At 38.3% G+C, this 72,089-nt stretch overlaps 2 protein-coding genes across 3 annotated transcripts in view; both read right to left on the reverse strand.

The window, feature by feature from the left end:
* LOC307118001 (uncharacterized protein) overlaps window positions 1–18,417 on the reverse strand; it is a gene marked incomplete at both ends in the record, with an annotated part of 20,252 nt that extends 1,835 nt beyond the window's left edge. The window contains 6 exons of the mRNA XM_079803294.1: window positions 12,405–12,431; window positions 12,888–13,038; window positions 14,529–14,762; window positions 15,748–15,843; window positions 17,561–17,632; window positions 18,262–18,417. Of these exons, the coding sequence (XP_079659420.1) occupies window positions 12,405–12,431; window positions 12,888–13,038; window positions 14,529–14,762; window positions 15,748–15,843; window positions 17,561–17,632; window positions 18,262–18,417 (736 nt within the window). The remainder of the gene's footprint in view (window positions 1–12,404; window positions 12,432–12,887; window positions 13,039–14,528; window positions 14,763–15,747; window positions 15,844–17,560; window positions 17,633–18,261) is intronic.
* A 10,677-nt stretch (window positions 18,418–29,094) lies between these two features.
* LOC307117649 (E3 ubiquitin-protein ligase TRIM39-like) lies at window positions 29,095–44,663 on the reverse strand. Of its 2 annotated transcripts, none has more exons than XM_079802628.1 (7): window positions 44,547–44,663; window positions 42,520–43,076; window positions 38,696–38,791; window positions 37,463–37,696; window positions 32,274–32,424; window positions 31,791–31,817; window positions 29,095–29,874 (listed from the first exon to the last, which is right to left on the reverse strand). In XM_079802628.1, exons 2-7 carry the CDS (start codon window positions 43,072–43,074, stop codon window positions 29,333–29,335), a joined length of 1,605 nt encoding a protein of 534 aa, XP_079658754.1. In that variant the 5' UTR covers window positions 43,075–43,076; window positions 44,547–44,663; the 3' UTR covers window positions 29,095–29,332. The 2 variants fall into 2 exon arrangements, with proteins under 2 accessions (XP_079658754.1, XP_079658755.1); XM_079802629.1 differs by having other exon boundaries at window positions 29,107–29,874; window positions 44,532–44,663.
* Between the last annotated feature and the right edge of the window lie 27,426 nt (window positions 44,664–72,089).

Consider the following 72,089-nt stretch of genomic DNA (forward strand, 5'->3'; position numbering starts at 1 on the left):
TGCAAGGACGTGTTGCGCAGTGTTTGCTTTGAAATTACCAGCATTAAAAGAGCAATGGTTATCCAGTTTATTTATTCTTTATTCATGCAATTTTTAAAACAAGTCGTGTTGAAAAAAAAGTTATGTACAAAGAATGTTATCACTCTTCTGAAAAGAATTAGGCATATAGAGGCCACTTTCCGCTCCATTAAAACAGGTCAATATTTGTCCCGCTGTTTATGCTTTGTAATTAATGCATGTATTTCTGTTATGGTTTTAAAAATGTTATGAAATAAATATTCAAGTTTAATTATCATGCGTTATATTATTATTGAGTGAAAATAAGTCTTTATTTATACATATTTGTTTAAAGTATAGGCTAAATTAAAATAACGTTATTAACCGGTATTTTTTCAAATCAAACCGTTTTCGGAACAGTAACGTTTAATGAGGAACGCAAAAACGGAAACGTTAAAATATCGATTCTGCTCGGAGTGAAAGCCCTGCTTTTTTTAAAAAAGTTTTTAAGCCCTGATTAGTAGTGTTAGTATTATTATTACTTTGAGACATTTCTAAATTCAACCAAACTTATTTTGACTCGGTGAAGCGCTGAAGATATTTCTGTTTCTGTGTGTTTATGTGACTGTAGTTTCTCTCAAATGAAACTGTGAAATGCTCATGAAGTGACTCAGAGCGGCTCTGGACATGAAGTTCATGTGTTCATGTCCTCATATAGTGAGGCTTCAGAGGCTGACAACACTGTGTGTGTGTGTGTGTGTGTGTGTGTGTGTGTGTGTGTGTGTGTGTGTGTGTGTGTGTGTACTTGTCTACCTATCTAACAGGGGACCTTGGTGTCGTAACACACTCACTAACAGGGGACCTCTGAGCCAAGAGGGGACATTTTTCAGGTCCCCTGTTGGTCATGCTTTAAATCATGTTAAAATCAAGTAAAAACACTAAAAAAACACTCTGGTGATTTTTTTTACTTTTGACCAAGTGGGGACCTACAAGTGTGTGTGTTTAAATCATGTGAAAATTAAGTAAAAACACTCTGGTAATTTTTTTTAAAACTTATGACCAAGTGGGGACCTAAGTGTGTGTGTGTGTTTAAGGTCATACTCAGCAGCTCCCCTGTAGGCTGGAGCAGGAACTGTAAGGGCTCTTAAACACACGTCGTTCACACACACTCCTCTATTGTTTGAATGGCCTGCTGTCCCAGAGAGACTCTGCTGTTTAACAGGCTGCTTACTAAAGGAACAAGCATTACATCTCTTTACTAGATACCCTGACTAGTTTCAAAATTTGCATTACATTACAATTAAATTCTACACAGAATCCAAGAAAAAAGGATTTAAAAATCTAAACAACCAGAATGTAATTAGAAGTTTTGTTTTTGTATTTTTTATTTTAACATATTTTAATGACAGTAGCCTATATTCATTGAATATTATTGTATTTATCAAAATAAACAGAAAATAGTACAAACTTTACTATTCTTTTAAACAAGTGTTAAGACATTATTAAAAAAAAAACATTTTAGCTCAAGTATTTGTATAAATAATGTGTGACTTTTGCCCCATGTAAAATGGGGTGTAAAAGGCCCACCTTACCACCTTATACATTTATGAGTTTTTTTAAACAAACCACTTTTGATTTATTTATGATTTACACAATGACTCGGTCCCCTGTTAGATAGTAAATCACGACACCAGTGTGTTTGCGTTGTCATTTCTTGCCATCATAAACACACTGTGGAGATTTAGAGTTTTTTTAGCAATAACTGAGTTTTAAGAGTTAAATCAAGCAGAAATAGTTCTCTAATGTATAAATTTCAGATCCTCTTTGAATAATGATTATGTTAAACACAATGACTCGGTCCCCTGTTAGATAGTAAATCACGACACCAGTGTGTTTGCGTTGTCATTTCTTGCCATAAACACACTGTGGAGATTTAGAGTTTTTATAGCAATAACTGAGTTTTAAGAGTTAAATCAAGCAGAAATAGTTCTCTAATGTATAAATTTCAGATCCTCTTTGAATAATGATTATGTTAAACACAATGACTCGGTCCCCTGTTAGATAGTAAATCACGACACCAGTGTGTTTGCTTTGTCATTTCTTGCCATCATAAACACACTGTAGAGATTTAGAGTTTTTATAGCAATAACTGAGTTTTAAGAGTTAAATCAAGCAGAAATATTTCTATAATGTATTAATTGCAGATCATCTTTGAATAATGATTATGTTAAACACAATGACTCGGTCCCCTGTTAGATAGTAAATCACGACACCAGTGTGTTTGCGTTGTCATTTCTTGCCATCATAAACACACTGTGGAGATTTAGAGTTTTTATAGCAATAACTGAGTTTTAAGAGTTAAATCAAGCAGAAATATTTCTATAATGTATTAATTGCAGATCCTCTTTGAATAATGATTATGTTAAACACAATGACTCGGTCCCCTGTTAGATAGTAAATCACGACACCAGTGTGTTTGCGTTGTCATTTCTTCATCATAAACACACTGTGGAGATTTAGAGTTTTTATAGCAATAACTGAGTTTTAAGAGTTAAATCAAGCAGAAATATTTCTCTAATGTATTAATTGCAGATCATCTTTGAATAATGATTATGTTAAACACAATGACTCGGTCCCCTGTTAGATAGTAAATCACGACACCAGTGTGTTTGCGTTGTCATTTCTTGCCATCACAAACACACTGTAGAGATTTTGAAGGTCAGAACTAAATTTTTTGGTGACTTGCATGAAAATCTTCATCCGTCTCAATTAAATTATGTGAACTGAATGTCTTTTAACATTGACACTTTAGTCGAAGATTTTCAACTCAACAATCAACACACAACTGAGTTTTGACCTCCAAAATCATTATACAGTGTATATTAAATTTAAATAAAAAATAAAAATTTCCTTACAAAACAGTTTGACTCAAGTTTGACTCTCTACTGCTTATTCATTATTGTTTATGTTACATGGTCCATGTTTACATTACAGTATAAAATTGTTCCTAAGTTTTCCCCTTTTATATAGATGGTAATGACTAAATATCCTCGCACACCGAAATTTTCACACGTTAAAAAAAAGATCAAGCACGTTTACACACAGCCTCTGAAACTTTCCTTCCTTCATCATAAAAAAAAATCTGATCAGGTTCAGTTTTCTGCATTTTTCGCATCCATAGCAGGCATTTAAAGAGGGGTTTCAAATTTCTGTGTTATTCATTTTTGTGTTAAAATTTTGAACATAAGTTGAACAGTTTAAAAAAGAAAGTGTGAACCTTCAAATTAGCCATTATAGTTCATAAAGTTTTGCTGGCGTTTGTATCTAATTGAGAAAAGAATGAATGTAAATTGAAAGATGTCGTCATTGAACGCATTTTGTGCCAAAGCAAATAAATGATCCACAGTTTAGCCACATAGGCTGATGTGATCCCTGAGTGAAGAGTTTTGAAAAAGTGATGAGTATTCAGAAATGTGTCCTAGCAGATGTTTAAAAAACCCTGTAATATCACTATTAGTAAGGGATCACTGTATAATATCAGTCTTTAAATGTGAGATATTTAAAGTGAACCTAAAGTATACTTGCAATAGTGGGATTTTATCACAATTAAATATACTTAATGGATGTTTCGCAAAAGCGTTGTTTAGTGATATTGCGTCCTTGTGTTTCTGCTGTACGTCATCAGCAACTGTCTAAGTTCAATTACAATACTCAAGAACACATGTACAGAGGATGCACAAAAGTACCCGGATGTTATAAGATATATGAGTATAAATAACTCCATACAGATCTATTGTTTTACAAAAATAATCTATTGTTTACAAAAGGAGAAAACGTGTGTACTTTAATGAAAACTTGGACCATGTGACATAAACTGAAGTTAACAGCAAAAAAATATACTATAATGCTGACTGTTGTTAGTGTTTTTTGTTGTATGAGTTAAAAGTGTATATGTTGGGTGAATCCTCATTGTGTTCTGGAAGAATGAGTTGATTTAAGACATCAATGAAGTGTTTTGGTAGTTTTAGCACATTTTGAACGTGAAATTAACTGCTTTGCTTTGAAAGGTGTCCTAGCGATTGTAGCTGAGAGATAGACGTCAAACAGACTCAAACAAAGACCCAGAATTCTGTGGTGTTACAGCACTGTGGCTGCTGTAAATGGCTGCTGTACGGTTTCTTTATGAAATAACAGGCACAATGGCAAAGATATTTCTGCAAAAACTCCAAAGTAATGTTCGGTTGCAGTGAGAAAGTCACAAGAGACAACTAAAAAAACTCATGCGTGTATTTAGCCTAGTGTAGATCTGTTTGCTTACACATCCCCCAAACTCCATTTACATATGAATACAGGAAAGGCCAAAGCCATTGTCTCACAGGTGAGGAACAGGCCAAAAAGAGCTGTTACACCCATGTCACAGACACAAACTTCTCATCCAAACTAGAGAAAACGCTGGGATTTACCTGGGAAAATTAAATCAATGTACACTTTTTCCAATCCCTACGACACATTTTTCAATACTTGGGTCACTTTTTTAAAACTCTTCTCACACTTTTTCACACAAATTCACACAACTGAATTTCAGCTTGGCACAGCAGTTATTTTAGTGTTCAAAATGCACTAAAACTACCAAAAAGGACCCAACAAACACACTTTTTCAATCATAAAACACAGACCTAAAACACATGATCATTACACAATGTTTTCTTCTGTAAAATTTTCTTTTCAAAAAAAGACTTACACTATAATTCACTGCAGTTTATGTTACATGGTCCTTGGTCCAGTACAGTATAACATTATTCCTAAATTTTTCCCTTTTGAATGGATGGCAATGCAATTTAAAAACTAACACCAGCTAAATCTATTTGTTTTGATAGTATTTTAGATTCAAAATATATTTCAATATGGTATTACTGTCGAAATGTAGCAAATGTCTATTTTTTTTTAACATAAGTTTAACAGTTTTGAAAAGAGAATGTAAAAATGTTCAAATTGGCCTGTATAGTACATAATGTTTTGGTGGTGTTTGTGTCAAAGTCAGAAAAGAATGAATGTAAATTGAAAGATGTCGTCATTGAACACATTTTGTGCCCAAAGCAATGATAAATGATCCAGAGTTTAGCCACATAGACTGATGTGATCACTGAGTGAAGACAAAAAGTGAACAGTGAAAAAGTGATGAGGATTGAGAAATGTGTCCCAGCAAATGTAAAAAAAATAAATAAAAATAAAACTGTTGACATGTTTTAAATTGTTTTAAAAATTAAATTAAATATATTTTCATCTTATTAGAAGTGATATTTTCTTGGTGTTTAGCCCCACAGCTTTCTGCATATCGCTTTACGTTTTTTTTTTTTATTGCATTGGCCAATACTAAATTGATATGTTAAAAACTGTGAATCATTTTTCATTGCTTTCACACAAAATGCATTCAATGACCACATTTTCCAAAATCCACGAACACTTTTGTTATTCGTACCTAACTATCTGCAAAACTATATATTTTTAGCACATTCTTTGAATGCTAACACACTGCTTTCAGAACTGATCAAACACATTCAAGTCAGAACGATGATCAACTTATTTCTGCAGGAATTATACTGAAATATAAAATCTTAAAATCCAAAGGGACCCACTTTATATTAGGTGGCCTTAACTACTATGTACTAACATTTTAATTATCCATTTGATACAATGCACTTATTGTGTACATACATGTCTTTACATTGTACTTACATTTTTAAATATACCTGCATGTAATTACATCTGTAATTTATTTCTGTAGTTACATTTGTAATTACACTGTTGACACTTCCCTTACATCTAACCCTACCTTTAAACTTACCAATACAACCACACCTGACCCTACCCGTATCCCACCTCAATATCAGCAAAAGTGTTTTGCAATACAATATGAACACAATAAGTACATTGTACCTATTTAAGTACATAGTAGTTAAGGCCCCCTAATATAAAGTGGGGCCATCTAAAGTCATAATTTATCATTGATTTGGCATAAAATACATTCAATGGCGACATCTTTCGATTTATAAGAATTATTTTCTTACTTCAACACAAACACCACCAAAACATTATGAACTGTATAGGCCAATTTGAAATTTTTTTGATTCTCTTTTCAAAACTCCCTAACTTATGTTCAAAACTTAACTAAAATTAATTAAAAAAAAAAAAACAATTTGCTACATTTCGGCAGTATTACCATATTGAAATATTGGGTGATTCTTTTGAATCCTCAGAATCCTTTTTGGTAGTTTTAGTGCATTTTGAACACTAAAATAACTGCTGTGCCAAGCTGAAATTCAGTTGTGTGAATTTGTGTGAAAAAGTGTGAGAAGAGTTTTAAAAAAGTGACCCAAGTATTGAAAAATGTGTCGTAGGGATTGGAAAAAGTGTACATTGATTTAATTTTCCCAGGTAAATCCCAGCGTTTTCTCTAGTTTGGATGAGAAGTTTGTGTCTGTGACATGGGTGTAACAGCTCTGTTAGGCCTGTTCCTCACCTGTGAGACAATCGCTTTGGCCTTTCCTGTATTCATATGTAAATGGAGTTTGGGGGATGTGTAAGCAAACAGATCTACACTAGGCTAAATACACGCATGAGTTTTTTTAGTTGTCTCTTGTGACTTTCTCACTGCAACCGAACATTACTTTGGAGTTTTTGCAGAAATATCTTTGCCATTGTGCCTGTTATTTCATAAAGAAACCGTACAGCAGCCATTTACAGCAGCCACAGTGCTGTAACACCACAGAATTCTGGGTCTTTGTTTGAGTCTGTTTGACGTCTATCTCTCAGCTACAATCGCTAGGACACCTTTCAAAGCAAAGCAGTTAATTTCACGTTCAAAATGTGCTAAAACTACCAAAACACTTCATTGATGTCTTAAATCAACTCATTCTTCCAGAACACAATGAGGATTCACCCAACATATACACTTTTAACTCATACAACAAAAAACACTAACAACAGTCAGCATTATAGTATATTTTTTTGCTGTTAACTTCAGTTTATGTCACATGGTCCAAGTTTTCATTAAAGTACACACGTTTTCTCCTTTTGTAAACAATAGATTATTTTTGTAAAACAATAGATCTGTATGGAGTTATTTATACTCATATATCTTATAACATCCGGGTACTTTTGTGCATCCTCTGTACATGTGTTCTTGAGTATTGTAATTGAACTTAGACAGTTGCTGATGACGTACAGCAGAAACACAAGGACGCAATATCACTAAACAACGCTTTTGCGAAACATCCATTAAGTATATTTAATTGTGATAAAATCCCACTATTGCAAGTATACTTTAGGTTCACTTTAAATATCTCACATTTAAAGACTGATATTATACAGTGATCCCTTACTAATAGTGATATTACAGGGTTTTTTAAACATCTGCTAGGACACATTTCTGAATACTCATCACTTTTTCAAAACTCTTCACTCAGGGATCACATCAGCCTATGTGGCTAAACTGTGGATCATTTATTTGCTTTGGCACAAAATGCGTTCAATGACGACATCTTTCAATTTACATTCATTCTTTTCTCAATTAGATACAAACGCCAGCAAAACTTTATGAACTATAATGGCTAATTTGAAGGTTCACACTTTCTTTTTTAAACTGTTCAACTTATGTTCAAAATTTTAACACAAAAATGAATAACACAGAAATTTGAAACCCCTCTTTAAATGCTTGCTATGGATGCGAAAAATGCAGAAAACTGAACCTGATCAGATTTTTTTTTATGATGAAGGAAGGAAAGTTTCAGAGGCTGTGTGTAAACGTGCTTGATCTTTTTTTTAACGTGTGAAAATTTCGGTGTGCGAGGATATTTAGTCATTACCATCTATATAAAAGGGGAAAACTTAGGAACAATTTTATACTGTAATGTAAACATGGACCATGTAACATAAACAATAATGAATAAGCAGTAGAGAGTCAAACTTGAGTCAAACTGTTTTGTAAGGAAATTTTTATTTTTTATTTAAATTTAATATACACTGTATAATGATTTTGGAGGTCAAAACTCAGTTGTGTGTTGATTGTTGAGTTGAAAATCTTCGACTAAAGTGTCAATGTTAAAAGACATTCAGTTCACATAATTTAATTGAGACGGATGAAGATTTTCATGCAAGTCACCAAAAAATTTAGTTCTGACCTTCAAAATCTCTACAGTGTGTTTGTGATGGCAAGAAATGGCAAAGCAATCAAACAGGTGTCGTGTTTTACCATCCAACAGGGGACTTAAGTCAATTTAAGGAAATCATGTTCACTGTATAAAGTGTGACCTGCAATTGTTTCCTTAAAGAGTGATTTCTGCTTGATTTAAAACATTAAACACCAATACTTACCATAAAAATACACTATAATAAGATTTTGGAGGTCAAAACTCAGTTGTGTGTTGATTGCTGACTTGAAAATCATCAGTTGGTTAAATAACTAAAGTGTCAATGTTAAAAGTCATTCAGTTCACATAATTTAATTGAGACGGATAAACATTTTAATGCAAGTCACCATAAAATTGAGTTATCTCAATCTATACAGTGAATATCTACAGTGTGTTTGAGATGAAGAAATGACAAATTAAACACACTGGTGTCGTGATTTACTATCTAACAGGGGACCGAGTCATTGTGTTTGACATAATCATTATTCAAAGATGATCTGCAATTAATACATTAGAGAAATATTTCTGCTTGATTTAACTCTTAAAACTCAGTTATTGCTATAAAAACTCTAAATCTCTACAGTGTGTTTATGATGGCAAGAAATGACAAATTAAACACACTGGTGTCGTGATTTACTATCTAACAGGGGACCGAGTCATTGTGTTTAACATAATCATTATTCAAAGAGGATCTGCAATTAATACATTAGAGAAATATTTCTGCTTGATTTAACTCTTAAAACTCAGTTATTGCTATAAAAACTCTAAATCTCCACAGTGTGTTTATGATGAAGAAATGACAACGCAAACACACTGTGTCGTGATTTACTATCTAACAGGGGACCGAGTCATTGTGTTTAACATAATCATTATTCAAAGAGGATCTGCAATTAATACATTAGAGAAATATTTCTGCTTGATTTAACTCTTAAAACTCAGTTATTGCTATAAAAACTCTAAATCTCCACAGTGTGTTTATGATGGCAAGAAATGACAACGCAAACACACTGGTGTCGTGATTTACTATCTAACAGGGGACAGAGTCTTTGTGTTTAACATAATCATTATTCAAAGATGATCTGCAATTAATACATTAGAGAAATATTTCTGCTTGATTTAACTCTTAAAACTCAGTTATTGCTATAAAAACTCTAAATCTCCACAGTGTGTTTGAGATGAAGAAATGACAACGCAAACACACTGGTGTCGTGATTTACTATCTAACAGGGGACCGAGTCATTGTGTTTAACATAATCATTATTCAAAGAGGATCTGCAATTAATACATTATAGAAATATTTCTGCTTGATTTAACTCTTAAAACTCAGTTATTGCTATAAAAACTCTAAATCTCCACAGTGTGTTTGAGATGAAGAAATGACAACGCAAACACACTGGTGTCGTGATTTACTATCTAACAGGGGACCGAGTCATTGTGTTTAACATAATCATTATTCAAAGAGGATCTGAAATTTATACATTAGAGAACTATTTCTGCTTGATTTAACTCTTAAAACTCAGTTATTGCTATAAAAACTCTAAATCTCCACAGTGTGTTTATGGCAAGAAATGACAACGCAAACACACTGGTGTCGTGATTTACTATCTAACAGGAGACCGAGTCATTGTGTTTAACATAATCATTATTCAAAGATGATCTGCAATTAATACATTATAGAAATATTTCTGCTTGATTTAACTCTTAAAACTCAGTTATTGCTATAAAAACTCTAAATCTCCACAGTGTGTTTATGGCAAGAAATGACAACGCAAACACACTGGTGTCGTGATTTACTATCTAACAGGGGACCGAGTCATTGTGTTTAACATAATCATTATTCAAAGATGATCTGCAATTAATACATTATAGAAATATTTCTGCTTGATTTAACTCTTAAAACTCAGTTATTGCTATAAAAACTCTAAATCTCCACAGTGTGTTTATGGCAAGAAATGACAACGCAAACACACTGGTGTCGTGATTTACTATCTAACAGGGGACCGAGTCATTGTGTTTAACATAATCATTATTCAAAGAGGATCTGCAATTAATACATTAGAGAAATATTTCTGCTTGATTTAACTCTTAAAACTCAGTTATTGCTATAAAAACTCTAAATATCTACAGTGTGTTTATGGCAAGAAATGACAAATTAAACACACTGGTGTCGTGATTTACTATCTAACAGGGGACCGAGTCATTGTGTTTAACATAATCATTATTCAAAGAGGATCTGCAATTAATACATTAGAGAAATATTTCTGCTTGATTTAACTCTTAAAACTCAGTTATTGCTATAAAAACTCTAAATCTCCACAGTGTGTTTATGGCAAGAAATGACAACGCAAACACACTGGTGTCGTGATTTACTATCTAACAGGGGACCGAGTCATTGTGTTTAACATAATCATTATTCAAAGATGATCTGCAATTTATACATTATAGAAATATTTCTGCTTGATTTAACTCTTAAAACTCAGTTATTGCTATAAAAACTCTAAATATCTACAGTGTGTTTATGGCAAGAAATGACAAATTAAACACACTGGTGTCGTGATTTACTATCTAACAGGGGACCGAGTCATTGTGTTTAACATAATCATTATTTACTATATAAAGTGATGACCTGTGATTATTACCTTAAAGAACAATTTCTGCTTGTCCAGTTCTATATATATATATTTTTTTTATTGGTGCAAGAAATCAAATCTCACTCTAAAAATCTCAAAAACAAAGGACATTATTTGGGATTTTAGAGAGCAGAAACTATGTTTTATTCAAAAATAAGTCACACATTGAAATACCTTTACTGTAAAAAAAATGTGGGTCTCCAATTGAAAATTTTCTGTAAATTGATGCACTTTAATTCAATTAAAATTCAAGAAATTCAATTTGGCCAACTAAAAAATTTAGATGTGATCGGTCACTAGAAAATTTTCAATTGGAGACCTAATTTTTTTTACAGTGTTGGTGTTCTTGAAAATAAGCTTAAATGAGAGATGTGGACGGATCATATACTGTAAGTATGAAGACACAACAGAGAATGAATTTCTTAAAGATAACTCTTAATTTTAAGAATTTTTTTATTTCTTAAATTCTTTTCTGTAATGTCCACAACATGGCTTTTTCTCCGTTGTGTGCTCATTGTGTTCCCTGATGCCTGTGTGAACATTATATAATTATAATTATATATATATATATTAAATAATGAAGACAGACTTGACTGCCAGCTCTCTTCCCTTTCACACACACAGCTCCATTGCAGGCTATGGAGGTCCCCTGTTGGATAGGTAGACATCGGTCAGGTCCCCTCTTGGCATGTTTAAAAATAAAAAAAATAAATGCTTATTTGAAGTTATATTATGAAAAAAGACCTTAAAACAAAATTTTGTATCTAAGTTTTGTTTCTTCAAAATGACTAGAAACACAGGTCCCCTCTTGGTCAGTGTGGAGTGATGGTCCCCTGTTGGTAATATAGACGTGTATGTGTGTGTGTGTGTGTGTGTGTGTGTGTGTGCGTGTGCGTGTGCATGTGTGTGCTTGTTTATGTGATTTATGAGGACACAAATTTGTATAATGACATGGGTATTACACTGGTATTACAACATCAAGGTGGTTTATGAGGACATTTCAAATGTCCCCGTAAATCAAATCGCTTTAAAAACATATTAAACAATGTTTTATTAAAAATTTAAAAATGCAGAATGTCTCCTGTGAGGGTTAGGTTTAGGGGCAGGGGCAGTGTAGGGGGATAGAATATACAGTTTATACAGTATAAAAACCATTACGCCTATGGAGAGTCCTCATAATGCTGTTGCACCAACATGTGTGTGTGTGTGTGTGTGTGTGTGTTCACACAGAGATGCGCAGACAGAGGTGAGTATCCAAACACTGTACTCAAGTAAAAGTACTAATCTGAATAGTTACTTGAGTAAGAGTAAAATAGTATCCAATAAAAAAACTACTCGTACTTACTAGTTACTTCATAGCATAGCTTATATAACAACAATACAATAACATGTTAATATTTAGATAGATATTGAATGTAAATTGTTATTATCATAATTAGATATCCAAATCCTTAAGTAAACATGTGCAAAAGCGCTTTCCTCCACGTTTTCTGCTGAGCATCGTTTATTTGTACCAGTTATGTGCAACCCTGTATATAATACAGATTATTAACAGTATTGTGAGTGTATTGTGTCAGTCACACTGTACCTGCAAACGTCTGAGCCCACTTTAACCCTGCGAACACAGATGACAATATAATGATGAATTATTAATAGGAATAATTTCAGGTTAACTGTGAGTTTCTCTCTATTGGCAGCATCAGTGGTGTGTAGTGAGTTCTGCTGATGTGTTAGTGTTTGTACACGGATAGTTACATCATGTTGCTTACATGTCTCTAAAGTAAGTTACAGTAATAGTGTTTTAACTGATTATGACGTGAGTTAAATTTAAACTTTACATACACTGGGTTTAGTAAGTGATTTTATCACACCAGTCTAATGCTAACATGGCAGGTTGAAGTTATGTTGTGGTTATATTTATGAACAGTGTGATCTTTTGCAGACAGAGATAAAATAATTCACAGGTCACTGATGCTAAAATGTTATTTAATCCATAATTTTCCTTGAAATTGTTTTTTTCCTAGATAGTTAATAGCAAAATATATATATACACTGTATGATATGCACATACCAGTTTGACGGAGTTTTTCATGTAGAGTCCCATCTAGAGTTTTCTTCAGTTCAGTCAGAGCTGAAATCAGAGAGTTCACATTCACATCAGAGTCAATCCTGATCTCAGTCCAGTTCTTGCTGTGTGGACGACTGTACAGAGATGAGCTCATCTACAGGAGAGAGAGAGAGAGAGAGAGACAGAGACAGAGACAGAGACAGAGACAGAGACAGAGACAGAGACAGAGACAGAGACAGAGACAGAGACAGAGACAGAGACAGAGACAGAGACAGAGAGAGAGAGAGAGAGAGAGAGAGAGAGAGAGAGAGAGAGAGAGAGAGAGAGAGAGAGAGAGAGTTTTAAATATGTTTTATGAGGAGACACACACGTCGTGGAGACACACACGGAAGACAATAACAAGCTGGATAAAGGTGTTATTTAGATTTTTTTTTTGCACACAAAAACTATTGTCGTCGCATCGTAAAATTATTGTAGAGTCACTGTGGTGAGACGGACTTTGTAACGACGTTTTAAGTGCCTTTTATGGGTCTTGGAAGTGTGAATGTACTGAATGCCAATGGAGGCCTATCTGAAGCCTTTCTCAGCATCAGCTTTCAACAAAAATATCTTCATTTGTGTTCCGAATATGAACGGAGGTCTTACGGGTGTCGAACGACATGAGGGTGAGTAATTAATGACATAATTTTCATTTTTGGGTGAACTAACCCTTTAAGGTGGAAGAGAAGATCCATTCATGTTTGCTCCGCGCTCCTCTTGAGCTGAGCTGCAGCAGAGCGATCTCACGCCACAGCGCCAAAACGGTATTTATGTTTTTGAATTTCATTTAAAAAAAATAGACGCAATTAGAAATCTGAGACTTTGTTTCACATCAATAGTAATAAAGCACAAAGATTGTTGCAATTTAATGGATTGGAGGCGTGCTACAATGTATATTTCCTTCATTAACTGAAAACAGGATGAGTAATCGATTCTTTGGATTTAAGAATTGATATTGTTTTATAAAAGTAAGAATCGATTAAAATTGAGAAATCGATATTTCATACCCAGCCCTAGTTATTACTGCTTCTTTCTGTTCTGTATGATTTCTAAAGCATGATAAAATGGTCAGAGCCTTTGTTTTACAATGTCTTACAGCCAAAGCTGTGACCGTCAAGCCTTGATCAGTATCAGCACCTCTTGTGACTTTAGGAATTACAAATGGTGGTAAGAAAGAGGGGGTTTGAACAGGAAAGCAAAAAGTCTTTGTTGATTTTCATTCTTACAGAAACTGTAAAGCTGAAATAACCTTTTTATGAAAAACCTTATATCTCTGGGACACTAGGTGGCTCTGTGTTCAAACTTCTCAGGTTCCTTCAAGACATGCTGACAATGAATCCTACCAAATTCGATATGTCAAAGTGTTAAAAACAGTCATTATTGACGCTTTTGGCATGACCCAAGGAATCTGAGACACCAAGCTCTTAATTTTTTGATAAACATTTCAAAAATTTCGGTGCACCTCTTTTGCTGTGGCTTGTTTGGAACTATTGTCATTGGAGAAATAGAGCAAAAACAGAATATGATCATGTGACTCAAGTCCCCCACCTCTGGTTTGTCCTGTAATATTGTACATGATGGCTGATGAGACAGATGTTGACTGACCTGTAGGAGTTTGAGATGATCGTCAGTGTGTGAGAGCTGCTCCAGCTCAGTGTTTCTCCTCTTCAGCTCAGTGATTTCCTGCTCCAGCTCTTTAATGAGAACTTCAGCCTGTTTCTCTGCAGCTTTCTGCTGTTCCTCCATCATCTTCAGCTGCTCAGACTGACATCTCTCAATGGAGCGGATCAGATCAGTGAAGAGCTCAACACTGGAGGATTTCTCTTCCTCTGTGTTTCTCTGATGAATGACAACAGTTAAAAGATGTTCTATTTGATAATCTATTATGTATTCACATATTATTTAAAGGAATACTTCACCACAAAATGAAAATCTCTCATCATCAATTAAACTCATGTCAATCAACTCTTTCCCCACCAGCGTTTTTTTTTTTAAAGTTGCCAGCTACTGCCAGCATTTTTGATCATTTTCAAAATATTGTCATGGCCCACCGAAAAGTTTGTTGAATGAATATCTGAAACATGCAATATAGTAAAAGAAAGAACACAATTGTATTCTATCTTAATGCATTCTTTTTTATCAACAGGGTAAGTTTAATAAAAAGCAATATTTTGAGCAAAAATGCATTTTTGGATCGTGTTCAGAAAGATGATCAAAACATAGATGGAGTAGATTGAGCTCATCAACACCCCCAAAGCTTTATAGTCCTATAGCTCGTCCTGGGTCAACATTTCATTAGGGTAACATGGGCAGATTTGATTTATATGCTGTTTAATGTTGATTGCATTATTTTACATATGCATATGCTTACATATGCAATCACTTGTTTCTGCTTCTTCACCTGTGTTTTGATCAGAAGATTCCGTACTTTTTCAGAAGATGTATAATAGCGCTCCCTACCGTATAACAGTGAAAACACAGAAAGCCGTAAATTTCCATCAATGGTGTGGAAAGAGTTCAAATGTGTGATTTTTCAGTGTAACACAAAATAAATGTTCATGCTGCTCTTGAGGACGAGCTGTCAAAGCACTCTAATAAAACTGCATACAACTCAAGTGCAATAAACCAAGATTACTAAAAGATGGCAGAACTCTCAATGTATTCAACACCTTTATTAATTAGATTGAAATACTATGATGCATACAATTTTTTGAGATGTATTTTTGGTAGGATAGTTGGAGAGTGAACAGAAAGTGAAATGGGAGAGGGGGATTGGAAGTGACCATAAGTCAGGATATAAACTGGGGTTGATCGAAGCACAAACCTTTCTCAGCTCTACTGAGTGTTTGATCTCTTGAATCTTCTTCATTCTGTCCTGGATCATCTGATGAACGTCTATCTGTGTCTGAACCAGCTGATTCTACATACAGAGAAAAATACAGACACATTTATCACTGAATATATCGTTCCATCTTCTGACAGTTTTATTAATTAGAAAAAAATTATGCAGCTTTTATTAGATGTAAGGAAAGACTATTGGATTTAGCTGGGGGTGGGGGGTGGGGTTAAAGGACAGGTTCTTCAACATGTCAAGACACAGGAAATAAAACATTTAGGTTACTAATGTAACCCCTATTCCCTGAAGGAGGGAATGGAGACGTTACGTCGGACTGAACTGACATAATGGGATCTCACCTGAGTGACTTTTACCAGTCAACCTTCAGTGGTAACAGAACAAGCCAAGTGTGATTTACATCGCGAGCCATTCCTTGCTTCTGGGTTTATATGCCAAACTCTCACATCAAGTTTTCTGCTGAGGAGCCGAGACGGAGTCCCTGCCATTTCAGCGGAGGTACAGGAGTTGTGGCGATGGGACGTAACATCTCTGTTACCTCTTTCAGGGAACGGGGGTAACATTAGTAACCTAGAGTTCATGTTCCCTATCAGTCATTCATGTTCAACGTTACGTCGGTTTGAATTGAATTATTGGATCCCTTTGGAAAGTGTTACAACAACTGCCCAGAGTAAGCCGCCTAGTCCCCCTGCACCTGTTGGGGCGGAAGAAAGGACATGGCTTTGCATGGAGAATGGCGATCACTTGTGTTCCTTCTGACCCTATACAGTGAGACTACTTGATAACACTGGGAAGTGTGCCTATTCCAACCAGAAAGGAATGCTACGGAAACCACATCCTGCCCATAGGGAGGTAACGTGGAGTTACTCATATAGACTGACGATTTGGGTAGTGCTACATATGAAAGTTCTCGCCTTGTCCAGAGGTGGAGTCAATACCGTTACAAAGTTGTCTAGTACAGGGGTCGACCAACTGGGCATACACACAATTACTAGACCTGGCACCAGCATCTGACTGCCGAGGATGCTGGAGGAACTCCACCAGGGTTTAACAGTTGGGGGAACTCACCTAAGGAGCAGAATAACCACTCGTATCCCGTCCTTAGAGGGAAATGGCACAGCAAGAGAGACAACGAGCCAGCCTACCCGGCATATTACCTGTTTTTAGAAACCGCCCCACTCTGAGACTGTAGAATCTCGTGAATGTGTTAGATGTTGCCCAGCACTTAGCTCTACATATATCTGCCAGAGAGGTGCCATGCACCAATGCCCAGGAGGGAGCAACACTCTGAGCAGAGTGAGCTCTCACTCCAAGGGCTCACGGCTCGCTTTGGGATTAGTAAACCAAGCAATGGCATCCACTTTCAAGTGGGCACTTTGGAGACGGCCTTTCCCTTCTGCTGTCCTCCATTGCAGACAAAGAGCTGTTCTGAAGTTCTGAGTGTGGTCCATGTACAAACATATGGTGTGAATACAGCAAGCGAGAAGAACATCAAGCAATAAAGGGGCTCCACTTCAAAGCGTAAGCATGCCTCATAGAGGGAGCTCTAACTGAAGTGATAGTGTCAACTACCACTGGAGGTAGGCCACTTTAGTTCTCTGCGTCCCATCTAGAGACCACACATGAAGATTCCAGAGGTCTGGATGCGGGTGCCAATTGTTGCCCCTTCCATGAGAAAGCAGGTCCTTCCTCAGGGGGATCCGCCAGGGAGGGGCTGCCTTGACGAGCATGAGTTCTGGGAACCAGGTCCGGGTGGACACAGGGTCTGTGTGAGCAGGCTCACTGGGGGAAACGCATACTCGCATGTGAGGATGTGTTTCTGCTTAGGAATCTTGAATGGAAGCTTGTGAAGGGCCTGATTCAAAAAGAAGTACAATGAAGTGAAACCCTGACTTTATATCGGCTGGAGGGACTGGCTCTATCGCATCCTTCGCCAGTAGGACTGCGATCTCCACATGTAGCACAGGAGAATCCTTGTCTGCCACTGAGGTAAACCGGTGGTAAAGTGGGGCAAAGCTGTGGAGCACAGGGGCCAGCCTCTGAAGGCACAGCGTCCCGGTGTGGGGGCCGTGAGTGTGGTGGCAAACTTACCTGGCTCCACAGTTCACGCGAGGGAGAGGCTTGAGATGCATGAGACGGCATTTTGTCATCGAGTCACAGACAGCAGCAGCATTCTGCCATTTGTACTACTGAGAACTGCCGGGGCAGGATGTGTTTCATCGCCTCTGTCTGCATTTGTACTGCTGGGCAAAGTTCTCAACAGTGTCACAGAAGAAGCCGATCTTTGTAGACTTCCTTTATCTCGGCCAGGTTCAGCCAGAGATGGCATTCCTGGACCACTAGCGTGGACATCGTCTGGCCGAGAAGCCGCAGTGACTTTCATCACCCTGAGGGCGAGGTCCGTCGTTGTCTGAAAAAGCTCCTGCATCAACCCTGCACCAGAACTACCCTCATGCAGCTCTTTTAGTGTTTGGCCTCATATACCTGCAGGAGGGCTATAGCATACAGGGCAGAGGTGGGCTGTCCAGCGGTGCTGTAAGCCTTGGCTGCGAATGTAGCCGAGAACTTACAGGCCTTGGATAGGAGACGCAGACGATATAACTGCACCACAACTGCACGCTCCACCTGGGGGATCTCCATGTATCCTTTGGCCACCCCGCCATCGAGCACTGCATGAAAAGTGGGATTTTCGACCCCGTAAACGCCTGTATACTCCTGGAAATCTCCCTAATTTTCGGCAGTTTTCGACAATTTAGAGGCAGCGAACGTCGTGTTTGTCTGTGCCACAAATTGTCGTAAACGAACCATGACGTAGGTGGAGAGCCCCCCGCTGAGAGACCGCGCGGAGGTGCGACGCCTCTAATTTGCATATGAATAGCAGCGAAACCAGAGAGTCAACGGCCAGACTTGAATTTACTCACTCACTATTGGCTGAAGCCACTACATTTAAAAAAGAAAAATCCCTCGTGATTGGTTGGCAGATCACTGCAAACCAATCATTATTGGTCCCCCTGGCTCATTATAAATGTAAACCCCAATAATAATAATAAATATATAATTTATGTTGTAATAATTTGTTTCATATTAATGTTATTGTGCTATGAAGTATTCATACCATCAAGGAATATATGGGAAAATTATACGGACCGTGCCGTTTATTCAAACAAGGGGCTTCATTTATAAGCATACAGCTGTTCATTCAAGAGAAAGGGCTTCATTTATAAAACACAGCGGTTTACTTAAAGAAAGAGCTTTATTGTTAAACACACAACTATGTACAGTGCAGCAGTAACGTCTCGTAATGTAATGTAGAGTTCGGCGTGCTCCAGGCTGCGAGAGGGCGGTGGCCGCACAATCCATCCAGAAACCCCGTCAACAAAGCCGTCTTCCTCATCAGATATGAGTTCAATGGTCGCGGACTTCCAAACGTCCACCTCATCCTCATCCAGCACACTCTCGCTTCCAGCAACTGTAATACAATCCATAAAGACAATAAGCAACCTGAAAAATACTCACATTGACAAAAAACGGATCTAATATAATAAATCTTACCATTTTTCTTCTTGATCGACTCCGAGCTAAACTTCGCAGTTTCCGCCTGCGATGTAAGTTCAGGTTGTTTGTATCTGAAGCTCCGGCGTGTCGATTCATAATACGTCTTACAGGCAGCTGGAAAACAATTACATGAGACTGGTATTAATAAAAACAGTCACGGTAAAATTAAACAACGAATGAGAAACACATTAGAAGTTACTTACACACAATTTCGTCATGATCAGCGGTTAAATCTGGACTCGCGGAAATCGCTCCAAGCAGATAAGAGTTCACGGCTTCGTTATGAGGCGAGGATAGTCTGTGTAAACAAAATGTGCAGTTTTAGGCTCGGATCTATTAACGCATCCATTTCCTTATACAGCTGAATAAAAGCATATTCTATAAATCGTAACGTTACATTACCCATGCTCTGGCTCATAGCGCCTGCAGTTTGCCTCAGAGTTATGAAGACGAAGACAGCCTCCTGAAAATGAGTCGAAAAAGTTTGTCGCGTTCATGCAGAGATTGAGTTGAAGACGGTGTCCTGTCATTGTTGATCACGAAAAAGGAAAGCAGGAAAAAACATAAAAAAAAGTTTAAAGCTCGTCTTCTACGCGTCATGGCCATGACCTCGACCTCGCACCTCATTGGACTAGGGCTCTAATATGGAACGCGCCCGGGGCCAAATCTCTTTACGAAACGCGTGACTTATGACTGTTTTTTACGGTCTATGGTTTCAACACGCACTGTTTTCCGCGTCAATGCAGCAATTTTTTACGTGTTTCTTTTGTATGTGTAGACACGCACATTCTGGTCGTGTAACAGGCATACACACACAGTCGACGCACAGTTTTAACATGTTAAGAAGACACATTTGAACGTGTTTCTTAACGCGCACATTCTGTACATGTCGAAGTGTAATATTTTTTTTTTTAAAGCAGACTTACCTTTAGATGTAGCCTAGGCTACATACATATTAATATAAGATATTAATTAATTGCTTAACTGACTACTGTGCTAGAGTAAAGTAGCCTAATGTTACAATGTATATTAAGTAAATGCTTAATATTATACAATTATTATAATTTATCTATATGGGTTATTGTTTGTTTTTTAAAGTTAGGCTATATATAATTTCTAAAAGTATAGGCTAATTTACACAGCACATATTTATAACTGAAAACACACACAACTTTATTCACTTTCACATAATAATGTTTTTGTAATTTGGTGTTTAGTTTGTTGTATAGTTTGTTTATACTGTTCTGTCTCTGTTTTGTTTCCAGGAACATCTGATGAGTGCTATAATAAAATGACTTCATTATATTTAAAATATGTTTTGATATTCATTTTATTTATATTATTAATATTTTATTTACCCATAAACGTGTCTTTAGGAAGCCATAAGTTATAGAGACAAGAATGACTTTTGCCATTTAAATGCCACATTAATTTACTGAGGACCCATACAGCCAATGATCATGTGTGAAAACACTTATAAATAAATTGATAACTTAGAAATCAAAACTAAGGTTTGAGAAAGAAAGAATATGCATACAACAAAATATATTGTTTCATAGCAGCTTCAGTAACAAGTTCAAAACAAATTCTGCTGTAAACCGGCTCTAACAAGCCAATATAGTGTCAATATTCAGCTCAAGTGACTTCAGTGTTGATTCAGTTCAGCTGATTTCAGTTCAACTGTAAATTCCTCAGTTGTGCATTGTGTGTAGTTCGATATATGCAAAAACAACATTTTTGGAAATAGTTAAAATAGTTTTGCACAAAGTGTTGCTTTTGCAAGAGATGTCTGATGTTTTGTGTGTAGAGTTACAAGAAATGGAGCCATATTTTCAGAAATTGTGTGTAAGCAATTAGATAAAACTGTAAATGAATCCAGTTTATTTTAGTTCAGGACTCATAGTCCAGGTGTTAGTAATCTGTGCTTAATCTTTGTTCCAGGCAACAATTTTTTAACTCACGATTAAATCGATTAAGGCCTACTCTTGGCATAATTTAAACCCTGTCCAGGAAACCACCTCTTGAAAATCTGCATTGATAATTCATAAAATGTGGTGTGAGCTCAATTTAAATGACAATTACAGAAAAACACAATCTGACTTAACTATAAACAAACAAACTTGTACTTTTCACATTTATGATTAATAGCCATTTAAAAAATCATTCACAGTGCAGGGTGGAAAAATTAATGTTGGTATGTAAACTATGCTTTACTTGATTTATTTGTGTGCTTTGGTTCATTGTCTTGTTGCATCACATAACCTCTCTAAAGGTTGAAGACATGAACTGCTGTCCTGTATTTTATTTTATTTTTTACATTACATTGGTTATTGCTAATGACATACAGAGTAATTAATCTACACTGTGAGCCCGGACAAGTTGAATCTACTTAAAAAATTGGAGCAAACTGGTTGCCCTAAAAATTTGGTAATGTGAACTAAAACGAGTACATTTAACTTAAATTTAAGTTAATATTTTAACTTAAACTTTAAACTTGTTTTAGTCAAAAAAACTCAGAACCTAGATAAAACTCCCCCTGCTGCTACTCTGATTTGCATTTGTGTAGCTCACAGCATGTTCATTTACATGATAAAGCCTCCCCTAGAATTAAGGGGAGGGGGGGGGGACAACTGCCAAGCAAGGCCCACGCCAATTTCCGACAATTTACGGCAGTTTTCGGTGTTGCCTGCAAATTGCCGTGCACAGTCGTAAACCTGAAGTTTCACGGCAATCTACAGTGTCACATACTGACGAAAATCCCACTTTTCATGCAGTGTAGCACATCACGCATTTTCTCTGCATTCATTGCAGTTGATTTAAAAGAGTTCCTGGCACACTGCAGACTGTAAAAGGTCTTGCAATTTGTGCTGTGACCATCCCTGTGCGCTTCAGCACTTAAAATAGCATTTTTCCCTAAAAGAGCAAGCACTGTGTCTTTTTTTAGTTACCTCAGACCAGGTGAAGTCCCCTCACCTATGCCCCGATCTAGTTCCTCTTCTGGTAATCAGAAGAGGGCTACTTCGGTGAATAGCCAGGGCGACCTGAGGATTACAGTGGGGGCATTCACGCCGAGCCAATTTCTATTCTTTTTCCAGGAGGTGCATGAAGTGGTACCAGATCGTGACGGCACCTTTTTATGCACGTAACCGGTCTGCCTCCTCAAAGTGGTGCCTCCTCACCCCTCACTGCCCTCGATGATGGGGCGGCCAAGGAGTATGTGGAGATTCCCCCGGTGTAATGCGCGGTAGCGATGCAGCTGTGTCCAAAAAGTACTGCCATCTGGCGGGGTAATCCACGTCTCTTATCCAAGCAGTTTTTTCGGCTGCACAGAAGCAGATGGAGACAATTAAACACATCCTGCCCTGGTGGGCCGCTGCTGCATCCACCCTGCTCTCCGCTGAGGGTGCTCCCCTGCAGCCTCATCGGCTTCTGCTCAGCCTCCACCTAGACAACATCCCTGTCTCAAGAAACTTCAGATGTTTGGATCCAATGTTGGTGCAATCAGAAGTAGAGCCACCTTCTCAGCGTCCTCAGCAACAGTGACTATGCGCCGTTTCAGAGATTCTGCCACTTCTGTCTTTAATTCCCAAACTCTTGGAGACTCACTTGTCTGTGTGTTTAGGTGTTTAGTGATGACGCTATCTGTGATCAGATAGACCATTGAAACGCAAACACGTGTCACTGCATGAAAACACTGAAATCTGGCAATATCCGGGCATGGTATACTCCTGTGTAATTTGATGTTTACCGGATGTATGTGGGAAAAAGCGGATCAGAGTAACACGGAACAGTATATTTCCAGAAAAACCCGGAAACCTCACGTATGCGGATGTATACAGGAATCCGTGAAATTTCACGGACATATACAGCTGAAACACTGCTGGGTGTGCTAGGACTGAAGAGTGTTAGGTGTGAAGAAGACCTTTCATATGTTAATGACTGACACTAGGTGCTGGCTGTTCTCAGAGGGAGGGGGGGCAGGGGAGGACTTCAGGATTGAGAATTATCTCTGGTCTACTGTAGGCTACAGAAAACAAGCTTTTTGTACAGAAAAAAATAATTCTTAAGGCCCTGAAACACTAAACCGACCTAGCAATGACTAAAGCCGACTGTGGGGTTGGTTCACGTTTCCTGGGTCTGGGCCAAACCATCAGAATGGTGTGTCGGGGCCTTAAAACCACTGCATGAAAAGAGTCTCTTAATCAAATATTTTTTATAAAAACAGTACAAAATAAAAACCCTGTCTGAACATATACGGGAAGAAGGGAACATCGATACATCACTTCCCAGGAATACATCACAGCATACATCACGATGAATGACGATGACACTGGTGTATGTGGCATGCTGTCTGATGTCTCTGCTACTTTTAGTCACTTATGTGCTTGTGTCTGTGTCAAACTCGCTTCTGGTTTATGATCGCCAGTTATTTCTGGAGATTCAGGACTTTTTTGTGGTCACATGTAACCCAGAGTTAAGAAGCTCTGTGGCTGGATCACAATACTGCTTTCCAAACTAGTAGTACTGGGATAGTATTCCAGATTATCTGCGCAGATGGCCTCATGATGCCTCCCGCAGAAAGCACTGCAGGAGACGCGGTATACGCGGAGCGGTTGCTGTCAAACTGAAAATGGCGCTGCAGGCCGGACACTCTTCCAGCTTCGTCTCTATGTCACGGAATCTAGGTGGTGGCCGATGTGCTGCTTCACGTTCGCTCGATCCACCTACTTCGGCCCATTGGCTTCGGCCCATTCTCCCAGATTCTCCTTTGATGATCCCCTGCTACCCTCTACTCCGTGTTCGTTGCGGTGGAGCCACTCTTCAGAATCTTCACTCTTTGAATAGTGTCTTCTCCTGCTATCTCTGACTCTGCGTCATTTTCCAGGATGGCTCTGATTAATGCTCGGTTGCTAGTCAATAAGACATTCATTTTAAAAGACTTTGGAAAAATCCCACGCCTTGGATTTTATGTGCATCACAGAAACTTGGACGAAGGTTGGTGATTTGAGTCCTTTTTCTGACTTGATTCCGACAGGCTGCACATTTTTTAACTCTCCTCGCTCTTCCGGCCGCGGGGGTGATCTAGCGGTGATTTTGAAAAACAGTTTCAGTAGCTACTGTCGTTCTTTTCCATCTACAATTTGCTGTAGCTTTGAAGTACAGCTGTTGCGATTGGAATGTGAAGATCCTGTTCTGTTAGTGAAATATTTTATAAATTAATTCACTGCTTTTGTTGGTGAATGTGTAATTAAATATAACAATATTCTTCTGCTAGGGAACTTTAATATCCATGTGTGCTGTCAGGCAAAACCTCTGACAATGGAGTTTTTAAATCTCATTGATTCATTTAACATGGTTCAGTGGGTGAAAGATCCTACGCACACTCATGGTCATACTTTGGACCTGGTTCTTTCTCATGGTTTTTCCATTATTGATTCTCAGGTTTTTGATTTTCTGATCTCAGATCATATGCCCGTATTGTTTTCTATGCCTTTTCCTCCATCAATATCTAATATTACTCCTACTGTACAATGGACTCGTTCCCTTTCTCCCCGTTTTCATGAGGACTTCACTAGCACCTTTAAAGAGGTGTGTTTGTCTATGTCCCTGGAGTCATCTTTACCTGACTTGGATGCTGAACAACATCTTGGTTCGCTTAGTACTGCTTGCTCTGAGTTTTTACTGCTCCTCTAAAACCTAGGAAGTCAACGCTTAAAATTGAACCATGGCTCAATGATAACATCCTCTCTCTGAGGCGAGCCTGTAGAAGAGCAGAACGAAAATGGAAAAGGGATAAATTACAAATTTCCTATGAAATGCTCAGAAACTGCTTTGGTGGTTTTCAGAAAGCTATGCAATATGCAAAATCGACGTATTTTTCTAATTTAATTGTAAAAAATCATCATAGCTCTAAAGCCTTATTTTCTTTAAGTTCTGCTCTAAATCCTCCTGTAAATTTGATTTCAAATCCCTCAGTATCATTATGTGAAGGTTTCTCAAGGTTTTTCTGTGACAAGATCACCTCTCTAAGATCTCAGTTACAACCGTCTGCTAATGTTCTACCGGAACTTTGTTGTTCTTCAGGCATATGGAGTGTTTTTTACCCAGTTTCTCTTCTGTCTCTCAGAGAAATTATTGATCATTTAAAACCTTCCTTTTGCTCTCATAACGTTCTTCCTCCCCGTATTCGGACACTAGTTTTTGACTCAGTTTGGTGTCTTTTATGACTTCTGACCTGCTTGTGTCTTTTATGAATAAATGCTTGTGCTCAGGGACTATCCCTGATAGCCTTAAACAAGCTACAGTTACACCACTCCACAAGAAACCTTCACTTGATGATAAGGATTTTAATAATTTTCAACCCATCTCAACACTTCCTTTTATTACCAAAGGATTGGAGAAAACTGTTCTCATTCAACTTCAGTCTTTCCTTAGCTCAAATGAAAATTTTGAAACATTCCAGTCTGGTTTTAAGCCTCTGCACAGCACTGAGTCGGCTTTATTACAGGTTTTTTATGATATACTGTTAGCGACTGACTATGGTGACTCTGTGATCCTAATACTGTTAGACCTAACCTCGGTTTTTGATACAGTTGACCAGTTTTCTACTATATTTGATCATATAAACATGACAGAATTGACCTTAAGCATGTAAAAACAAATACTTCATTTTCTGGTTCCCTTCCATTTCTTTTTGCTTTACATTTTCCACAATAGAATTGATTTTTGACAATTTATTTTCATTTTCATTTTATTTTTAGACTCGATGGATGTGAAAAACTGAGCGAAGTGGAGGAGAAACATCAGCGTCAGAAACCTCATGATCTCAGAACTGAAGAAAAGTCTTTCAAAGGCCATCAACGTGGAAAGAGTTTCATTCAGAAAGGTATTAACATCACAAACCGTACAAATGCCCTCAGTGTGGGAGGAGTTTCTCACAAAGAGGAAACCTTGAAATGCATATAAATATTCCCACTGGAGAGAAACCGTATTCATGTCACGAGTGTGGAAAGAGTTTCACTCGGGCAGAGACTGTCAAAGATCATCATCTCTGAATTCACTCTGGAGTAAAGTCATTTAAACTGAGCAGTAAAACACTGAGAATCTGTGCAAATGAGAAGACTGTAGACTATTAATCTTTTGATGTGTATTTAATGTCTATCGATATAAAATGATAGTATTCGCACAAGTCAGGGTTGTGATCTGCATTTAATACTGTCCTAAAATGGCCGCCCGCTTCGGCTCCAAGCCGACTCTGTATCCGTCGTCCAGCGACAGCGACGTGAGCGTTGAGATCGTCATGGACGGGGCAGGACCTCGTATCGGTGGAGACGCCAAACTCTCCATCGTCCTGAAGAACAAGAGCTCAAAGCAGCGCACGGCTAGTCTGCTGTATGAGGAGCTGGTCATGAACTACACCGGAGCGATGAAAGACACCGTGAAGAAGGACCGGATTCCTGTCCACCTCAGACCACAAGAGAGTGAGTGAGTTTGACTATTAAATGGACTTTTCTCTGATAATTGTGGCCAAGAATGTCTGAGTTAGTAGTTGCACTTCTTAAAAATCACTTGATGATGACGCCTGATTCAGATTCATCCCAAAAATGTTCAGTGGGGTTCAGGTCAGAGCATATAATGCGTTCGGTTACGTCAAGTGTTAGAACCCTTTGCGTTTAGTGCTGATGCTCAACCTGGTGAAACATCTAAAGGCGTCGTATTTGGATTCAGTTCATCATAAAGAAACTCTTCATCATTGATTGTGTTTGTGCTGTTTCAGCCTCTAGAGGACGCTGTGCTGGGGAAAGAGTTGACAGTCAAGATCCCGTTCCTGAACCCGCTGTCACAAGTGTTGAGGAACGTTTTGTTCCGTATAGAGGGATTGGGAATGCAGAGCGTCAGGAAGATCCCGTATGGGTAAGACTTTCAGTGTTTAACAGCAGTTTAATTTCAGCTGTGACGTGTTCATGCACTTTAGATTGGTTCAGAAACATAGATTGTACTGCATTAATTATGATATTTAAAGAGTGAACATCTTCCAGAGAGTTGATATTGTCTCTCTGTCTGTCAGTGATGTGGAGAAGCTTGCGACGGTTACACTGATGGAGAAGTTTGTTCCCACCGTCTCCGGCTCTCAGAAGCTCCTGGCATCGATGGACTGCCGTCAGCTCACTCAGGTGCACGGATTCACTGATATTGAGCTCAAACCAAAGTCAAAAACACTGTCATTGTGAAGCTTCTAATGCTCTCGCTTCTCTTGAAGAATATGCACAAGATTGAAGTAGGGCTGTCACGATTTCTCGATTAAATTTGAGTACTCGATTAAAAAAAAATTATTGTAATTGAGAAAAGAGTCAGAATTGTGAGATATAAACTCATAATTGCGCAAAAAGTCAGAATTGTGAGATATAAACTCGTGATTGCGGAAAAAGTCAGAATTGTGAGATAAAAACTCGTGATTGCGGAAAAAGTCAGAATTGCGAGATATAAATTCGTAGTTGCAAAAAAAAGTCTGATTTGCAAGATATAAATTTGTAATTGCGCAAAAAGTCAGAATTGTGAGATAAACTCATAATTGCGCAAAAAGTCCAAATTGCGAGATATAAATTCATAATTGTGCAAAAAGTCAGAATTGTGAGATATATACTCATAATTGCGCAAAAAGTCAGAATTGCGAGATATAAACTCGTAATTGCGCAAAAAGTCAGAATTGCGAGATATAAATTCATAATTGCGCAAAAAGTCAGAATTGTGAGATATAAACTCGTAATTGCGCAAAAAGTCAGAATTGCGAGACATAAACTCATAATTGTGCAAAAAGTCAGAATTGCGAGATATAAACTCGTAATTGCGCAAAAAGTCATTATTGCGAGATATAAACTCATAATTGCGCAACAAAGTCAGAAATGTGAGATATAAACTCATAATTGAGTTTATATGCTATTGAGTGCCTTCATTATTTACATGCGTGTAGATTACGTGTCTCAGAGCGGCTCCGTTCTGCTGTTTTCATTCACATGTGTGGAGCGTCTCAGACTCCATCTCTGAATATGCTGTGACTTTGGGTAATCTGAGAACACAATGTGCGCCATTTCATCAGATTTGTACGGTAACTCATTTATAAACCTACGCCAACACTGGAGAATACATCAACATGTTTCTAAATATGAAACTGTTCATCACGATTTCTAAATAAACGTCTAAACCCTCGCTCTGAGTTTGCATGTTTTGATGTCCACGTTCTTATTCGAGAAATTACAGTGGCTGTAGCGTTTCTGTTTTAAAGAAGTTGCCAAATATTAAAGATTAAGTGAACATTTGAATGAAATTAAACCAGGATTTGATCGGCTGTAAAGTGCCGTTGGCTCGCTCTGCAGGAATTTGTTATCACACATATTGTACACACGATGATTGTTTATGTTATGTATATGATATTATGCATTTTAGCATGTTTCTATAAACTATAATATGATTACTTGATCATTTGAACCAAATATTACTGTATATTTTTATGTACTTTAAGTCATTTTAAAGGTCTATTTTTTTCATCACATCAAAAAAATTAATTACCAAAATATTGTTAGTGACAGCCCCAGATTTAAGAGTCTTCTGCTCTAAATAATAATTCAGTTTTTTCATTCACAACTGATGTAAGTCAATAATAAAGATCCTCTGATTTATTCATATCCGGTGTGTTGTAATGTGAGCTGGTATTCATCATTCCCTAATGTGTTTATATAATAATTAGCTGTTTAGATTATAATTAATATCAGTTCTAGAATTGAACACTTGTCTTTATTCAGATGCTGCAGTTATTACAATATAAACCAAAAACCTCAACATTTCACAAGACATTCAATATTAACAGCTGGAGAGAAAAGAGAGAAAATGACTTCAGAGATTTCCTTACAAAATAACAATAGAAACACTCTGGAAAGTTTTAAGGGCCTGAATATACAGTTCATTCTGCACTTGTACAAATTTTAGTTTTCATTCACATATTCTAATCCAGTAAAGGTGAGATGATCAGTGGGTTTGAGTTTTCACCTTCATCATTAAGGCCTGGGTTGAAATATGGATAGAGTTTCTCAGTGAAAGTCTGACCAGTGAAAGAGTAGATATGAGATCTGGACTCCACATCATAAAAAGAGACCAGACCCTCCTCATAATCCACAAACACACCCACCTTCTCAGGTTTCACTCTCAGAGATAAAGAGACAGGTGGACTTTCACCAGCTTTATATTCATTCTCATTCCTCAGAACCACAGTCCAGAATCCATCATCAGGACTCAGTGTGATCTCCCCCTTCCTGTTAATGGATTCTCTGGCCACTCCTAAACTCCACGCAGTCTTTCCCTTCACCTGCACCTCATAGTAAAATCTCCCTGAACTGAATCCCTGCTTTGCCAGAACACAACAGGTCTGATCAAATCTCTTTGGGTTTTCTGGGACGTTCCGCCTAATGTCTCCATGACGGACTTGTTTTCCATCCTCAGACAGGATGAGATATGGACTCGCTGTATCAGGATCCAGAGTCACATCCACTGAGAGAGATCAGACATTATCAATCAACTTCAGAATCATGTTCAGATGTACAGTATATATTCAGGGGTGCACATAACTCGTTTGGTCTGGTTCTCAAGGGGAGAAGCTGATTGGTGCTCACACTTATCCTACACGCTGACATCATCACTTTCCTCCTGACTGCTCTCCTCACCTTCTTCTTTTCTCTTCAACATGGCAGATGATATTCCGGTTTATTTTTTCTGGATTCCGTTTTTTTTTTTTTTTAGTTTAATTTTAAGGGTCAAATTAAATGTTAGTACTCAAAAAGCATGTCTAATTAATTGAAATATTGAAACTAACAATTTAGTAAAAATGTAGGGCCCTATGAAATAAGTTTTTTTTTTTTTTTTCAAGTGAAATGTCATCTATGAATCTACCGTCAGTGCAGAGCGCGCATTTTCATGCCTCAAGTACATTTCTTTCCCCGCTGAGGTCTACAATGAAAGCGCAGGTATTGGAGGACATTCTTTTCGTACGTTTAAATAAGCAGTACGGACTTTAAGCTCAAATAGACTGATTTAGGCTAGTTTGTGGATTTCGTTTAAGCCTGTCCAAGTAGGCTATAGCATCTATCAAACATTATTCCTATAGTCTTTCAGATTGCCAATACCGGTCAATGTTTTCTATATAGACGGCTGATGCTTCGTATTAAATGGTGTTATATTGCATTAAATGATCGAGCTTTATTAGCTGACTGAATTTGATTATGTGATGCAAGGACGTGTTGCGCAGTGTTTGCTTTGAAATTACCAGTTGACGGTGTATTAAAAGAGCAATCGTTATCCAGTTTATTTATTCTTTATTCATGCAATTTTTAAAACAAGTCGTGTTGTAAAAAAAGTTATGTACAAAGAATGTTATCACTCTTCTGAAAAGAATTAGGCATATAGAGGGCCACTTTCCGCTTCATTAAAACAGGTCAATATTTGTCCCGCTGTTTATGCTTTGTAAATAATGCATGTATTTCTGTTATGGTTTTAAAAATGTTATGAAATAAATATTCAAGTTTAATTATCATGCGTTATATTATTATTGAGTGAAAATAAGTCTTTATTTATACATATTTGTTTAAAGTATAGGCTAAATTAAAATAACGTTATTAACCGGTATTTTTTCAAATCAAACCGATTTCGGAACAGTAACGTTTAATGAGGAACGCAAAAACGGAAACGTTAAAATATCGATTCTGCTCGGAGTGAAAGCCCTGCTTTTTTTTAAAAAGTTTTTAAGCCCTGATTAGTAGTGTTAGTATTATTATTACTTTGAGACATTTCTAAATTCAAGCAAACTTATTTTGACTCGGTGAAGCGCTGAAGATATTTCTGTTTCTGTGTGTTTATGTGACTGTAGTTTCTCTCAAATGAAACTGTGAAATGCTCATGAAGTGACTCAGAGCAGCTCTGGAGATGAAGTTCATGTGTTCATGTCCTCATATAGTGAGGCTTCAGAGGCTGACAACACTGTGTGTGTGTGTGCGTGTGTGTGTGCGTGTGTGTGTGTGTGGTAAATGAAACCGCACATCTGCCATTCATTCACACAAGAGATACGCAGACAGAGGTGAGTATCCAAACACTGTACTCAAGTTAAAGTACTAATCTGAATAGTTACTTGAGTAAGAGTAAAAAAGTATCCAATAAAAAAACTACTCGTACTTACTAGTTACTTCATAGCAGAGCTTATATAGCAACAATACAATAACATGTTAATATTTAGATAGATATTGAATGTAAATTGTTATTATCATAATTAGATATCCAAATCCTTAAGTAAACATGTGCAAAAGCGCTTCACGTTTTCTGCTGAGCATCGTTTATTTGTACCAGTAATGAGCAACCCTGTATATAATACAGATTATTAACAGTATTGTGAGTGTATTGTGTCAGTCACACTGTACCTGCAAACGTCTGCACAAACTTCAACCCTGCGAACACAGATGACAATATAATGATGAATTATTAATATGAATAATTTCAGGTTAACAGTGAGTTTCTCTCTATTGGCAGCATCAGTGGTGTGTAGTGAGTTCTGCTGATGTGTTAGTGTTTGTACACGGATAGTTACATCATGTTGTTTACATGTCTCTAAAGTAAGTTACAGTAATAGTGTTTTAACTGATTATAACGTGAGTTAAATTTAAACTTTACACAGACTGGGTTTAGTAAGTGATTTTATCACACCAGTCTAATGCTAACATGGCAAGTTTAAGTTATGTTGTGGTTATATTTATGAACAGTGTGATCTTTAACAGACAGAGATAAAATAATTCACAGGTCACTGATGCTAAAATGTTATTTAATCCATAATTTTCCTTGAAATTGTTTTTTTCCTAGATAGTTAATAGCAAAATATATATATACACTGTATGATATTCACACACCAGTTTGACGGAGTTTTTCATGTAGAGTCCCATCTAGAGTTTTCTTCAGTTCAGTCAGAGCTGAAATCAGAGACTTCAGATTCACATCAGAGTCAATCCTGATCTCAGTCCAGTTCTTGCTGTGTGGACGACTGTACAGAGATGAGCTCATCTACAGGAGAGAGAGAGAGAGAGAGAGAGAGAGAGAGAGAGAGAGAGAGAGAGAGAGAGAGAGAGAGAGAGAGAGAGAGAGAGAGAGAGAGAGAGAGAGAGAGAGAGAGAGAGAGAGAGAGAGAGAGAGAGAGAGAGAGAGAGAGAGAGAGAGAGAGAGAGAGAGAGAGAGAGAGAGAGAGAGAGAAGAATTGTATATGAACACACCTTCAGAATATAGATAGGAATAAAACTATAAAGTGTGTGTGTAAGTGCTGCAGAAGTGGAGATTTCTGGGGCAACATTTTTCATTTTTATTTAGTGTAACTTGATGTACTAAAATAACTGAATAACTGAAATAAAAATGAGTAAAAATTATAGACATTAAAAAAAATTAAAAAAAATGAAAATAAAATATAAAAGTATTAAAGAGCACCTATCATGGAATTTTGAAATGTACCTTTCATGTAGTGTGTAACATAGATCTAAGTGAACAAAAACATCCTGCAAAGTTTGAAATATGACAGTGCACCGTATATATAGTTATTTTCTTTCAAAAGTAAGAGTCGACTCTTTAAGAATCGTTAGAAGACCGAAGCTTTTTCTCTGACTAGATGACGTCAACTTGTCAAGTTATTTGAATACGATACGCCCACTTATTGCTCCAAGACGCCAGTGAAAACTAGAAAACATCATGGAGACGAGACGCCAGTGAAAACTAGAAAACATCATGGCCACGAGACGCCAGTGAAAACTAGAAAACATCATGGAGACGAGACGCCAGTGAAAACTAGAAAACATCATGGAGACGAGACGCCAGTGAAAACTAGAAAACATCATGGCCACGAGACGCCAGTGAAAACTAGAAAACATCATGGCCACGAGACGCCAGTGAAAACTAGAAAACATCATGGCCACGAGACGCCAGTGAAAACTAGAAAACATCATGGCCACGAGACGCCAGTGAAAACTAGAAAACATCATGGCCACGAGACCCTGTGTTCTGAAGTGCGACTCAAAAGCAAACTTTTTTCATCTGCCCAAGGATGAGCATTTGAAGACTAAGTGGCTTGAAGACAAACCATACATCGTTGCGATTGTGTGTTTATTAGTCGTCAAATGTCTCTATTTGCATGTTTCGTGATCTCAGGGAGCTTTTATTATGGACTTCTATTATGGCACATGGTTCTTCTTCGTCTGTCTGTACCATATATGGACTACATGTGCACAGAGCGCCCTCCGGCTGCCAGTATGAGCTGAAAACAACACATAAGAGACATCTGCGCATTTTGAGGAAGTATTGAATAAAAAATACTCCTCTTTTTAGAAATTTGACACAGACATATGAGAATCTATCAATATTTCTCCTCATCTGCACACTTTTGAACTAAAAGCCCTGAGGGATGTTGATTTGTCGCGAGTCTTCATGAGGAGAATAGAGGAGTTTTTTTATGAATGAGATCAGCTGAGGCTCATATTACAATCAAGCGGTACCGACGCGGTTTTCATATTCATAACTCCTGACACATATTAACAAATTACTGTCACTATAAGACTTTGATGGGCGTTGCGTTTCCGAAAATATCTGCACAGACTATACCAATCACAACTGACTGGGTCATCGGACCAATCAGCGCAGATTAGCGTCACGTAAAGGCGGAGTTTTGAAAAGTGAATCACTAAAGGAATCATTTGAGAATCGCTGTCAAAACAGGTAAAAATAAATGCATATTATAAGAAAACTAAAGTCTTTTTTGTCATTGCATGCATGCAAAACTGTTGTTGGGGACTTCTAAAACAATATTTGGAACATTTTAAATGCCATGATAGGTGCTCTTTAAATAAAATCACTGCTTAAGAGAAACTGTCATGGCCTTTAAAGATATGTATTGCAATTTTAATCTACAGAAACTAATAGATAAGTGCACTAAAATAAACACATAAACGTGTATTTTGGATGTTTTCTTTCCACTAGTGTGAAACAACACGTTATAAAAAGCCCAAAATCTGTAAATTGACCAGTGCATAAACATCTTGCCTTAACTCATTTACCTATTGTGATTTTATTACTAGGGCTGGGTGTTGACACAAATTTCACAATTCAATTCGATTTAGATTCACAAGCTTTCGATTCGATTTTAGTTTTGTTTCGATTCAATACAATATCGATTATTTTGGAAATGTATCAGGCACAAAACATGGAACATTTTCTCAAAGAAAACAAATTTCTGAACTAATGTTGTAAACTATGGGAGTCAGCTGATTGACCTTGAGTACATTAGCCTACTAATATTGAAGGTAAAAATTAACTTAAGTTATAATATTATCTTAACAATTACATAATCATAATTCTACTCCAATTCGTTTTTTGAAATATAAACATTTAAATGGTGGCTGTCATAAAACTTGCCAGATTTATTCGTACATACATACATTAAATGTTGAAGAACATTAAAAATGACAATGAATATCCTATGTAATGTGGTGCATATAATTAGCAAAATGCTCCTCTCTAGAGTTAATTTTTCTAGCTGACTAACGAGTTTATGGACACTGGATATGGTTTTTCTGAGGTAAATGTGATGTTACATGACATTGTTTACAAGCTGTTTTACTTGCATCTTTCTGCGGTTGAAACCATAGACTGTAAAAAAATATGGACGTAGGTGTCCGTGACATCACCCATAGGATTCTGATGAGCAGTTTTGAAGCTCAAAGTATGGAAGAGATGGCCGTTGAAACACTGATTGAGCTATTCTATGTCTGACATGATACGATTTCGGTAAGTTGTCCTGTATCTTTTAACACACTTTCAGAAGCTCATTCATGTTTATTATCATATTTGGCACTGTTACTGGTATTAAAGGGTTAGTTCACCCAAAAATGAAAATTATGTCATTAATTACTCACCCTCATGTCGTTCGACACCCGTAAGACCTCCGTTCATATTCGGAACACAAATGAAGATATTTTAGTGTAAAGCTGATGGCTGAGAAAGGCTTCAGATAGGCCTCCTTTGGCATTCAGTACATTCACACTTCCAAGATCCATAAAAGGCACTTAAAACGTCGTTACAAAGTCCATCTCACCACAGTGACTCTACAATAATTTTACGATGCGACGACAATAGTTTTTGTGTGCAAAAAAAAAATCTAAATAACACCTTTATCCAGCTTGTTATTGTCTTCCGTGTGTGTCTCCACAACGCATGCGTGAGAATATGACGCAGATCCGGCGTTCGGACACATGACCCAGAAGCGATTTGTTTACAAGCAGAGGAAGACGCGTGTATCTCAGCTGTTGAATTCTACATTGATCGTGCTTTAGGTCTCGACGTAGTTCTCAAAATCGGGCTAAAGTGTGCCTTTCATGGATTCCCGAACCCCGGCGCTACGGCATATTCTCGCGCATGCGTCGTGGAGACACACACAGAAGACAAGAACAAGTTGGATAAAGGTGTTATTTTGATTTTTTTTTTTGCGCACAAAAACTATTGTCGTCGCATCGTAAAATTATTCACGAGTTCACACTTACATCAAATTAAATGGAGTAGGAGGAATTTTTGCCCGAACCCAGAGTATCCCCCCGTGATAGAGATGGTCTAGAACTAGACTGTATTTTATTATGGATTGTGTTGACGTCTAATGAGAGTTTATTAAATCAAAGTGAGGAGATGGGGTGGTGGAGGGATGCTAAGAAGAAAGACGGTCAACGAAAGAAGGTAAATATGCTGTATATATACACCTCCTATTGTTGATTAAATCGATTGGCTTGATGTGCTCCACATGTGTTTAATTAGGTTTAATTATCTGAGGGTGCTCCACTTGGGTTTAATTAGGTTTAATTATCTGGACGTGCTCCTCCCGAAATTAGTTACTAAAACTTCACTTGAAGAGTCACTGTGGTGAGATGGACTTTGTAACAACGTTTTAGTGCCTTTTATGGATCTTGGAAGTGTGAATGTACTGAATGCCAATGGAGGCCTATCTGAAGCCTTTCTCAGCATCAGCTTTCAACAAAAATATCTTCATTTGTGTTCCGAATATGAACGGAGGTCTTACGGGTGTCGAACGACATGAGGGTGAGTAATTAATGACATAATTTTCATTTTTGGGTGAACTAACCCTTTAAGGTGGAAGAGAAGATCCGTTCATGTTTGCTCCGCGCTCCTCTTGAGCTGAGCTGCAGCAGAGCGATCTCACGCCACAGCGCCAAAACGGTATTTATGTTTTTGAATTTCATTTAAAAAAAATAGACGCAATTAGAAATCTGAGACTTTGTTTCACATCAATAGTAATAAAGCACAAAGATTGTTGCAATTTATTGGATTGGAGGCGTGCTACAATGTTTATTTCATTCATTAACTGAAAACAGGATGACTAATCGATTCTTTGGATTTAAGAATCGATATTGTTTTATAAAAGTCAGAATCGATTAAAATCGAGAAATCTATATTTTATACCCAGCCCTAGTTATTACTGCTTCTTTCTGTTCTGTATGATTTCTAAAGCATGATAAAATGGTCAGAGCCTTTGTTTTACAATGTCTTACAGCCAAAGCTGTGACCGTCAAGCCTTGATCAGTATCAGCACCTCTTGTGACTTTAGGAATTACAAATGGTGGAAAGAAAGAGTGGGTTTGAACAGGAAAGCAAAAAGTCTTTGTTGATTTTCATTCTTACAGAAACTGTAAAGCTGAAATAACCTTTTTATGAAAAACCTTATATCTCTGGTACACTAGGTGGCTCTGTGTTCAAACTTCTCAGTTTCCTTCAGGACATGCTGACAATGAATCCTACCAAATTCGATATGTCAAAGTGTTAAAAACAGTCTGTATTGACGCTTTCGGCATGACCCAAGGAATCTGAGACACCAAGCTCTTAATTTTTTGATAAACATTTCAAAAATTTCGGTGCACCTCTTTTGCTGTGGCTTGTTTGGAACTATTGTCATTGGAGAAATAGAGCAAAAACAGAATATGATCATGTGACTCAAGACCCCCACCTCTGGTTTGTCCTGTAATATTGTACTTGATGGCTGATGAGACAGATGTTGACTGACCTGTAGGAGTTTGAGATGATCGTCAGTGTGTGAGAGCTGCTCCAGCTCAGTGTTTCTCCTCTTCAGCTCAATGATTTCCTGCTCCAGCTCTTTAATGAGATCTTCAGCCTGTTTCTCTGCTGCTTTCTGCTGTTCCTCCATCATCTTCAGCAGCTCAGACTGACATCTCTCAATGGAGCGGATCAGATCAGTGAAGAGCTCAACACTGGAGGATTTCTCTTCCTCTGTGTTTCTCTGATGAATGACAACAGTTAAAAGATGTTCTATTTGATAATCTATTATGTATTCACATATTATTTAAAGGAATACTTCACCACAAAATGAAAATCTCTCATCATCAATTAAACTCATGTCAATCAACTCTTTCCCCACCAGCGTTTTTTTTTTTTAAAGTTGCCAGCTACTGCCAGCATTTTTGATCATTTTCAAAAAATTGTCATGGCCCCCAGAATAGTTTGTTGAATGAATATCTGAAACATGCAATATAGTAAAAGAAAGAACACAATTGTATTCTATCTTAATGCATTATTTTTTATCAACAGGGTAAGTTTAATAAAATATTAATATTAATAATAAATATTTTGAGCAAAAATGCATTTTTGGATCGTGTTCAGAAAGATGATCAAAACATAGATGGAGTAGATTGAGCTCATCAACACCCCCAAAGCTTTATAGTCCTATAGCTCGTCCTGGGTCAACATTTCATTAGGGTAACATGGGCAGATTTGATTTATATGCTGTTTAATGTTGATTGCATTATTTTACATATGCATATGCTTACATATGCAATCACTTGTTTCTGCTTCTTCACCTGTGTTTTGATCAGAAGATTCCGTACTTTTTCAGAAGATGTATAATAGCGCTCCCTACCGTATAACAGTGAAAACACAGAAAGCCGTAAATTTCCATCAATGGTGTGGAAAGAGTTCAAATGTGTGATTTTCAGTGTAACACAAAATAAATGTTCATGCTGCTCTTGAGGACGAGCTGTCAAAGCACTCCAATAGAACTGCATACAACTCAAGTGCAATAAACCAAGATTACTAAAAGATGGCAGAACTCTCAATGTATTCAACACCTTTATTAATTAGATTGAAATACTATGATGCATACAATTTTTTGAGATGTATTTTTGGTAGGATAGTTGGAGAGTGAACAGAAAGTGAAATGGGAGAGGGGGATTGGAAGTGACCATAAGTCAGGATATAAACTGGGGTTGATCGAAGCACAAACCTTTCTCAGCTCTACTGAGTGTTTGATCTCTTGAATCTTCTTCATTCTGTCCTGGATCATCTGATGAACGTCTATCTGTGTCTGAACCAGCTGATTCTACATACAGAGAAAAATACAGACACATTTATCACTGAATATATCGTTCCATCTTCTGACAGTTTTATTAATTAGAAAAAAATTATGCAGCTTTTATTAGATGTAAGGAAAGACTATTGGATTTAGCTGGGGGGGGGGGTGGGGTTAAAGGACAGGTTCTTCAACATGTCAAGACACAGGAAATAAAACATTTAGGTTACTAATGTAACCCCTATTCCCTGAAGGAGGGAATGGAGACGTTACGTCGGACTGAACTGACATAATGGGATCTCACCTGAGTGACTTTTACCAGTCAACCTTCAGTGGTAACAGAACAAGCCAAGTGTGATTTACATCGCGAGCCATTCCTTGCTTCTGGGTTTATATGCCAAACTCTCACATCAAGTTTTCTGCTGAGGAGCCGAGACGGAGTCCCTGCCATTTCAGCGGAGGTACAGGAGTTGTGGCGATGGGACGTAACATCTCTGTTACCTCTTTCAGGGAACGGGGGTAACATTAGTAACATAGAGTTCATGTTCCCTATCAGTCATTCATGTTCAACGTTACGTCGGTTTGAATTGAATTATTGGATCCCTTTGGAAAGTGTTACAACAACTGCCCAGAGTAAGCCGCCTAGTCCCCCTGCACCTGTTGGGGCGGAAGAAAGGACATGGCTTTGCATGGAGAATGGCGATCACTTGTGTTCCTTCTGACCCTATACAGTGAGACTACTTGATAACACTGGGAAGTGTGCCTATTCCAACCAGAAAGGAATGCTACGGAAACCACATCCTGCCCATAGGGAGGTAACATGTGGAGTTACTCATATAGACTGACGATTTGGGTAGTGCTACATATGAAAGTTCTCGCCTTGTCCAGAGGTGGAGTCAATACCGTTACAAAGTTGTCTAGTACAGGGGTCGACCAACTGGGCATACACACAATTACTAGACCTGGCACCAGCATCTGACTGCCGAGGATGCTGGAGGAACTCCACCAGGGTTTAACAGTTGGGGGAACTCACCTAAGGAGCAGAATAACCACTCGTATCCCGTCCTTAGAGGGAAATGGCACAGCAAGAGAGACAACGAGCCAGCCTACCCGGCATATTACCTGTTTTTAGAAACCGCCCCACTCTGAGACTGTAGAATCTCGTGAATGTGTTAGATGTTGCCCAGCACTTAGCTCTACATATATCTGCCAGAGAGGTGCCATGCACCAATGCCCAGGAGGGAGCAACACTCTGAGCAGAGTGAGCTCTCACTCCAAGGGGTCACGGCTCGCTTTGGGATTAGTAAACCAAGCAATGGCATCCACTTTCAAGTGGGCACTTTGGAGACGGCCTTTCCCTTCTGCTGTCCTCCATTGCAGACAAAGAGCTGTTCTGAAGTTCTGAGTGTGGTCCATGTACAAACACATGGTGTGAATACAGCAAGCGAGAAGAACATCAAGCAATAAAGGGGCTCCACTTCAAAGCGTAAGCATGCCTCATAGAGGGAGCTCTAACTGAAGTGATAGTGTCAACTACCACTGGAGGTAGGCCACTTTAGTTCTCTGCGTCCCATCCAGAGACCACACATGAAGATTCCAGAGGTCTGGATGCGGGTGCCAATTGTTGCCCCTTCCATGAGAAAGCAGGTCCTTCCTCAGGGGGATCCGCCAGGGAGGGGCTGCCTTGACGAGCATGAGTTCTGGGAACCAGGTCCGGGTGGACACAGGGTCTGTGTGAGCAGGCTCACTGGGGGAAACGCATACTCGCATGTGAGGATGTGTTTCTGCTTAGGAATCTTGAATGGAAGCTTGTGAAGGGCCTGATTCAAAAAGAAGTACAATGAAGTGAAACCCTGACTTCATATCGGCTGGAGGGACTGGCTCTATCGCATCCTTCACCAGTAGGACTGCGATCTCCACATGTAGCACAGGAGAATCCTTGTCTGCCACTGAGGTAAACCGGTGGTAAAGTGGGGCAAAGCTGTGGAGCACAGGGGCCAGCCTCTGAAGGCACAGCGTCCCGGTGTGGGGGCCGTGAGTGTGGTGGCAAACTTACCTGGCTCCACAGTTCACGCGAGGGAGAGGCTTGAGATGCATAAGACGGCATTTTGTCATCGAGTCACAGACAGCAGCAGCATTCTGCCATTTGAACTACTGAGAACTGCCGGGCAGGATGTGTTTCATCGCCTCTGTCTGCATTTGTACTGCTGGGCAAAGTTCTCAACAGTGTCACAGAAGAAGCCGACCTTTGTAGACTTCCTTTATCTCGGCCAGGTTCAGCCAGAGATGGCATTCCTGGACCACTAGCGTGGACATCGTCTGGCCGAGAAGCCGCAGTGACTTTCATCACCCTGAGGGCGAGGTCCGTCGTTGTCAAAAGCTCCTGCATCAACCCTGCACCAGAACTACCCTCATGCAGCTCTTTTAGTGTTTGGCCTCATATACCTGCAGGAGGGCTATAGCATGCAGGGCAGAGGTGGGCTGTCCAGCGGTGCTGTAAGCCTTGGCTGCGAATGTAGCCGAGAACTTATAGGCCTTGGATTGGAGACGCAGACGATATAACTGAACCACAACTGCATGCTCTACCTGGGGGATCTCCATGTATCCTTTAGCCACCCCGCCAACGAGGGTAGTACGAGCGGAGGAGGCAGCGGAGCGGTTTCTGGCAGAAAAAGGTGTCTTCCACGATGTTGTGACCTCCTCGTGCACTTGCGGGAAGAAAGGGACTGGAAAGCTGCTGTTCACTGTGTGCCACCCAGAGACACCAATCATTCAGAGATACCATCATCCAATCATCCGTCAATGAGGGATGGAGATTCGACTGCGCTGTTCCCTTCTGTGGAGTCAAACCTGGAGCTGAAATCATGGCAGTCAGCACCAGGTTGGACTCGATCAACATTGGTACTCTCCCCGAAGGGGGCAGCACATTCGAATCTTCATCCCTCAATGACTTCATCCCCCAATGACTCAAGCCTGTCCTCTGATGCAGCGATCGACAAACGGAAGCTCCACAGCCTGTGATGTGAAAGATGAGTGGGAGAGCTCCCACTGTAATCCTAAAATCACCCTGTATATTAACCGAAATGGCTCTCTTCTGCGCAGAAAGACCAGATCGGGGAATAGAAGAGGGGAATCCACTTTTTTCAAGGTATCTCAGTCTTTATCTCAGCATCGCAATGGTCATCTTCCCGCAGTGGGGGCATGACTCATGAACGAATGTTACCTCAGCATGCTTGGGCTGTCAGATGAGGCCAGGAAACGACCACATGCAGAAACAAACGGGTTTAATGACATCCTTAAAAAGAGGCAGCATCTGCATGTTTACTAAGTCACCATGTTTAATAGGGTGGCTTTTACATAAATTGCTCTTTAGATGTGGAAGCGCCCAGGGGTATAGCCACTGCACTTAACCGTGCAAGCACTCAGCAACCGCAATCTCCGCTGGAATGTGCCGTCACACCAACACAGGAACAGCTTCCCTCTTGTTCGATCGAAGAGCAGAGTGAAACAATGTCCGCTCTGCTCTGAAGCAAAAGCTTAATGTGCGAGTTTGCATGCTGCCTTATATACCCGGAAGCGGGGAGTGGCTTGCGACACAAATCTCACTTGTTGGCTTGTTCTGTTACCACTCGAAGGTGATTGGGCCCTCAGGCAAGATCCCTATACATCAGTTCAGTCCAACCTAACATTGAACGTGACTGACTGATAGGGAACTGCATTTCATGGGATGTTAAATTGCTTTGTCTGAATCTCTTTACCTTCTTCTCTCTACTCTCCTCCTCTATAGGAACAGTGTTGTGAGTCCTGTGTTCAGCTTCAGTGCAGAACAGACACACACACGTCTGATCATCTCTGCAGAACAGCTCCAGAGGTCTCTCGTGTTTCTGGCATATATAATCCTCCAGATTTTCAACAGCATTGATGAGTTTGTGTTTCTTTAGACGTGGGACTCTGCGATGAGGCTCCAGATGAGAGTCACAGTAAGAGCTTTGACACGTCAGGCAGGTCTTCACAGCTTTCTGCTTTCTTTCATCACAGACGTCACAGAACACCTCAGGTTCTCCTAGATTGAGCTTCTCATTAAAGTGTTGCACAACCTCTCTGAGTGTTGTATTAATCTTGAGATCAGGTCTTCTGCTGAATGTGTCTTTACAGAGTGGACAGAAGCAGGTCTGTGTGTCCGTCCAGCACTTGCTCAGGCAGGTTCTGCAGAAGTTGTGTCCACATGGAGTGGTGACTGGATCAGTGAACACTTCCAGACAGATGGAGCACTGGAGCTCCTCATTTAGTGCTGGACCACTGGAGGACGCCATGGCTGAAAAGATAAGTAATGACAATATATCATCTACACGGCTGAATAGAGGGATTTTGATAATTATATGCACTGAATATATTAGGCTATGTATTTTGCATGTTAAATACATGTTGGGGAGTAACTAGTGACATGTAACGCAGTTATGTAATTTAATTACAAAACAAATGTAACTGTTATCAGTTACTGAGAAAAAAAGTGTAATTAAATTTCAGTTACTTATGAAAATGTTAATGATTAAAAAAGGATCTGAATATTTGCTGTAAAACGCTAGGATATGTTGAATAATATTAGTTTGTTGCTTCGCCTGTTTTTGATGTGCGCGAGGTCTCCTGTGATTTAAAGGTTGTTTAGTAAAGCAATGCTATTCTGATGCTTTTGATTGGTTCTCTTGTTTGAATTTGCAGCAACACATCTGCCAATCACATCAATCCACATTGCCACTGAAAGCTTTAGGCTACAATCTGTCTGAGAGTTGATGAAAATGCGTTCAAGAGCTGGAAATGTAAAAATCATTTCATGTAGAAATCATAAAAGGACGCAAATATAACAGTTCAGTGCAAAATATGTTGGCCTGCTATTAAAATTGTATCTACTCGAAATTTTCAATGTTGAACCTGAGGAAGCATCTCCAATGATGAATGTTAACATGAAGCACCACCTAGTGGACAAATATTTTGAGTAGTTTGTCCCATTTTGACTTATTTAACTAAACAACGATTGAGTCTAAACAATATTTTAGGTGGAATATAACTTTTTATTTTTTTAAATGTTATTACAGCTACACAGTCTGTTTGGGTTGAATCTATTCTTGCTTCTGTTAGTGAGAAATCAATATTAGCTCTTATATGGTATAACGCTTTCCTTTCATACACACAAAGTGGTAAAAAGGCTAGAATGCAGATTTTTACTCATTTTTTGTATCAGTTAGAAAAAAAACATGAAATTAAGGTTGAACCACTGTAGTCACATGGATTATTTTAACAATTTCTTTCTGGACCTTGAAAGTGGTCATTAAATTCCTGTCTATGGAGGGTCAGAGAGTCTCGGATTTCATCATAAATATCTTCATTTGTGTTCTGAAGATGAACAAAGGTATTTTTGGGTGAACTAACACTTTAACTTCTAAATACAGAAACCAAACAGAAACTAAATATGCGTCTCTGGGAGCCACAGAACAGCAAATGTAACAGATTTTTACAACAACATTTTAAAACCATCATAAGATCTTTTATAAAAGACAACAGAAAATTAGTGGAACTGTAATTTTTCAAACAAATAGCTTACTAAATAAACACCATGTGTCATTTCTGTTTAATGGAGTTATGATTTTCACTGAACTTTGTTTATTCTGTCTGCAGTTCACACACTTCCTGTTTCTGATATGTGACATGAACACAGATTTTGATTTGACAAACATTCTTATATTGCATCATGACATTAAACTAGTGAACTTACATTCCCATCGCTTACCTGTGAGTGAATATCAGATCTGATCGTTGATTTCAGAGTTTCTGAATGTTGTTGTGAAGAAGCTTCAGGTTCATCTGTTCAGTTTCACTTTCACTGAAGTCTTCACACACATGCAGTGATGTCATAGAGCTCCGCCCATAATCATGAATATGAAGCAGTTCCTGATTCATCCCTGATGAAAACAGTGTAAGAAACTGTTAGAATATGTGTGTAGTTGTGATTAGTTCCTCAATGTTGTGTTTGCTCTGGACGGTGTGTGAGTCTCAGTGTGGACTGACTTGAGGAGAAAGCGAGACCTGAGCCCTGATCCTCCAGAGATGAAGGTGTTGTGTTTCTCCACTGCCAGTGGCGGCGCTAATGCACTATTGAGTAGTTTAAGATCGTCAGAGATCCAGAGACACACAGGACTCACTTTACTCTGTGACACTGACGCTCAGGAGAGTGTGTGTGACAGTCATGGATCCACCGATCAAACCTGCACAGAGTCTCTGGGTTCAGACTGGAGAACAGCAGATGATGAAGATGAAGAGAGAAACCACAGCTGAGGAACAACACAGCCATGAGGATTTAATCCTTCAGGTGTGTTTCTTCCTTTAATGTTTTTACCTTTTCAAGACATTTGTCTGCTATGACAGTAACTGATGCTTTCAAATCACTTGATCAAGTGACTTTTTAAGTCACTTTTTCCCCTCATCTGTGTGAAACTCTTGTAAAAACTGGCTTTTAGATTCATTATTAAGGGCTGCAATTGAGACTGTTTTGATTATCTGCCATTTATTTCTTGTTTTATTAAGACAAACGCAACATCACTCTGCACCCTCAGTTACTGTTGAAACAATGTTGAGATTTCAACAAAAAATCTATTGTAATATCATTGAATCAACATTATGAACTGATGTTAATTCAATATCATGTTTGCACCTGCATTTAATGTTGAATCAATAGTGAGATAAAAATGGTAATGGTAATGCGATTGAATCAACATTACACTATGATGGATTCTACATCACTGATGTTGAATCAATATTGAAATTAACAACAACAACAAAAAAACGATGGTAATATTGTTGAATCAATGTTACACTACGATGTTGATTCTACATCACTGATGTTGAATCAACACTGAAATGATCAAAAATAATCTTTGGTAATATTGTTGAATCAACGTTACGTTATGATGGATTCTACATCACTGATGTTGAATCAACACTGAAATTAACAAAAAATAATCAATGGTAATATTGTTGAATCAATAGATTACTTTTGTTGAAACTGAAAATACAACTGAAATGTAATGACAACATTAAACAATGTTGTCATCTGATCATCTGATTAATGCTAAAACAACATTAATATTTCAACTACACTTGGACCATTTCAAATTTGGAGAAAACCTTTTAAAATATAAATGACACCTTCTCAGCAGTTGAGTCAATTTATTTTATTTTACAGTTTACCACAGTCGGTGACAAAAAAGATATAAAAGATCCTTCTTTAAAAAGAAAGGGGGTAAAATAGGACAAAAGCATTACAACGTTTAAAAATTAAACTAGTTTCAGAAGTCTGATGTCATTATAACTACAGGCGGTCCATCGGTTCAGGTTTAAAAATCTGGCTTGCATCAGGAGACTGCCTCTTTTCCTTTGGGTTCTCTGAAATCTGACAAAGAAAGCATGATATTACTTAAGAATAAGTCAATTCAGTTGTCATACATACAGTCACATTCAAGAATGTTAATATACTAATCACAATATGATTCACTTAAAAATAAAAGTTGCTCAACACAAAATATTCAAACTATGATTATATTAAATTCTGTATAGTTATTATAGTTTTCTAAAAATCTATTAATGGTTCAATATCAAAAGAAATTGAGTTTATCTCCAGCCTTAATTAAACACACCTGAAGCAGCTGATCAAGGTCATTAGGATCAATGAACACTTCAGGCAGGCGTGTTGAGCTAAACATGTAGAGGAATAAACACCTCTGAGCTATGAACATAGACCATTACATAAATCTCACTTCATTTTCTGTAAAACTACATAGCATTCAAGTTAATCTTGAAGAATAAAAGAGCTTAGGTTTTTTTTTTTTTTTCAACAAAAACAATCGTTAAAGGGATAGTTCATCATTTACTCACCCTCAAGTTGTGCCAAACCTGTATGAGTGTCTTTCTGGTAACCAGACAGTTGACCGTAGCCATTGATTTCTATAGGAAAAAATACTATGGATGTCAATGGCTGCCATCAACTGTCTGGTTACCAACATTCATTAAAACATATTTTGTGTTCAGCAGAAGAAAGACACTCATACAGGTTTGAAACAACTTGAGGGTCAGTAAATGATGACAGAATTTTCATTTCAGGGTGAACTATCCCTTTAAAGCTGCAGATTCACCTTATGTAGACCTTAATCTCTTTAAACATCACAAAATAGCCACGTCAGTCACTTTCAATAAACACAAGACTTTTTTATAATTTGTGTTTCAGTGGAAACAGGCTAAACTGAATGGAGACCAGTTATATTCCCTAAATTGAACAGTGATTCAGGAATATGAATAATAATCTGATTAGTAATTAAGTGAGCAGGAGATAAGTCACAGGTCAGGTGATTATGCTGTCGACAATAACTCAATGTATAATCAATGTCAGCATTATCAGGAGGTGCTTCTCATTTTTTAAATTGTCCATCTTAATCTCCCTTCACTCATGGGAGCAATGTGCTCTGCAAGCACTGAAGACAAGGGCTGTGTGCAGTGTGACATTCCTGCTCATGTTTGTCTCTTGCATTTCAAGAAATCTGTTAAATGGTGTTAAATTTCCCAATAAACATGACTAAAGCAAGATGCAAAAATGTCTAATTACTAGGGGTGTAACGATTCGTTTTAACACAGATTCGATTCGTATCACGATTTGAGGTTGTCGATATGATTCAAGGACGATATTGGTTCATTTAGAACGATACGATCCGAAACGATTCAGTGACTTGAAATCGATTCAGTAACTTTTTAGCCAAAAATTGTGTGACTGAAATAAATATCTGGATACTGCTCAGTGCAGGTGAAGTTTCCTAGATTCCTGTTGTTTCTTGTAAGGGAATCCGGTAAATCAATTAGTTATGGATATAAACAAACAAGTAAACAACAATTAATGGCAAATGCATTCAAATTTTATTTGAATAAAGTGCAACCAACAGTTCAGGTTGAATTAACAGGAAGTTAACCTTTTCTGCTCTCATTTTCAATATTCAATACATTTTCAATAAAAGCACAGTAAGTGCAACCAACATTTCAACAGTAGATTAACCTGCTACTTTTGCTGTTGTTTTTCAACATTAAAATAATACAAATACAATATTAATATCAAAAATAAAGTGCAACCAGCATTTCTTCAGGTTGAATAAACTGGCTGAAGCTGCTACTACTCTCAGTTTAATAAACAAACAATATTTAACAAAAGATAAAATGTAACCAACTACTCTTCAATGACTCTACAGATTTCTTTTTCAAAAATATCAACATGATCTGAGCGCAGAACTCTTCTCTGTGCGTTCACTATGTCTCCAGCAGTGCTAAAGCTCGCTCTGCTGGTACACTGGGGTCAGGAATGCACAGGTAACATTTAGCAAGGGTTGAAAGTACAGGTAACGTTAGCTCTTTCTCCTGGTTGCTTGATAATTTCTCGCTCGTTATCTTCTCTTCTGCCATCCGCCATGCTATGTTTTGTTTTTTTAGCGCTGGTGCGTTGCGATGATGTCACAGATAGGCAGACTGAATCGAGTAACGTTTAACGCCTTTATCATTAAATGTGCTAAGAAAAAACATCCATAAAGTCTGACGTGCTTAAATCCAATGCATTATTTCCTATGATCGATACAATCGATTGATTACCTTTTAAAACGATGTTAGATCAATATATGTCGTTCGGAAGGCCAAGTTGCCGAGCACAGATCGATGTAGTTAGATCATAGGAAAATAAATCGATACATCGATGTAGTAGATGAATCGTTACACCCCTACTAATTACAGTCAGTAACAATACAAATCAAACGCAAATAACAAGCACGCAAAATAAAGGAACAGAGAAATAATAAGGTAGATGGAGCATTGTTTGAAATTGTACAAGAGAAGTCATGTATGTCAGGTGGTTCAACACACAAGACTGTAGAGGATGCACCTGTGTTTTCTCTCTAATGAAGAAGCATCAGTTAGGCTACTGAGAAGTACACATGCTCAACCAAAATCAGTGGGCAATTTCAAACTACAATAGATGTTTTTCAACCATTTTTCAAGACTTACTAAAGCCCACCCCTAAACCAAGCCCCCAGTGGATCAGAGCAAATCAGGTAAAGCGATTGAAAATACCCATTGTGGTTTGAAAACGCCCCACTGATTGGGAAACACCCACTAGTGTTCTGCAGAGATACACACCTACATGTTTTTGTGCTCATCAACTACAAATCACTGTTAGTTTAATGTCACTGTCTCCACCCAAGTGGGCTGTCGACTAGGGGTGGGCGATATAGCCTCAAAATGATATCACGATATTTCAAGAATATTTGCAATAACGATATTTATGACGATATAGAAAAAAAAAATGATGGAACAAAGTTTTATTGGTTATTGCAGCTGGTAGGCAGCAGCATTTATTAGTGCAAACAAAACCATAACATAACATTTTAGTTTAACTATAACTAATGTAATTTATGCCATGGTCTGTCTGAATATTTGATTCTGATTGGCTGGAAGGTGTGCAATAAAATCGTTTAATCCAGAGGTAGTTCCAAGTCAGATGAATCCTCGTTCTATATTAATGCGCTGTTTTCATTTCAGGTGTGTTTACACAGAGCACTGTAATCGGTTTAAAAGTCTGAAAGTCAGAATGAAAATGCTGCATATTAACACTGCTTTCATAAGGATACACTAATATTTCTGAAGTGTAAAACTTTTTATTGATAAGTGAAGATAAGTGTTGGAATGATGACACAGACATAGCCTGGCTACGCCATCTCATCTGACAGCGTTTGTCCCAGGCACTTTCTACTTCAACTGCGCCTGACAGAAGAATGAATTTTTCTGAGGTGTTTCTTACAGCAACACCAGATCAGTTTAGATAACGTCTCGTGTAAACTGTCCACAGAATCGTTCAATCGGAATGATTTAAATCGGAATGACATAAAAGTGTGCATGTGCATGTATATTTCTCAGCAACGATGGGGTTACATTGCTATTTTTCAGTAATAAACGCACATCTTCGTTAAGAGAGACGCTGAACAGACTCAGTCACACAGGTACGAATCTCTCTCTCTCTCTCTCTCTCTCTATCTCTCTATCTCTCTCTCTCTCTCTCTCATTAATCCAAATAAATGCTATTGTAATAATTTCACTTTTGGGCCCAAACAAGGGACGCCAAATATGTAGTGATTTTACCTTCGTCCATCCAAGGACGTTAAGTAAGGTAGGGATTGGTACTCACGTCACCGCGGACGTTGTGATTTCTGGATCACACGTCACTTAAGGTGTGGTTATGAGTACATCAGATGACCACCTTCCCCCTCTCTTAGTTTGGGACACTAGTCAAGGTCTTTTACCTTGGCTCTATGAGAACACTCCACACAGGAGCTGGTCAATCATTTTAGATTGAATGTAAAGTGGGGAGAGTTGGTCAGCTGATTTATCTGAAAGATTGGTGGGTTTTCTAACTTGTAGAGCCTTTTCTGTATTATCAGCACAAGTAAGACACAATTGTAATAAAATAGATTTTATTAGCAAAAGATAAACAAGAATAGCTAACACAACTACTAAATGAATACAATGAATGATAAAGGAATAAAGTGCATAAGATACATAAAATACATGTGATTAAGTTGAGTGTGGCTATGGAAGAGTTGCGTTATCTTATGGAAAGATAAACTGTTGTTTCTCTGAAACTAAGGTGAAGAACCTTATTATGCTTCAAACAAATAAACGAAAGATTATTTGTTGTCAACTAGCATCAGTTAAATTAACTCTAATGTAAATTAGAAAATCATATACTGATAATATACAACAATGCCAAGGTTTCTGGAAAGAGGTTTGGTTAAGTGATATTTACGTTCCACGTGGTTGAGTAAGCAGTCCGATGGAGATGATTCTTCCACTGGTTGTGCTGGGTGACAATGCAGTGGGAAAGGAGCTGGAATCCGTTTCAACAGTCTTGAACACGAAGATCTGTGGGATGCTGATCTCCTGGAGCACCAAAGGGTCCTAAAATCTGGAACACGCAGACGAAGGAACCTCAAAGTGAAGGTTTGCTCTCCTGAGCTTAACCTTGTTGCAAATGTCTCTGTGTGTCTTCTGACTCTGTGGGTCAGACACTCAGGACTTGGTCAATCCGCTTTGGTCTCTCTGGCATGGAGACTCGGGACGTGCTGTAGTCTCACTGGACTAAAACTCTGAACGTAGTGGTTGTTAATGTCTCTTTTCTCACAGGCTGGAGGCTCAGAACGTGGTCGTATCTGTTGCTGCCTCACAAGCTGTAGATTCAGATCCTTGGATCTTTTGTTGTCTCTCTGGATGAACCAGAGGCTCAGAACTTGGTTGCTCTGTCACAGTCTCATCCTCGCCGGACAGACTCAGAACTTGGTGAACTGTTTGTCTCTCTCAAGGAGAAACTCAGAACATTACGGTGTATCTGTTATGTCTCTCTTGAAGGGAGACTCAGAACGTGGTGAACTGTTACAGTCTCATCCTTGCTGGGGAGACTCAGAACAAGGTGTGTCGGTTGAAAGGGTACCTTTATCCTTTTCCGAATAGGAGGAGATTGCAATTTGGCGCTTCTCCATTCTAGTGTTGCGATTGGCTGCTGGCATCAGAGGGGGTCCACAGTGAGACTCACCCTCCTTTCTCCTGTGGAACTCATTTGCATACTGTACACAGTTAGAAGTCTTTAAAGTTTCTTTAAAGTTTACCAATGCATTTCTCACTTTCCAAACCACCATCAGAATACCCTTGGCAATATTCTAAACAAATAGAAACCAAACATGATGGGATAAGATTGAACTGTTCATTAATTTGTTCATTAACAGCTGATTCTGTGTAAGATGTTGGATTACAAATAGCTGTCACTGAGAATACTTATTTCTCTGAATAAGTATGAAATGGATGTGTGTAGTTTACATCAGTCTTAAGGTTTCCAAACATAGTTATGACTGGATTTGGATAGATCATTTTGGTCTTTCTTTCACCCACTACTGCTGAGGTCCTGTGGAATTTTTATGGCAGTCATAGACCAGGACATTAGGGATGTGGGTGAAGGCCAGAAACTGCATGTGGGCCAATGAGATGTCTTGTCCTTCCTGGGCTTGGTACAAGAGCTGGTCTTTTTGGCCTCTAAGAGGTGTCTGGATGTTGTCAGAGCATCTTATCTGATGGCGTTGGACAGTTTGTTTGTGTAAGTCCACCAAGATCCAATCAAAATGTAGCAAACCTTTGTCCACTGTTATGGACAGAGAGTGGCCCGGCCATAAACCGGGCCCTGGAATGTGCTGTCCACTACATATTTGGATTCAGTTCATCATAAAGAAACTCTCCATCATTGATTGTGTTTGTGCTGTTTCAGCCTCTAGAGGACGCTGTGCTGGGGAAAGAGTTGACAGTCAAGATCCCGTTCCTGAACCCGCTGTCACAAGTGTTGAGGAACGTTTTGTTCCGTATAGAGGGATTGGGAATGCAGAGCGTCAGGAAGATCCCGTATGGGTAAGACTTTCAGTGTTTAACAGCAGTTTAATTTCAGCTGTGACGTGTTCATGCACTTTAGATATAGCTTGTACTGCATTAAATATGATATTTAAAGAGTGAACAGCTTCCAGAGAGTTGATATTGTCTTTCTGTGTGTCAGTGATGTGGAGAAGCTTGCGACGGTTACACTGATGGAGAAGTTTGTTCCCACCGTCTCCGGCTCTCAGAAGCTCCTGGCATCGATGGACTGCCGTCAGCTCACTCAGGTGCACGCATTCACTGATATTGAGCACAAACCAAAGGCAAAAACACTGTCATTGTGAAGCTTCTAATGCTCTCGCTTCTCTTGAAGAATATGCACTAGATTGAAGAGTCATCTACACTAAATGATAATTCAGAACTGGCATATGAAACCAATTCAAGTCAACAGTAAAGATCCCGCATGTTTTATTCATATCCTTTCTGTTGTCATGTTTATGTGAGCAGATCGTTAGCCAATGTTTATTTGGTAAACAATTAGCAAGCTGTTGTGTTTACAAGAAATATCAGTCCAAACTAGCATTGAACACTTTATGTCTTTATTCAGATGCTGCAGTTATTACAATATAAACCAAAAACAAAACATTTCACAAGACATTCAGTGTTAACAGCTGGAGATGAGAGAAAGGTAAAATCATAGAAACACTTCGGAAAGTTTGGAAATTTAGCAAATTTTGTAGAAATTCAACATATCATATTAAATCATGTAAAATGTTATAGTAGATCTGAAAAGCAAATGCAAAGTATTAATGGAAGAAAAAAATTGGAAATATATGTGTAACAAAACAGCACATCCATAGTTAATCCTTTCAGATTTCAAGGTTGTTGTTTTTTAACTGACAGGTGAGATGATCAGGGGGTTTGAGTTTTCACCTTCATCATTATCACCTGGGCTGAAATATGGATAGAGTTTCTCAGTGAAAGTCTGACCAGTGAAAGAGTAGAGATGAGATCTGGACTCCACGTCATAAAAAGAGACCAGACCCTCCTCATAATCCACAAACACACCCACCTTCTCAGGTTTCACTTTATAAGGGATTATATGCATTGGACTATCAATAACTGCATAATGATTCTCATCAATCAGACCTATAGTCCAGATTCCATCCTCAGGACTCGGGATAATATCCCCCTTCCTGTTAATGGATTCTCTGACCACTCCTAAAACCCACTCAGTGTTTCCCTTCACCTGCACCTCATAGTAAAATCTCCCTGAACTGAATCCCTGCTTTGCCAGAACACAAGAACCCTCATCAAATCTCTTTGGGTTTTCTGGGATGTCCTGCTCAATGTCTCCATCACTGACTTGCTTTCCATCCTCAGACAGGATGAGATATGGACTCGCTGTATCAGGATCCAGAGTCACATCCACTGAGAGAGATCAGACATTATCAATCAACTTCAGAACAAACACGTTCAGATGTACAGTATATAATACAGATTATCAAGTGTATTGAAAAAAATGGTGTCAATCACACTGTACCTGCAAACTTCTGCACAAACTTCAACCCTGTGAACACAGATGACAATATAATGAAGAATTATTTATAGGAATAATTTCAGGTTAACAGTGAGTTTCTCTCTATTGGCAGCATCAGTGGTGTGTAGAGAGTTCTGGTGATGTGTTAGTGTTTGTACACGGATAGTTACATCATGTTGCTTACATGTCTCTAAAGTAAGTTACAGTAATAGTGTTTTAGCTGGTTATGGCATGAGTTAAAGTTTGGATAGGACTTTACTGGGATTAGTGAGTCTTTTTTATGTCAGTCTAATGCTAACATGGAAGTTGAAGATATGTTATGGTTATTGTAAGTGCATACTAAGTGCGCTGATATCTTTGTCACTGATTCAGCCTTGTCAAGCACTCCGGCCGTTGTTTTTCCTTGTTTTTCTGAAGTAAACAAACTAGAAGTTTGTCTAGATCTGTCACTAACTGTGATCCTTTGCTGACTGAGACTGACATTATCTGCAGTGATCAACAGCATCACACCGATGCTGAAACTGGATTTAACCGAGAGGAATCTTTGAAAAAGAGAAACGTTCTTAATTACTGGCAAGTAAACAACAACTATACATTGTATTTATCATTCACATACCAGTTTGACTGAGCTTTTCATTTAGTGTCTCATGAGTTTTCTTCAGTTGAGTCAATCCTGATCTCAGTCCAGTTCTTGGTGTGTGGAAAACTGTACAGAGAGAGAGAGAGAGAGAGAGAGAGAGAGAGAGAGAGAGAGAGAGAGAGAGAGAGAGAGAGAGAGAGAGAGAGAGAGAGAGAGAGAGAGAGAGAGAGAGAGAATTTGAATTTGAATTTGAAAACACCTTTATTACAATTTATAAAGGTTCCACACAAGTTCCACACAAAAATATTAAAAACATCTATTTAAAAAAGAGAAAAAAGAATATTACATAAATTGAGTAAAATAAAGGTTGTCATCTACAACAAAGCATAACGCTCCTCCATAACACCAAACATCCTCAAACATTGCAACACATGAAGTAGCTTTATAAAAACTAAAATCAATCAGCAGTCTTGATTTGACCATGGCACAGAAAATGGACACAAGATTAAATTCCTGATTTTTTTCAATTTTATCTTTCCTACTCATGTAGATTGCCATTTTACTTTTTCCCAAGACAAAATTTAACATCTTACACTCTCTCTCTCTTGTCCTTGTATACTTAACACCACAAATAAAATTTTGCATTGAAAATTCTTCATTAAAAGACTTAAAGAATGTTTGTAAAACCTCAAATAAAGGTTTAAGTCTATTACAATGCATAAAAACATGAAAAACAGTTTCCCTTTGTGAGCAAAAAGGGCATTCTTGACTTACATTAGGATCCAACACAGATATGAAGGCATTTACAGCAACAATACAATGTAAAATCCTCCACTGCAAATCTCCAATTTTTTTAACTAATGGTGGCTTGTAAAATGTTCTCCAATTTGGCTTAAAAATTTCATTCAAACCTAAAACATTTCGCCAAGGTGTATCAGTTTTCCCATTTAGTGCCATTTTATTAAAACATTTCACACATGACTTGTACAATTTCTTGCCATTAACTTCTTTAAAGTCCATGTCCATTAATTTTTCTGATTCCAGAAAAATTCCACCAACCTCCTCTAAATTAGGTGAAACCCTCAACTTTGGAAAAGGATCTTTAACATTGGGAATTATTTCTCCTTCACAATATTTTCTGAGTAGATCGATCTCGTCGACTGTAAGAAGAGTGTGTAACTTTTGTAATAATTTTTCAACCGTACGAGTGGATCTAAACCCCAATTGTGTTGACACCGCATCCCCCTCAATAAAATCTGGTCCTGCCAGACTTATTAGTTCATGAAGAGTCACCACTTTAGCCTTTATAAAGGCTTCAGTCAATGAAAGTGATGCATTAGTTATGTCCAGTCTTGCACCATAAATTAATGGCTCTTCCAGAAGCCAATACAAGGATGTGGAATTAATTGTCCTTTGGAGTTTAAAAAGACTCCAAACTTTAAAAAGATTCCGATAAAAAGGTGGAAGTTTCACCACATTTAAAAACTTTGGATCCACTAAAAATAAGGATTTGTCCAGACTTAGATCTGCAGCAGTTTTTAAGATAGCACTTGCCACTGGCCTCCAACTTACAGACTCTGGGCCTGTCAAGAACCGTTGTATAAACTGTACTCGAAAAGTTGCTGTCCTGCTTTGTAAATGCACAAGTCCTTGTCCACCTTCTTCCTTTGGTAAATACAAGATGTTATGGACCACCCAGTGCATTTTATCCCAGAAGAAGTCTATCAACATCGATTGGATCTTAGCAAGAAAGAGTAGTGGCGGGTCAACACAAGTCAGCCGATGCCAAAGAGATGAAGCAACAAGGTTATTGACAATAAGGGCTCGACCCCTATAGGACAATATTTTCTTTATCCACTTCCATTTATCCAAGCGGCCCTTTATTTTCTCAATCATCCCTTCCCAATTCTTAAATTGAAATGTCTCATCTCCCAAATAAACTCCCAAATACTTTAAACCATCTTTTTTCCATAACAGACCATCAGGGAGTTTGGGAGTCACTGTTGTCCAGTCTCCCATCCAAACAGCTTCACTTTTTAACCAATTCACTTTTGCAGCTGATATCATTTCAAAATCTTCCAAAGTTTCCATTAAAATATTCACATCATTTTCCTCTTTTACAATTACAATAACATCATCAGCATAAGCTGATAAAACAAAAGTACTTTCACAGTTCATCAATGTGAGTCCTTTTAAGACCCTTCTTAATCTGTGCAATAGTGGTTCTATTGCCAATGTGTAGAGGATACCTGATAAAGAACAACCTTGCCTTACTCCACGCTGAACTTTAAAAGGAACACACAAACCACCATTAATTTTCAACATACTCTCAATGTCATTATATAATAATTTAATATAGCCTTTAAAAACCGAATTAAAACCAAAGGCATCTAGAGTCTTCCATAAATAATCATGCTCTACGCGGTCAAAAGCCTTTTCTTGATCAATGGAAATCAAGCCAAAATTTACACCGCAGATCTTTGAAAAATCCATCAAATCTCTAATTAAAAAAATATTATCAAATATAGATCTTCCAGGCACACAGTAGGATTGGTCAGGACTAATTATGTCATCTAAAACTTTCCCTAGCCTAATCGCCAATACCTTGGACAGAATTTTATAATCGGAGCACAATAATGACACTGGTCTCCAGTTTTTAATATCACTCAAATCTCCTTTCTTTGGGATGAGAGTAAGAACTGCTCTCCGACTACTCAGTGGTAAAAAACCACAAACTAAACTATCACTAAGAACTGCAAGCAAGTCTTCACCTATAATACCCCAGTATGCTTTATAGAATTCAAAAGGGATCCCATCTATACCTGGAACTTTCCCATTTTGCATACTCTGGAGAGCTTCATACAGTTCTATCAAAGTAATAGCTTTACTGAGTTTTTCATTGGCACTTTCAGAGATTTTTGGCAGATCTTCAAAGAAGAAACTATCGACATCTTGATCTGTCCTATGATCAGAGCTATAAAGATTTTTATAGAATGTTACTGCTCTTTTTCTCATTTCAACTGGGTCTGATAACAGAACCCCAGCTTCAGAGCGTAAATTCTGTATATACCGTCTTTGTCCATTCTTTTTTTCTAATCCAAAAAAAAACTTTGATGGAACATCCATCTGCTCCACATTCTGGAAACGTGATCTGACCAATGCCCCTTGTGCCTTTCTTTTATAAAAATCAGACAAAGCTGATTTTTTCATAAAAAGAGATTCTAAATGGTCTTGATTTCCTGTTTCTTGAATTAAAACTTGGATTCCTAAAATTTCAACTTCTAATTTCTTAATAGACTGAGTTAAAATTCTTGTGACATTTAGAGTATATTGCTGACATAATTGCCTAATATTTACTTTCCCAATGTCCCACCATTCTTGTAAAGAAGAAAATCGGTCTTTTTGTTCTCTAAAAGACTCCCAATAAAACTTAAAAACATCTTTAAAATGTAAATCTGACAACAATGTCACATTAAAATGCCAATAAGAACTATTTAACTTAACAGAACTGATAATCATTCGACACAAAACCAAACTATGGTCAGAGAAACCTACTGGAAGAATTGAGCCATTTATAAAGGAACTAAGATGATGCTTGAAGACATAAAATCTATCTAAACGTGCCATTGACAGCAAATTGTCGCGAACATGTGTCCATGTATATTGTTTAACATCATTATTAAAATTTCTCCATACATCACAAAGCTCATTCATTTCTATCATTTGTATCAATTTTCGACGTGAAGCCATATGTGGCTCTACATGATTCCTATCTATGTTTCTTTCAACACAATTAAAATCCCCTCCCAGAACCAAAAACTCATCATCACACTTTTCTATTACTGTATTCAGTTTATCTAAAAACAACATTCTTTCTATCTGTGAGGTTGGTGCATACACACAAATAAAAGCAAAAACATGATCTTCAAATGTAGCTTTGATCTTCATACATCTACCTTTTACAATCTCCTCAACTGAAAAAGATGAGGGAGCAAAATTTTTGTTAAACAAAACTGCAACCCCTCCACTGAGTGAAGTATTATGGCTCAGAAAAAGAAGACCTCCCCATTCCTTAGCCCATTCAATAGCATTTTTTCCATCACTATGTGTCTCCTGTAAAAACAGGACATCAATTTTATTCTGACTTATTACTTCATAAATCTGTGCTCTCTTTCTGCAGTCTCTAGCCCCATTCACATTTAGAGATCCAATGCGAATGTCACTCATCATTAAAAATGAAAAAGAAACTACACTACAGAGAGCAATACATTCAATAAGGGCATAAAAACTAAACCATTTCATCATCATTACTCAATTGGAGTTGAATTTTTGTGACAATTTTCTTTAAACGATATACTTCTTTATCTGTAAATCTTCCTTCACTCATTGAACACTTAATATTTTCCAGAAGTCTTCTGAGATCTGGAAAATATTCATCAGTCTGCACTCCTCTCATATTTTTGGTCACTTTCAAAAACTTTTTAATCTCATCCACTCCATATTCAAGACATGACCAACTGGACTGTGAGCAACCCGAGACATTTGAATCAGAGAACTCACTCTCACTGCTTTCATTATCCACCTTATTCTCTAATTGATTCTTCCTGGCCTGTTTCAAAACCACGCTTTTGTCATTTTTTTTCCTCTTCAGAGGTGTTTTAAACACAACCTGATCCATGTCCATTAACATATTATCATTTTGAATTAGACTCTCCACTTGTGATTCTGTATCAGAAAACTGACTCAAACCCGTTTGCGTTTTTCCCAGAGCCTCTCCACAATCATTGTTAATGCAATCAACACTCTCACAGGTTACAATTTCGGATTTTTTGGCGTTTCTTTCATCAATTTCAACACTTTGTCTCGTCATATCAGCTTCAACATTTTCGTCGGCTGAAACAGCTATTTTTGGATCATTAGAATTCGGCGCATTAGAAGTACTGGCGACTTCTCCGTCTTCGTTTTGCGCAGTGTTATTTACACCTTCATTCTGCTCACTTTGATGAGCGATGTTTTCCGGGCACCCACGAATCAAATGTCCCGACTTTCCACAACCAAAACACCTCATCGTGTTTGTAGTAACAAAAACTGTGTAATCAAAGTCCTCCACCTTAAATTTAAAATTCAAGTCAAGATCAGTTCTATTTCCGTTCAGTATCATGTACGTAAATCGCCTGAACGACACTACATGTTTCACCAACCCCAATTTACTCCCTATAGCGATCTTTTTTATGGGAGCAATCAGTTTGCCAAAGCGTGACAATTCCTTAGTCAGCATCTCATCCTTAATAAAAGGGGGTACATTAGAAATGGTGACTTTTTTAGCGGGGGTAGAAAGAGGTAGTACTTGGGTAAATAAACCACGCATGTTTATTCCCTTTCCAACTACTTCATTCGCTTTCTCTACTGTACTTAAAAACAGCACAATCGAGTTATTCATTTTAGACGCTGCTAACACACAGTCATGACCCACTACATCACCAACCGCCACACTACACTCCTCCACACTCCCCGCAGCCACCAAGATTCAAGAGTTTTATTACACCGTTTATTATAACTGTGTATGTGACAAATAAAACTCTTGAATCTTGAATTTAAAAATCCGGACATTTTCCGAGACAGGAGAAGAGATAAACTGATCATTTCTGTGTACAGGATTTTCCAAACTCTGTTGAACTTGTCGTTTTTTAATCCGACATAAGCCGAGGGTCGTAAACATACGTGATTATTTCACCACACGGTGTCAGTGCATGTCTAAATAGTGTCCGCGATTAAGTGTGTGAGACCTGACGAATAAGATCTGAATGAACATATTGATTTGTATTAATATTTTAGTCATTGTTCTGTCACTTTTCAGTGACAATCATTTCACTGTAGCCTACAGTATATGTAATTCACACAATTGTGCCAAAATTCAGTCACGCTGTTAACGTATTACTGTTTAAGATTAATTAAATGCTTAACATTGTTTACTTTCTTTAAGGCAGTTACCGCGCATTCATTCATCTATTTATTACAAGAAAATGAATCATGGTTTTTATTACAAATAAAATGAAACATGGTTATTGTAGTTTATCTTGGTATTTGTAGTAAAACTAATACAAATGGTAGTCAATCCACGAAAAAAAAACATGGTTACTACATTCTTACTATAATAAAACCATGGTTAACTTTCGTAAGGGTGTTTATCAGTCAAATTAATTAAAAAATGTAACAACAGGTATGAAATATGATTAGTAAGAGAAACACTGTTAATGAGAAGACAATCACTGGACTGCGGCAGGATAGAAATGTATTTATTATTCAGAATGCACATTTGAATGGGAACATTTCAGCAGGCTGACGATATGAGACGTAAACATTCGCAGTTTGGAAATGCATAGGCCTACAACACACAAACATACAACTTCATCCCACCATATCAGTCTCACCCATGCTCTCCTCTATTCTTTTAGTGTCAGGAAATGGTCAAATCTGAGGTAAGGATGTCATTATTTAGTATTAGAGCACGGGATCACTGCAGTTACACCCGCGTTTTGATTGAGTCGCGATGGGACCGGAAGTAGAGGTGCACTGCTTCACTTACCGGAAGTATAGGAAGTGTGATAAAGGCCTATGATTGCCACTAGAAGGAGATTGACGCGGTTGTCGGGTGAGACGACTTATATTATATTACGAAAGGTATAACAAACGGACGATCATCATCATCAAGTTTTATGAAATGAATTACAATCTTCATAAATCCAGGATGAGTTTGCCACGTTTAGCCTAAATTATCAGACAGATAGCTTGCAGACAAGCAGCCTAGGCTACTATTTTTTTGGTAGGCATTAGGCAAACTAAGCTACATGTCTGCTGATAGTAGTTTCTCACATTTCGTTTTAGCAAGAAGAATGAATGATGGAAGTAATGCATCGTCACCTTCCTAAAATAATTGCCTAAGTCATTTTTTGACAAAAATGCTTTTTTTGCTTAAGTCATCTCCTCATGATGCTGGCCACCTCTGGTAAAATCCTCCACATCCTCAGTTGAACAGATCATAAAATTCTACCCCTGTAGTATAATGGCCTATGTCAAGTGTGTGACTTAGGCCGTTTTATTTTGCCTAAGTCAAAAGGTAATTTGACTTAGGCAATTTTACAAGCTTTTCAAGATGGCGGGTGCATCAAGAAGACCAAAAAGCTACTCAACCTCTGAAGTTATTTCCATGATTCAGGGCTCACCCCCTATTGGTAACTGATGAGGTTTACTATAATATAGGCTAGACTATAAATATGCCATAGTTATTTGTCTTTTTATTGAGTCTTTTTAGTCAGCATTTTAGTCAAGAAAAATAGCTAAGTCAATAAAGCTAGCATTAGGCTTTCAGTTAACTCTTTTAAAACAATATTTCATCTTTTTGTCTAATTTTTTTCCACATTACATGATCTAATTAACCCTCTGCTGCTCTTGGTTTAGGGGTTGCATTGGTTGTCTTCCCGGTCATAAGTGACCGGACACCTAAAAATGAAACTTCCTCCACCCCAGTAAAACCAATGCAATTTATTTTTCTTCAATAATATTTTTTCTTTTTAATTTTGTATTTTGAGATTATTTGATGATATTTTTTTAATATTTATGCAATAATTATGGTCTATTTTTGCCATTGAAAATTATACAACATTTTTTTTTAATTATTATTATTATTGCAGTATTTCAGGTTAAAATAGAGACTAGGCCTTCAAAATATATATTTTTTGAAGGCAGATTAGCGCCCTCTTTTGGAATTATTTAAGAAATCATGCAACCATGTGTAACCACTAGAAGTCTCTATGGAGAATTCCCTAGTTCTGTTTTGAACACATTTAATGATTTTTTGTTGATGGATTTGAATATATATTAAAAAAATCTCAAAGACTATTTATTATAAAGTTTTAGATATTTTTTTTGTTATAAATATAGATTTTTTTTCTGTGAATTTGTGTTTTTGCAGATTTCCCATTCATTTCCTATGGTGGTCATTTTTGACCGAAGAGCACAAGTGGGAGTATTTTTTTAACGACCCCTTAACATGCTCGAATCATGCCCTCAATTGTTTTGGTGTGTTTACATACCTAATGCAAGAAAAGTCACCAAATTTCATATTCCGATGAGGCTGTGATTTTTAACATTTCAAAACAGAAAATTTTCCGGTCAGAAATGACCGAAGAGCCCCAGAGGGTTAAGAAAGATTTGAATAGGCTACCGAATCTAGTTCTTAAATCTTCCTGTTACGAGACAGAGTGTGAAACTGCTTCAGATTCAGTGCGCGCAGAAAAACAAACAAATCATTCAAACTGATTTGTGAGCTGAAATCACAAGGACATCGCACAGTATGCCCGCCTTAAGACAGTTCTGCCAACTTATTTGAATTTGAACAGAATCGACTCAAAAGAGTGATTCATTTGTCAATTGAGCATCGCTCATGCCCAGACAATAAAGATACAGCACGCTTGGAATAAAATATGCATTTAACAACTTATTGTGTTAAAATAAAGTAACGAGAGGAATGTTGCCCAACGTAAAAGTACAGTTTTTTCATTAGAAATGTACTTAAAGTAAATGTACCCACATTTAAATCTACTCTTAAAGGAATAGTTCACCTTAAAATGAAAATTGTGTCATTTACTCACCCTCAAGCTTTGAACACAAAGAAAGATATTTTGAAGAATGTCAGTAACCAGACAGTTGATGGGTCCCATTGACTTCCATAGTAGGAAAAAAAATACTATGGAAGTCATTGGGTACCATCAACTGTCTGGTTACTGACATTCTTCAAAATATCTTTCTTTGTGTTCAGCAGAAGAAAGACATTCATACAGGTTTAAAACAATTGGAGGATGAGTAAATGATGACACAATTTTCATTTTGAGTAAAAATATTCCAAATAAATACTCAAGTAAATACTTCGTTACCATTTCAAGCTTTCCTTTTCGGGGGACTTTGTGTGGGAAGAACTGCCACAGAGGGTGCAGTTGCCAAAAGAGCCAATACTATGGATAAGAATATTTCCATGTGCTCTGCCAATCAAGGAGAGAAAGTTCCAGGACCTCCAGTCAATGAAACACATCATGCCTGTTGAGTGTCATCACTACTTTGATAATTTGCCACATTAATAGGCATCAGGCAAGAACCCAACAAAGAAGAGCTGGAGGTGGAATTGATGAGATGCACATGCCTGCTCAGAATGATGTTTAGTTTGTTTGTTAGTGTTTTATTGTTGACAGAGTTGAACATTTAAAATTGCCTAAGTCACAAAGACATGTTCAAAAATCTGCCTAAGTCATTTATTCCTGTTACGTTACATAATTGACATGCATTGTTATTAGTATGTCAATAGTCATCTTCTGACATTAACTTTTTGAGTGACATTATCAATAAATATCATATATTCAATTATTGGTTCAGTTTTTTGTGTTTTCTGAGAAACCTGGAAAAATTACTTAGGCAATTATTTTAGGAAGGTGACAACATTATTTATTTTATTCAAAATGGTTAAATGCCTAAATCGAGACTTAAGCGAGACTACTTCCTGCTTCGCTACTGTTCGGACGCTCTTGCTTACTGCTCCGCGCTTTGCTCTATCGCTTCTATATTTTACAACTTCAGCAAATCAGCACATTGCTCAAACGACAAAGCTTGACTCCAATGATAAAATTAGAAACTCTGGTGACTGAATTCCTAAACAAAAAGCGGAATATTTCAACCGACCAGCCTCCCACTGCCTCCAGCTTACATTCCGGAGAAGGGAAAACACAGCTGCCTACATTCAAAAGGATAAGAAAATGCCTCTTCTAGAATCTACTTGCTGCACAAACTGCCACAGACTTTTACAAAGGATTGCAGTTCTTGAAACAAAGTTATTTGCGGAACCATCCAACCAGACGAATCACACAGCAGAGCTTCATCATGATCGCCCTCTGCACACTGCCGGTGAGTCCCATAAATGTAGTGCTACTCAACATGTAGAGAAACAAGTAACTGATCAACACACTAATCGATGGAACAAACAGGGAGCGAGACCCAAAGGCACTCGAGACATCAGATTGTCACGAGCATCACATATTGCCGCATTAGCATGCTCTACCCCAGACACAAGGATTGCAAACACTAGTTTTCTACCACCAAATATACATCTTGAAAACAGATTTGAAGTGCTAATGAATGTGGGTGAGGAATCCCCAAACGTGATAAATGTGACCGAACACAGATTGAATCAGCCCGCAGCTAACACTAATGCTAACAGGCACTCAAGGTCGAGCAGACAGCGGCCCTCAGCTCAGAGCGCAGCCGAGCCCAGGACTCTTATAGTGGGCGACTCAACAATCAGAAACATTAGCAGCAGGGATACAACTACATGCTGCCTTCCACAAGCAACAGTTTCTGATGTCAACAGGGAACTTAAGAACATTCTGATGAAACACAAGACTGCAAATCGACTCATCATTCATATGGGAAAGAACGATATTCAGAGAGAGGAGTCAGAACTCCTCAAGAGGGATTTTAATGAACTTTTTGAAACACTTAGAAAACTGAAAGTTCAGCCTTTCATCAGTGGACCACTTCCAGCAAAAGGAACAAATAGGTTTTCACGGCTACTTGGGCTTAATACATGGCTGCAAAAAACCTGCAACATGAAGGGAGTGAACTTTATCGACAATTTTAATCTCTTCTGGAGTCAGAGACAACTGTTTACATCAAATGGCCTCCACCCAAACAAACTCGGTGCAAGAGTGCTAAAGGACAATATTTATTTTTCCCTTCATCATCCTTCAGCTGTGTGTGCTAACCCACTCAACCTGGATGGCACACACACACCAGTAAAGTACGATCACAGGACTTCATTTCAGCATCTGAATGGACACGCGGTTGATACACCCCACAAGGACAATGATAACACCACGCAGCCACAACAACCACTTCTCATGGACACACTCCCAGCTGAGCCCCGCCCTCAGAACTCACCACAGATAGACTGTGACGAATTAGAACTGGTCCAAATGACACAGACCGAGGCACTAAACAGTAACATCTCAGCCCATACTGTGGAGTCTGTGGAGGCACTGGTAAAAATGGGGACCATCAGGAGTGACGCTGGTGAAATTTTAAAACTTATATGTAATATAAGCAATAGGCTGGAAGAAATGTCACTCCTTGAACCGGACGATAACATATTGCAGCTTCCGGTAACACCAGAGAAACAGCCCCCCTCACCAGACATGTTATCCCGCTCTACAGCATCCCCGCCTCTGAGCTTCACAGAGAAAATGGATTTTGTTTATACTGGAAACAGACAATCACACTCGATCGCTGCGAGCCCCCAGATATCAACCAAAAAGCGTCAAGGCCCACAACCACCAAAGACTGTGGGCCCAGCTCGCTCTGCCCCTCCTCCTGTGAGATTTCTTCGGTCATAACGTCAGGGCACACACCCTCCTCCATCTGCACCAAAAACAACTGATACCAGCTCTCAGTGACGTGTTCTGGGTCCTCGCAAAGTCACCAGCAATCTTATCAAATGTTTACAAAACATGCGTGAGCCCAGTGTGTCTCTATCTTTCTCTATTTCTGTTCTGTTACGTGATAGAAAGTCCAAGGCTTTCTCAGGCCGTATGGCATATCCATCTAATCTGCTGCCTGTTAATTGTCAAACTAAGATTACTATGGGGGAAAAAATTAAAATTAATACTGTTAAGTTAGCACTCTTAAACATCCGTTCACTTAAAAACAAATCATTTCTAGTCAACGACCTAATATCCACAAACAACCTAGATTTTTTGCTTCTAAATGAAACGTGGCTAGAAGACAGCTGCAGTGCAACAGTCCTCAATGAAACAGCCCCTCCTAACTTTACTTTTATGAGTGTCTGCAGACCAGTCAGAAGGGGGGGGGGGGTCGCAGCTCTATTTAAAGATGTTTATCAATGTAAGCAAGTATCATTTGGTGACTATTTGTCTCTAGAATATCTGGGCATTGTGCTAAAAGGTGCACCACGCATCCTGCTTATCATTATTTATAGGCCTCCGAAATATTCTCCGGCCTTTATTGATGACTTTACAGAGCTGTTATCAGCAATCTCTTCTGAGTATGACTGTTTTGCTATTGCTGGGGATTTTAACATTCACATTGACAATGCTGAATCCAGTACAACAAAAGATCTCATGACTGTTCTTAACACTTTTGATTTGACACAACATGTACACGGACCCACACATGATCGTGGACACACTTTAGATTTACTTATCAGTAAGGGTCTAAATATTTCATCAATAGTTATTAAGGATGTGGCACTGTCTGATCATTTCTTTATTTTCTTTGATATATCAATCTCTCCTGCCATTGAAACTAGATCTGTCTCTGTCAAAAAGAGATGCTTAAATGAGAACACTAGTGTGCTGTTTATGAAGGCTATATCTCTAACACCAAGCATATCTGCAGACTCGGTTGATTTTCTCCTTGACTCTTTTAACTCAAAAGTTAAGGGTGTAATTGATGATATTGCTCCTGTAAAAGCCAGGAAAAAGAGTGGCAAACAAAAAGCACCCTGGAGAAACTCAACAGCAGTGCAATTAATGAAAAGACAATGCAGGAAATCGGAACGCATGTGGCGAAAGACAAAACTTGTAGTCCATTATAAGATCTATAAAGACAGTCTTCGTGCTTTCAATGTGGAACTAGGCAAAGCTAGACAGACCTTCTTTTCAAATATTATAAACAGAAACATAAACAACACACGCACTCTTTTTGCTACTGTAGAGAGACTAACAAACCCCCCGAGTCCCATTCCCAGTGAAATGCTCTCAGACAGCAAATGCAGTGAGTTTGCTTCCTTCTTCTCCGAGAAAATCATTAATATCAGAAATGCGATCAGCACATCCTTGAGTTTCTCTGGGGAGAATCAGATCAGACCACAGCCTCAGAAAGTTACTATGACTGATTTCGAAGCAATTGATGGTAAAATTTTAGAAGAAACAGTACAGCATCTTAAAACATCAACCTGCGCCCTTGACACACTCCCCACTTCTTTTTTCAAAAGTGTGTTTAACTGTTTAGAAGCAGATCTCCTAGAAGTTGTAAACTCCTCACTTCTTTCTGGGACTTTTCCAAACTCCCTAAAAACCGCAGTAGTAAAGCCTCTCCTGAAAAAGAGAAATCTGGATAACTCCATACTGAGCAACTACAGACCAATCTCAAATCTCCCCTTCATAGGCAAGATCATTGAAAAAGTTGTTTTCAGTCAGCTGAACAAATTCTTGAACTCAAACGGATACTTTTACAATTTTCAATCTGGTTTCCGACCGCATCACAGCACAGAGACAGCGCTCATAAAGATTATAAATGATATTCGCCTCAATACAGATACAGGCAAAACATCAATTCTGGTACTACTGGACCTCAGTGCTGCATTCGACACTGTTGACCACAAAATACTTCTTGACAGGCTAGAAAATTGGGTTGGGCTTTCTGGAATGGTCCTCAAATGGTTCAGGTCATACTTAGAAGGGAGAGGTTATTATGTGAGTATAGGTGACCATAAGTCTGAGTGGACATCCATGACATGCGGAGTCCCACAAGGGTCAATTCTTGCACCACTCCTATTCAATCTGTATATGCTGCCACTGAGCCAAATAATGAAAAATAACAAAATGGCTGACCACAGCTATGCTGACGACACCCAGATCTACTTAGCCCTATCACCTAATGACTACAGCCCCATTGACTCTCTATGTAAATGCATTGATGAAGTTAACAGTTGGATGTGCCAAAACTTTCTTCAGTTAAACAAAGACAAAACTGAAATTACTACATTTGGAAACAAAGATGAAATTCTCAAGGTGAATGCATATCTTGAGGCTAAAGGCCTGAAATCAAAAAATCAAGTCAGGAATCTTGGTGTGATTTTGGAGTCAGACCTGAGTTTCAATAGTCATGTCAAAGCAATAACTAAATCCGCTTACTATCATCTCAAAAACATATCAAGAATTAGATGCTTTGTTTCCAGGCAAGACTTAGAGAAACTCGTTCATGCTTTTATTACCAGTAGGGTGGACTATTGTAATGGTCTCCTCACCGGCCTTCCCAAAAAGACCATTAGACAGCTGCAGCTCATACAGAACGCTGCTGCCAGGATCCTGAGCCGAACCAGAAAATATGACCATATCACACCAGTCCTCAGATCTTTACACTGGCTTCCAGTTACATTTAGGATCGATTTTAAAGTGCTATTACTTGTATATAAATCACTCAATGACCTAGGACCTCAATACATTGCAGATATGCTGATTAAATACAAACCCAACAGATCACTCAGATCATCAGGATCAAGTCAATTAGAAATACCAAGGGTTCACTCAAAGCAAGGAGAGTCTGCTTTTAGCTATTATGCCAGCCGTAGCTGGAACCAGCTTCCTGAACAGATCAGATGTGCTCCAACAGTAGCCACTTTCAAATCCAGACTCAAAACACATCTGTTTAGCTGTGCATTTACTGAATGAGCTGTGCCACTGTACGTGCTTTGTCCGAACTGCTTGCATTTTAATTTATATGCTTAAATTTAACCCTGTTTTTATTTTTATTTTTAATTATACTCTTTATTTTTATCTTTCAATATTTTCTTTATTTTTTATTTCTTTAAATTCCTATTATAACTGTAATATTGTTATTTCATTTCTGTGTAAAGCACTTTGAATTGCCACTGTGTATGAAATGTGCTATACAAATAAACTTGCCTTGCCTTGCCTTGCCTACAAACACATACCTGCGATCCACAACAGTGCGAGGAAAAAGGGGCGGGCCTTCGATCAAATGCACTCCAGGGGGCATGAACAACAAACTTATATGCAAAAGCGGAGAGGCACCCAATTGGCCACGTACTTAATGATGGTGACGTTTCAACCACGTCACAAGCATCACTACAATTGCATACAATACTCAAATATAGTCTACCGGTATACTATCTCAAACTGGCTGTCAAAGTGCAAAATTACTACAAATTTAACATCAGTGTAAGAACAAAATGTATGCAAATCAACTTTGCAATGCTGTTTGTGAACGTTCGTTGGAACTATGTTTTGGGAAACACCGACTCGTTTAACTATGCTTATAACGACGGAACTTGCGACCATAGCTGATGCTTTCGGGAAGCGCACCCCTAAGCGTCACAGCGCTCCGCTCCGCTTCGCTAACTACAGGCTCGTTCTTGTCAGAACGCAAAACGGAATGTAGCTTTCGGTCGCGCAACACCGTATTTATCTGCACATTTTATTTGAACCCCCTCACCGAAAGCATAACTAGTCGATCACGAGTGGCTCAACATGTAGAGCTATAGATAAATTCATCTTTTCAGGCATTTGACCGGCCAGGTTGACACTTCAGCGTGAGAAATCAGGGGTGTGGCATGTGAGCGTGTGAAACCAATCCAATGCGTGTGTCTCACGGCCAATGCGTGAGAGTTGGCAGCTCTGTGTTAGGAACGCTTTTAGCATATTCTGGCCATCCTCCTGTTACCAATTGACCTATCGGTAAGCCCCGCCCCCCTTAATTATTGTTGCTAACTCGGACAAACAAACGGAGTTGCTATATCTTACAATGACAGCTGTCAGCGTGAAACCCTTATCCCGAGATGTTTTTGGACACAGAATGTAGCGTATATCCTGTCTGAATGATGGCCAAACTTAACTGATGGTTTATCAAGTTTATTATGCCCTTTTTCACTCCAAAAAAATCATTGTAAGAGCTGAACAAACAAAGCATAAGAAGTGCGCATTAACGTCTCATTCACAAACCCTCTCTCCGTTGCATTACCATTAACATTCACAGCAATTTACACGAAAACACTCATACAACTAACAGTAAACAAACATATACACCGTGTGCCTTTTCGGGGGTGCTGCAGTTAATAACTGGTAAACTTTGTATCTGCAAAACTCCGATAAACTGCGTGCGAGCTCTTCCTTTCACTACCCGGAGACTATAATACCCATCAAAATAGGAGTCCTCCTTAGTAGGACAGATAATGTAGACCTCAAACATATCTAAAATTAAATTAATTTACATATAACCAGTTTAATATGGAGAGGCACTGAAATGTAGAACTTCGTGTTTTTGACCTAGTGTTACATGACGTGAGAACAGTTAGTTATTTCGGTTTGTATGTTAGCAGGGACTTTAATTGTAACTTAACGAGAGTATGACAAACAGAAAATCCTCTCAGGATCCCTGGAATCAGTGTTAAAGTACCTCAGGCACGACATTTTAGCATTTTTGTAGCATAAACACCATCAAATCGATGAAAGCTTCGGATTTTCCAATGTTTCTCTATGGCGCTGAAACCTAAAGATGTCCGAGTTCCGGTCCCAGCGCAACTGGAACTCAACTGCTATTGGCTCATCTGCATTCGATGGGAGGGGCTTACTGATAGGTCAATTGTAGCTGCTCATCCTTTTGTGTCTCTGTTTTTATTTCTGTCAACTTACTCTGTGACACTGGCAGACATCCGATGATTGCATTCACGTGACAACTCACATCTGCTGTCATGAAGTCCTCCGTAGTGTTCAATGGGCCATGTGACAATACGTCCCCAACAACCAAGCTTTTGCCAGGCGCATACTCCGCTTTTGCATTAAACCACATGAGTCTCATCAGAAGTCTCTGACATATCACAGGCACAGTGTCCAAGTCTTTACTATTGATCAGCGGTATTAATGGCTTGTGATCAGTGATCAATTTAAATGTGTCCATACCCACCAAGTATTTCTGGAACCTTTCACACGCCCATACGCCTGCAGGGCATTCCTTCTCTATCTGGGCGTATCTTGTTTTCAGAATCTCTTTCTAGAACAGTTTGCAACCGGTTTCCAGCTGTTGTCATGCTTTTGCAGTAAAAACGCCACAATACCGTAACTGCTTGCATCCGCTGATACCTCTATTTCTTTTCCTGGATCATAGTGTGCCAGGAGCTTTAGTGAGCGCGCTTTTAAGTGTGCTGAATGCACTTTTCTGCAGTTGATCCCATTTCCATGCACGTCCTTTCCTGAGCATCTCATACAACGGACCTCCCGTCATTGCCAAGTCTGGGATATATTTGATCATGTAGTTTATAAGGCCTAACGCCCTCCTCAACTCGTTTACGTTGTTCGGTTCTTGCAAATCACTTATTGCATCCACGAAGAAACTCAACTCTGCTTTCCTGAATACGCACTTGTCTTTATTCAATTTGAGACCCACACTTTCCATCCTTTCTAGTACTCTTTTCAAGTGAATGTCGTGCTCTGCCCTGTCCTTCACGTACACAATCACGTCATCCATGTTTAAAGCAACTCCTTCCATGTCCGCTAGAAGCTCGTTCATTTTTCTTTGGAAGATCTCTGGAGCTATGCTGATTCAAACAGGACTCTCTTATAACAATAGCAAGCCCACCAGAGTGAGGAATGTCGTCAGCAAATTACTCTCTTCACAAAACGGAATCAGTATGTACTGCTTATGGCACAGCGCCTTCTTTCAGGTGTATTTTTACCGGCTCTGTTTTCATTGTACCACCTCCTTCAAAAACTGTGCTTATCTGCTCTTTTGACTAGCCCCATCTCCGCAGCTGTCTGTTGTCTTACAAGGTTACTGACAGTTTGTCCTGCTGCCACATACATGATGGCATGCTTTTTACCTTTATGCTCCACTTCTGCAGTTAACTGTCTAGTAGTATGATCGAATGA

Source organism: Gobio gobio (genome assembly GCF_949357685.1).
Source record: "Gobio gobio genome assembly, chromosome: 21".
Classification (NCBI taxonomy): domain Eukaryota; kingdom Metazoa; phylum Chordata; class Actinopteri; order Cypriniformes; family Gobionidae; genus Gobio; species Gobio gobio.

Excerpts from the sequence above, each read along its gene's own strand:
- LOC307117649 (XM_079802628.1), bottom strand. The coding sequence starts at position 43,074 with ATGGCGTCCTCCAGTGGTCCAGCACTAAATGAGGAGCTCCAGTGCTCC. Across the intron at positions 37,697-38,695 it reads ACTCAGTAGAGCTGAGAAAG|AGAAACACAGAGGAAGAGAA; the intron begins GTTTGTGCTTCG and ends GTCATTCATCAG. Across the intron at positions 32,425-37,462 it reads ATCATCTCAAACTCCTACAG|ATGAGCTCATCTCTGTACAG; the intron begins GTCAGTCAACAT and ends TCTCTCCTGTAG.